This window comes from Pleurodeles waltl, chromosome 7 (genome assembly GCF_031143425.1).
Source record: "Pleurodeles waltl isolate 20211129_DDA chromosome 7, aPleWal1.hap1.20221129, whole genome shotgun sequence".
Lineage (NCBI taxonomy): Eukaryota > Metazoa > Chordata > Amphibia > Caudata > Salamandridae > Pleurodeles > Pleurodeles waltl.
Window position 1 is genome coordinate 569,645,937 of NC_090446.1, and position 72,089 is coordinate 569,718,025.

Here is a 72,089-nt window from a genome sequence, read left to right on the forward strand (position 1 = left end):
ACCATTTGAAGGCGAACAATGGACAGATGTATATCCCAGAAGAACAAAACAATTTGCAATGCCCTTCAGCACACAACTCCACAGCTCTCATCTTCAACTCTTTAAATGTGTGTTACCATTTTTATATTTTCTTTTAAACGGGAAAAACAAAAAGGGATCACTGATTTCTTGCTGTATAGCTCAACACAGTGTACAAGGATGTTATGGTCCAGATAGTGTCTAGCTTCCCTTTCTTGGAGCTTTATGTGTCTTATTTCATTACCCGCTGCTAGGTAAACTGCAGCAGTTTTACTATTTCTCAGGCTTCAGGTAGCCTTCTCTCTCTGTTTCCTCTCTTTATCCAAGCATAGTCTACTGCTGGGCCTGGACTACTAAAGGCCAATTTGCTATGCCCACCCTAAGGGGGTTATTCCAACTTTGGAGGAGGTGTTAATCCGTCCCAAAAGTGACGGAAAAGTGACGGATTTACCACCAGCCGTATTACGAGTCCATTATATCCAATGAACTCGTAATACGGCTGGTGGTATACCTGTCACTTTACCGTCACTTTTGGGACGGATTAACACCTCCTCCAAAGTTGGAATAACCCCCTAAGTCTGGTCTTTTGATGTAGGTATAGGCTTATACCAGCCTGCTGTCCTTGGCCTCTCTGCTATACACTGCTGTGAGAGCTGGACTATAGTGAACAACACAGTCGAGACTGTCTCACTAAGGCCCTACTCTGACTGGCCCTACTTTTCAAAATAGCTAAAAATTAATATCCCTAACCATTACCATTGTACACTAGACCCAGCCCGCGCTAACCTTTTTAGATGGGTACACCTCGTTGCTTATTGGAAAATTCCATACTCATGCTACCCTAAAACTATTTAATAAGCTACGCCCCCACATATGTTCTTGTATTTCCAGGCGGACAGATCCGCTGTCAGCTTGGGTGTCACGGTTTCGGACGGGTCTGATCAGGAATCTGGTTGGGACACCCCTTGAGGTCACCGAATATCCTAAAGAGGTAGTGTATTAGGGAAGAAGAGCAGCTAAAGGCATACACGGAAAGGACAGCTATAGACAGGCACAGGAAACAGGAAAGTAAAAGCAGAGCAACCCTTGTGTGAACAAATAGAAACGGATTACTAGTGGACAAACACGCTGGGGTTGTACACAGAGTAAGGCGCAGAACCTCCCACAGTGACAGGGAATCTCAATGCCTCTGTGCAGTTTGCTCTTACAGATAGTCACCCTGCCAGCCCCATAGAAAGGAGGCAGCAGAAGTGATTCTGTCTCTGGACCCTAGAGCACAAACAAGGATAGTACTTACATACACAGGACACGCTCTTGTGGGTCCAGCTGGAAACACAGTGGCGATTCCTGAGAAAACAGCAATAGCACACTGTCACTGTTAGGCACGAAATACAACGTATAACACTGGACAAGGATGGGGGCTGGAATTGCCTCCTGGAAACCAGGAGCCAACCCCAGTACAAAGGAGGACACGTATACACTGGTGAAGACTGATAGAACACTTACCAGACACAAAGAACCAAGAAGAAACACAAACAGGAGGGAACCAACAAAGAGGCAGAGGCAAGAACTAGGAACAGGCTCAGGCTGAAGCAAAGGCGGGTCTAGGACTTGAAAACAGGGCACAAACTTCTGTCTGGGACAGACAGAGACAGGACTGGGAAACTGAGAACAGGCTCTGGCTGGAACAGGCAAGGACAGGACTGGAATACAGGGAGTAGGAAATGAGCAGTAAACAGGACTGGGAAACAGAGAGAAGGTTCAGGCTGAAACAAGGCAGGAGCAGGGCAGAGAAAAAGGGAGCAGGCTTTGGAAGAAACAAACAGGTACAAGGCTAAGAAGTAGGGAGCAGACTCTGGCTGGAACAATCAGGAGCAGGGCAGAGAAACAGGAAACAGGATCAGGCTGGAACAGAACAGGAACAAAACTGGAACACCATCCGACAAGGGGTCTGTAACACAAAGGAATTGAAGTCCGATGCGCAACGGGGAGCTTGAGGAAATGGCTGCTTATAAGCAGTTCCAAACTGGGCTACACAGGAGAGGTTTCAGGTGTGTGTGGTTTCGACACTTGCAAGTCCTGGAGGAGAGGATCCAGTGAAAAGGAGCAACTGGACTTCTCCCATTGAAAACAATGGGAAACAGAATCCGGGTTTTCCTGACTACCAAGCTGTGCATTATGGGATTTGCAGTCCCAAGAAGCAAAAGTAGTCCTACACAAGTGTACCATGGAGAAAAGAGAAACAAACAGGAGTCAGCAAGGGACTCTAGATAGGTGTTCAAGGTGATTCCCAGGCTTCTGACAGTCCCCTTACAGCGCCCCCTAGAAATGGGACGACCGAGTCGTAACAGTATACCCCCTCCCACCAGTCTGCTCAAGAAGAGAAGGCGATCCTTTGGCTGAAAAAAGTTGAAGAGGAAAAGCCACAGCAAGAAAATCCAACTCCAACCTTGGTTGATAAGTTTACAGTCCTGCCACAAATGAATCTTCCAATGAGCAAAGCATGTACTAATACCCATATGGGCTCCGATGTCTTTCCTCTTTATTGTTCGAGTAATACGGGAGGAGTGCATGGAGTTGGTTTCTGGTGAAGTGGATTCAGGAGCAAGGAGATCTGGAATGGCATTATGGGCGGTATTCTTTAGGACTTTAGTTTCCTGTTCAGTACTGTCTTCTTTAGAGGAGATAATTGGCGTGTTAGTAACTGTAAGGTCTGTAACTCCTTCCGACAAGCAGGATCTGTCTGTTTCTGCAGCAGTATTTGCATTGATTGTGGTCTGAGGCTTGCAAAGCATAGAGACTTGGGAGACATGGGTAACTGGTGTTCTCAAGGTAAACATGAAAAAGTCAGAATTGTCTTTCATCTTGGATGACTTTGGAGTATCAAATTCAGGAGCAACAGGAGTTTTCATGTCTTTAGAAACTGGATTAACATCTGAAAATGTAGAAGTTCCACAAACTAATTCTTTAGGGTGATCTTCAGACAAGACTGGGATTTCTTCATTGCAAGTGCTCTGTGGTGTGTTCGTGGTATCAGAATTGGTTTCTTTGCAAGGCGTTTCTACTACAGGTAGTTGATCATCAACTCTGTCAACATTGAAAGGTTGTTCTTTGGAAAGAAATAGAACTGGAATCTCTTCAGAAATCACCTTTACACTGTTATCTAAATTTTCAGCTCTAGCCTTTGAATTGATGATGGTTTCTTGCAATAAAACACTAAGAACAGTACTTATCATCAGATCTTCGAATACAAGATTAAAATTCAAGTCTTTAGTTTTAGTGGGAAATATTACATCTTTCAGTACTTGAGCTTCAGTTTCAGATTGCTGGTTTTCAGGAGTCTTTAGTTTCAGGGACACAGCAGGTGACATTAGTGTGGCTGGTTTTACATCAAAATCAGATACCGGTAGATCAGAGATCTGTTCTTCACTAACCGTTGAGCTGGAAACAGGAAACGCAGTGGCAGGGAACAGCAAGTCAGAATCAGTGGTTGAGGCTGCAACTGTGTCCTGTTCAAGGAGAATGCTCTCATTTCTTATGACAGGCTGTTTAGTTTCAGATTGCTGGCTTTCTTCCTTGTCTGAATTCTCCACGGTTTGCTTTGACACAGAAGAGTTTTTTAAACTTTCTGAGAAGTCCATTACATTCTTAGTAAATGCGGGTATTTCTTCACGGTTAGAAAAATCCATTAGTTCACTTGAAACAGGAACTGTCTCTTCATTGTCTGAAAATTCTATGATATTGTTTGAAAGGGCAGGAGTATCCCCACAACCTGAAAATTCTGGTGTGTGCGCCATTAGAACAGCACTATCTGCAGGTTTGTTCACGGCAAGGCAGGAACCACTGTCATCACTAGATTCAGATTCTTCAACACTGTTGCACAACTTGCCATTAATCTCCAGTAAAGTCATATCTTGGTTTCTTAAGGTGCAGCTATTGGAGTCTGCATCAGAACTCTCTTCTTCCTTTGGCTTTACTTGTTCTGATAGAGGGGCTGAGACACTTCCTTCTGAAGACTCTGATCTATCCTTTGAATCAAGAGGTGTCAAATCTCTCAGAGATTTGAGAGATTCAGTCAACTGCACAGGGATATTCTCTGGAAAACTACAAGCTGAGAGAGAGTCTGAAGAAGAGGCTGATATATTTATAACTGGAGCAGTCTCTTGACATTCATTCATAGCAGGGAAAATCTGCTTTATAGAAGTCTTTGGAGAGGCACACAAAGTAGCATACTGTTCTTTAAGCCAAAGCTGGTGATCATTTTCTTTTTTCAGGTTTTCAAATTGCCTTGCAGTAGTTTCCATCAGATGCTCTGTTACTTCTTCTACCTTACAGATAAACAGAATGTCTGGTTCTGCCAACAGTGAAATATGCATTGATGAAAAGAGCCCATGTGCAAGATTTCTTGTGCATGTTACAACATATTCATCATAGAAGTCTGATATCTGCCTTTTAATCTGCCAAAACTGCTCTTTTAGTGTGTGTATGTCCATATTGTTATCAAACCCACTCAGAATAGAAAAGGGTTTAGCAGAGCTTTTAGGGATTGAGACTGGTGTGTTATAATCCAGTTTGGGAAGAGCACAAGCCTTTTGAGTGGAACCAAGGAATCCCACAGTCTTTACTGATCCATTTGATACAGGTTCTGTCCTGCTCACTTGAAAGCACTGAGGGACTGGTAGATCCTTACAAGAGTCAGCACAACACTTAGGAATTGAGACTGATGTACTGTCATCCAATTTGGGAGGAGCACAAGCCATTTGAGTTGAACTAAGGAATCTCACAGTTTTTACTGATTCCTTAGATACAGGGTCTAGCCTGCTGACTTGAAAGCTCTGAGGGACTGATAGGTATTTATAAGAGTCAGCACTGCACTTTGAATTCTGAGAAACTGGCCTAGATGGACTAAAGCACTCAACAGAAAACAAGGGAATCCCTAGTGTGGCTTCTTGAACAGTGTCAGGGTTCTTTGTTTTGACAGAGTCCTGGAAGTGAATTTGGGATGCACTAGCATGAGGCAAGGAATTGACCAGGTTTTCTTGAGAGTAAATGTCTTGTGCAGAAGTAGCAAAAGCACTTTCACTGTTAGGAACATTCTCCCCTGTTTGAGGTAATAGAACCTCCAAAAACTCATTATTACTTTGTAATTCTTCTACAGACAGGGATTGGGGGTCATAATCACATATACTATAATAGTTGAACATTGATGAATCAGCAAGCCACGCAATATAGTACTGCATTTGCAATCTTTGATTTTCTTTAACAAGTCTATCCTTTAAACTAAGGCCTTTTTTAGAGGTCTTCAGAGAAAGTCTAGGTTTAGAAAGGGGTGTCTTAACATGACAGGAAAGCCCTTTAGGTTTGTGTGTGCCTTTACTGCCTGGGGAGCTTGAAATGTTTGGTTCGTGCATTCTGTCACGGTTTCGGACGGGTCTGATCAGGAATCTCGTTGGGACACCCCTTGAGGTCACCGAATATCCTAAAGAGGTAGTGTACTAGGGAAGAAGAGCAGCTAAAGGCATACACGGAAAGGACAGCTATAGACAGGCACAGGAAACAGGAAAGTAAAAGCAGAGCAACCCTTGTGTGAACAAATAGAAACGGATTACTAGTGGACAAACACGCTGGGGTTGTACACAGAGTAAGGCGCAGAACCTCCCACAGTGACAGGGAATCTCAATGCCTCTGTGCAGTTTGCTCTTACAGATAGTCACCCTGCCAGCCCCATAGAAAGGAGGCAGCAGAAGTGATTCTGTCTCTGGACCCTAGAGCACAAACAAGGATAGTACTTACATACACAGGACACGCTCTTGTGGGTCCAGCTGGAAACACAGTGGCGATTCCTGAGAAAACAGCAATAGCACACTGTCACTGTTAGGCACGAAATACAACGTATAACACTGGACAAGGATGGGGGCTGGAATTGCCTCGTGGAAACCAGGAGCCAACCCCAGTACAAAGGAGGACACGTATACACTGGTGAAGACTGATAGAACACTTACCAGACACAAAGAACCAAGAAGAAACACAAACAGAAGGGAACCAACAAAGAGGCAGAGGCAAGAACTAGGAACAGGCTCAGGCTGAAGCAAAGGCGGGTCTAGGACTTGAAAACAGGGCACAAACTTCTGTCTGGGACAGACAGAGACAGGACTGGGAAACTGAGAACAGGCTCTGGCTGTAACAGGCAAGGACAGGACTGGAATACAGGGAGTAGGAAATGAGCAGTAAACAGGACTGGGAAACAGAGAGAAGGTTCAGGCTGAAACAAGGCAGGAGCAGGGCAGAGAAAAAGGGAGCAGGCTTTGGAAGAAACAAACAGGTACAAGGCTAAGAAGTAGGGAGCAGACTCTGGCTGGAACAATCAGGGGCAGGGCAGAGAAACAGGAAACAGGATCAGGCTGGAACAGAACAGGAACAAAACTGGAACACCATCCGACAAGGGGTCTGTAACACAAAGGAATTGAAGTCCGATGCACGACGGGGAGCTTGAGGAAATGGCTGCTTATAAGCAGTTCCAAACTGGGCTGCACAGGAGAGGTTTCAGGTGTGTGTGGTTTCGGACACTTGCAAGTCCTGGAGGAGAGGATCCAGTGAAAAGGAGCAACTGGACTTCTCCCATTGAAAATAATGGGAAACAGAATCCGGGTTTTCCTGACTACCAAGCTGTGCATTATGGGATTTGCAGTCCCAAGAAGCAAAAGTAGTCCTACACAAGTGTACCATGGAGAAAAGAGAAACAAACAGGAGTCAGCAAGGGACTCTAGATAGGTGTTCAAGGTGATTCCCAGGCTTCTGACAGTCCCCTTACAGCGCCCCCTAGAAATGGGATGACCGAGTCGTAACATTGGGTTTCTTGCAGTCCTCGTTGCCCCATTCCAACTACTGAAGAGGCACTACATCCAATCAAGGCTACAAGACAGGCATCACCTTCTGGAAGGGCAAGACTTGGGAACCAAAATCAGCTCTGAAACTGCTGATGTGCCACTTTCTTGTAAATATGGCTCTATACTTTTTTTGTTTTTCAAGAGAGGACCCATAATATATTGATACTTCTATGGTGCTCTGGGAATCAATTCAAGGATTTGAACGATTTGGTCTCCCACACCCCCGTACAGTGTTGTGTACATACTGAGCATGGTATGAGGCTGTCTGCTTACTCACACAGCTTCCTGACCATTATGTGCATTTACTTATTGATATTAGACATAAGCAGAAACACTGCTCTCTGGCTAAATGTAGAGTGAACAATAGTAAACTGCAGCATATCGGAGAAAGGACCTGGTGCTTTATATCTGGCTGGTGCGGTGCACCTAGCAGCTTGAAGTGCAGCGCTGGTGCTTTGAGACACGTCAGGGCAGTAAAGTCTCCCGTGCCAAGTGCAGGCCGCAGCTCTAAGTGAAGGTGCCAACTGAAGGCTGGATGCTCTATCTCTAAGTCGTGCACATTGTTTTCTCATATTCTTAACCTGAAAGCTGTGTTGTACATCTGAGTGCACGTGAAGTGTTCTATATTGCATGCTGCTGTGCACTGTGCAACAGAGAATGCAAATCCTGTCCTATAAAGAATATGCATAATGTGGATTAGGGAATGCGCCTTAATGGTACTTTACAAAAATAAGATCTGTTAACGCACCGGAGAACACACAGACTTTGTATGCTATGTGATATTGTTCAATTCAGTAAAGTGCAGACTATGCACCAACAGAGCTATAAAATAAAGGCTGTTGTACATTTGAGGACATGTAATATGGCATATAATATGACATGTGTCACATGGTAAAATACAGCGCCAGTGCTTAATTTGAACCTGTGGTTTCCAGTGCTCGGACCTGGCACTTCATTGTTAACACCAGCACTTATGACAGTCTGCCACATGGTGGCTCTGTTTGTTTAATTTAGATTGACAACAAAAGTTTTACAATATTCCAAGCCATTCTTAGAGCTTTGGGTATCCTGCAATAGTCTAATTTGTCACCCTTGTAAGATTGTGCTGGTTGGTAGTTGTGTAGTGTAGGAAAGTACCATCTTGCCTGGCATGTTACCCCCATTTTTCACTGTATATATGCTGTTTTAGTTGTATGTGTCACTGGGACCCTGCCAGCCAGGGCCCCAGTGCTCATAAGTGTGCCTGAAAGTGTTACCTGTGTTATGACTAACTGTCTCACTGAGGCTCTGCTATCCAGAGCCTCAGTGGTTATGCTCTCTCATTTCTTTCCAAATTGTCACTAACAGGCTAGTGACCAATTTTACCAATTTACATTGGCATACTGGAACACCCTTATAATTCCCTAGTATATGGTACTGAGGTACCCAGGGTATTGGGGTTCCAGGAGATCCCTATGGGCTGCACCATTTCTTTTGCCACCGTTAGGGAGCTCTGACAATTCTTACACAGGTCTGCCACTGCAGCCTGAGTGAAATAACGTCCACGTTGTTTCACAGCCATTTACCACTGCACTTAAGTAACTTATAAGTCACCTATATGTCTAACCTTTACCTGGTAAAGGTTAGGTGCAAAGTTACTTAGTGTGTGGGCACCCTGGCACTAGCCAAGGTGCCCCCACATTGTTCAGGGCAAATTCCCCGGACTTTGTGAATGCGGGACACCATTACACGCGTGCACTACACATAGGTCACTACCTATGTGTAGCTTCACAATGGTAACTCCGAATATGGCCATGTAACATGTCTATGATCATGGAATTGCCCCCTCTATGCCATCCTGGCATAGTTGGCACAATCCCATGATCCCACGGGTCTGTAGCTCAGACCCTGGTACTGCCAAACTGCCTTTCCTGGGGTTTCACTGCAGCTGCTGCTGCTGCCAACCCCTCAGACAGGTTTCTGCCCTCCTGGGGTCCAGCCAGGCTTGGCCCAGGATGGCAGAACAAAGGGCTTCCTCAGAGAGAGGGTGTTACACCCACTCCCTTTGGAAAAAGGTGTCAGGGCTGGGGAGGAGTAGCCTCCCCCAGCCTCTGGAAATGCTTTCATGGGCACAGATGGTGCCCATTTCTGCATAAGCCAGTCTACACCAGTTCAGGGACCCCTCAGCCCTGCTCTGGTGCGAAACTGGACAAAGGAAAGGGGAGTGACCACTCCCCTGACCTGCACCTCCCCTGGGAGGTGCCCAGAGCTCCTCCAGTGTGCTCCAGACCTCTGCCATCATGGAAACGGAGGTGCTGCTGGCACACTGGACTGCTCTGAGTGGCCAGGGCCAGCAGGTGACGTCAGAGACTCCTTCTGATAGGCTCCTTCAGGTGTTGCTAGCCTATCCTCTCTCCTAAGTAGCCAAACCCTCTTTTCTGGATATTTAGGGTCTCTGCTTTGGGGATTTCCTTAGATAACGAATGCTAGAGCTCATCAGAGTTCCTCTGCATCTCTCTCTTCACCTTCTGCCAAGGAATCGACTGCTGACCACGCTGGAAGCCTGCAAAACTGCAACAAAGTAGCAAAGACGACTACTGCAACCTTGTATCGCTGATCCAGCTGCCTTCTCGACTGTTTTCCTGGTCGTGCATGCTGTGGGGGTAGTCTGCCTCCTCTCTGCACTAGAAGCTCCGAAGAACTCTCCTGTGGGCCAACGGAATCGTCCCCCTGCAACCGCAGGCACCAAGGAACTGCATTAGCGGTACCCTGGGTCTCCTCTCAGCACGACGAGCGAGGTCCCTTGAATCCAGCAACTCTGTCCAAGTGACTCCCACAGTCCAGTGACTCTTCAGTCCAAGTTTGGTGGAGGTAAGTCCTTGCCTCCCCACGCCAGACTGCATTGCTGGGAACCGCGTCTTTTGCAGCTACTCCGGCCTCTGTGCACTTCCGGCAGAAATCCTTTGTGCACAGCCAAGCCTGGGTGCACGGCACTCTAACCTGCATTGCATGACTTTCTAAGTTGTCCGGGTGAGCACCGTTTCACTCCTCTTCGTAGTGCCTGTTCCGGCACTTCTGCGGGTGCTGCCTGCTTCTGAGAGGGCTCCTTGTCTTGCTGGGCGCCCCCTCTGTCCCCGACACAATTGGCGACATCCTGGTCCCTCCTGGGCCACAGCAGCATCCAAAAACCCTAACCGCACGATTTGCAGCTAGCAAGGCTTGTTGGCGGTCTTTTGGCGGGAAAACACTTCTGCACGACTCTTCAAGACGTGGGACATCCATCCTCCAAAGGGGAAGTTTCTAGCCCTTGTCGTTCCTGCAGAATCCTCAGCTTCTACTGTCCAGTAGCAGCTTCTTTGCACCCACAGCTGGCATTTCCTGGGCATCTGCCCATCTCTGACTTGCTTGTGACTTTTGGACTTGGTCCCCTTGTTCCACAGGTACCCTCGTTTGGAAATCCATCATTGTTGCATTGCTGGTTTGTGTCTTTCCTGCAGAATTTCCCTATCACGACTTCTATGTCCTTTGGGGAACTTTAGTGCACTTTGCACTCACTTTTCAGGGTCTTGGGGTGGGCTATTTTTCTAACCCTCACTGTTTTCTTACAGCCCCAGCGACCCTCTACAAGGTCACATAGGTTTGGGGTCCATTCGTGGTTCGCATTCCACTTTTGGAGTATATGGTTTGTGTTGCCCCTATCCCTATGTGTCCCCATTGCATCCTATTGTAACTATACATTGTTTGCACTGTTTTCTAAGACTATACTGCATATATTTGGTATTGTGTACATATATCTTGTGTATATTTGCTATCCTCATACTGAGGGTACTCACTGAGATACATTGGCATATTGTCATAAAAATAAAGTACCTTTATTTTTAGTATAACTGTGTATTGTGTTTTCTTATGATATTGTGCAAGTGACACTAGTGGTACTGTAGGAGCTTCACTTGTCTCCTAGTTCAGCCTAAGCTGCTCTGCTAAGCTACCATTATCTATCAGCCTAAGCTGCTAGACACCCTATACACTAATAAGGGATACCTGGGCCTGGTGCAAGGTGTAAGTACCCCTTGGTACTCACTACAAGCCAGTCCAGCCTCCTACATGTAGTTACTGTCACTGGAGGTGCTGGCGGAGCAATGGGTTATGAAAGCTGTAGTGGCCTCCTGTTGAGGGCCCTGGCACTAATTAATTTACAAATTAAGCACTGTGCAGCGCTAACTCACTTACTGGCTACACAGACCACTTTAACAATGATTTCTGAAGGAAATTTCTCACAGAGCGCTTTGTACGACATAGACTGTGCGCATATAAATCACTTTATAAATTAATGACAACAATTGCAGTGGTTAGACAGAAGATTGGCCTTTAAACCTGATACCCACAATAGAAGCCATGCATTCTTTTCACAGAAGTGTGGTGTTTTCCTTTTAATGTTTTTTGTTACTTCATTTTACTATAGGTGATATATAAAATGTTTTGCTTTCCAAATCAAACGTGAATATACATTTAGTTACAGATACCGCAGTACTCAAGGAAATATGTAAAACGCAAGTACTCTAGCAAAGTTCAGTAGTAGTAGGTTCTTTTAATCAAAGAAAACAGCAAATATCCATCCAGGAATTATAGTGCCATAACCACAGCCATCGTATTCAAATGGAAGAGCATCATAGTAAAGGCAAGCCAACACATGTTTCGGCACACAGCGACTTTATTAAGGCTTTTATTTGGAGATAAGCACCATTTGGAGGATAACAGATGTGCATCCAAAGTGCACAGGTGAGTCATAAGATTGTGTCAAGGGTCTTGTTCATGTTAATGCACAGACAACAAGGGAGACCATGTTAAGTCTCCTGCCTCAGAAGTGGAGGCCGAGGGAGCTTCCAGATCTCTTCCATTTCCTTCCCCTCCATTTCCCTTTAACTTCTCTCCCATTACCATCCCTTCCCTTTCCTTCTCTTTTGTTTTCATTCCCTCTTTCTCCCTTCCTTTACCTCAACTCACCCGACCTTCCCTTCTCTTCCCTCCACCCACCTTCTCTCCCATTTCCCTTACTTTTCCTCCTGTTTCCCTTCCCTTTCCCATTTATTAATCTTTGTTTATTGCAAGTTTCCCTCCCACTCCCTCTTGTTTTCCTTCCCTTTCCCTTTCCGTTTCCCTTTCCGTTTCCCTTTCCCTTCCCCTTCCCCTTCCCTTTCCTTTCCTTTCCTTTCCATTTCTCTTCCCTTCTGTCTCCTTTCCCTTCCTTTCACATCTGGCTACCTTCCCTTTCCTCCCATATCCCCCCTCCCATTTTCCTTCCCTTCCCTTCCATTTCCTTGCTTTCTCTTCCCTCCTTCCCCCTATCCCCTACACTCCCTACTTTCCCCTTTCATGTGGCTTCTCTTTTTCTTTTCCTTCCCTTGCTTGGTCTTCCATGCCCAACACACACCATTCTGCTTACTTCTCTGCTCAAATGCCTTCCGTTCACTTACTTTCCTTTGACCAGTTATCTCCTCTAGCTTTTGTTTCCCTTCCCTCCCATTACCCTTCCCTCATTTCCTTTTTCTTCTGTGTCCCTTCCCTTCCTTCTCTTCCCGCATGTTTCATTTCCCTTCTCTTTCCTTCCACTGGCTTCCTTTCTATCTTCTTCCCTTTCTCTCCCACTTCCCTTCCTACTCTTTCCTTCCTCTCCCTTCCCCTCCCATTTCTCTTACCCCTCCTCCTGTTGCCCTTCCCTTTCTGCTGTCCTTCACTTCCCACCCATTTATCATCCCTCGTGTTTTCAGTCCATTCCACCACTTCCCTTCTGTTTTCTTCCCTTCTGTTTGCCATTGCTTCCAATTTCCTTTCCCTCCCATTTCCTTTTACTCCCATTTCCCTTTTCTTCATTCCTTCTCTTGCCTTCACTCATTCCCTTCTCTTCTGCTTCCCTAACCATCCCTTTTGCTTTCCTTTCTTCACGTTTCCCTGCCCTCTTACTTCTTTTCTATACCTTCCCTTCTGTTCCCTTCCTCTGCCTTACCCTCCTGTCGCCCTTCCCTCCTGTCTCCTTTCCCTTCCTTTGTTTCCGTTTCCTTCCATTTCCTTCCCTCCCCTCTCCTTTCCCTTTCCTTTCTCCTATTTTGCTTCTTTTCCCTTCTCTTTCCCTATCCTTAACTTCTGTTTCTCTTCTCTTGTTTTATCCTTTCCTTCTGTTTCCATTCAGTCCCATTTTCCTTCCCTTTCATTACCTTTCATTCCCTTCCTTTTTGGTTCCATCCCCTCCCATACTCCTCCCCTCTCCTATCCTCCCCATTTCCTACTTTTAGCTTCCTTTTTCCTTCTATGTGTTTTTTCCTTCCCTTTTCTGTTCACCATTTCCAACACACACCCTTCTGCTTACTTCCCTATTCAAGCTCCTTCCTTTCACTTACTTTGCTTTTGGTCCACCAGTTTTCTCCTCTCCTTTCCTCTCCTCTCCTCTGCTCTTTGTTTCCCTTACCTCCCATTACCCTATCCTTCTATTTCCTTTCCCTCTGTGTTCATTCTCTTCCCTCCCTTTCCTTTCCACCTATTTCCCTTCCCTTTCCTTCCTGTTCCTTGGCTTCCCATATGTTATCCTCCCTCTCATTCCCCCTTCCCACCCTTCCTGTTTCAGTTCCCTCCTCCTCCCTTCTGTTTTTGTCCCTTCCCTTCTGTTTTCCTTCTTTCCATCACTTCCCTTCTTTTTTCTTGCCTTTTCTAGCTTGCTTCCCCTCCCTTTCTTTGCTCTCCCAATTCCCTACCCTTTCCTCCTGTTTCCATTCCCTTCCACATCTGTTTCTCTTCCTTCCCCTCCTGACTTCCTTCCCTTCCCCTCCCTGATCTTCACACCTGTTTCCCTTCCCTTCCGACTCCCTTAGAGTAGAAGAGCAGAGGGAAAGCAGGGGAAGGGAAAGTGAGTGAATGCAGGGAAGGGAATTGACACAGAAGGGAAAGGAATAGAAACAGATGGGGAAGGGAAACAAAAGGAAAAGGAAGGGAAACAGCAGGGAAGGGGAGGAGAGGGAAGGAAAGGGAAAGGAAGAAAATGGAAGGCAGGGGGAGGGGAGGGAAGGAAGGGGAAAAGTTGGGTTTGGAATGCATAGGGAAGGGAAATAGGAGGGAATGGAAATAGGAGGCGAGGGAAGAAATGAGAAACAGAAGGGAGGGGGACGGAAGGGAATGGGTGGAAGGGACACTGGAGTGAAGGGGAAAGAGGGAAGGAAAAGAAAGGGGAAGGGAAGGGAGGGGAGGGGAAGGGAAATGAGGAAGGTAATAAAAGGGAAATAGGGAAGAGAATGGAGAAAAGAAATGGGGAAGGGAAGGGAAATGGGGAAGGGAAAGGGTTCCAAAGAAAGGAAGGGAAAGGGATGGAAGGGAAGCTATGGGAAACAGAAGGGAAGGGATGGATGGGAAATAGGAAGGAAGGAAACCAGAGGGAAGAGAAGGAAAGCAGAAAGAAAGGGAAGTAATGGGGAACAGAAAGGAAGGGAACAGAAAGGAAGGGATGGAAGAGAAACAGGAGGAGAGGAAATGAGAGGGAAGGGAAGGAAATCAGAAGGGAATGAAAAGGGTAGTATGGGGTGATATGGGAAGTTAAAGGAAATGGGAGGGGAAGGGAGGAGAGGAGAGGGAAGGGAAACAGGAAATAAGAAGGGATGGGAATGAGGAGTTAAGGGAGGTGAAGGGAAGTGGGGGGAATGGGGGTAAAGGAAAGAAGGGATGGAAGGGAAACAGTAGAGAAAGGAATATAAATAGGAAGGGAAGGCAAAGGTAAAGAGAGGAAGAGAAGGAAGGGAAGGAATGACAGAGGAAGGAAAGAAAGAAATGGGAACTGGAAGGGAAGGGATTGAAGGGAATCGAGGGAAGGAAAATGGGGGAGAAAGGTAGGAAAGAGGAATGGAAGCAATCGGGAACAGAAGGGAAGCAGTGGGATACAAAAGGGAATGGCAATGGGAGGTAAAGTAAGGAAATTGGAAGAAAAAGATAGGGAGGAAAGGAAAGGGGAGTGAAGGGAAACAAGAGGAAAGTGCAACAGGACAAAAAGGAAGAAAAGCGGAAGGGATGGAATGGAAGGGAAAATGGAAGATTAGGGAATACAATAGGAAACAGAAGGGAAAGGTATGGAAGGAATGGAAGTGAAAAAGTAGGGATAGGAAAGTGGAGAGAAGGCACGAACAACAGAAAGGAAAGGAAGGGCAACACTGGGAAACAAAAGGGAATAGCAACAGGATACAAAGGAAGGAAATGAGAAGAAAAAGATAGGGAGGAAAGGAAAGGAAGGAGAGGGAAGTGAAGTGAAGTGAAACAGGAGGAAAGTGCAACAGGAAAGAAAGGACGAAAAGCAGAAGGGAAGCGTATGGAACAGAAGGCAAAGGAAAGAGAAGGAAAGTGCAAAGGGAGGGAGAGGAAGTAAAGGGGAAGGGCATAGAAGGGAAGGGTAAACGGAAGGTTAAGGAAGGAAAGCAATATGAAATACAAGGGAAAGGAATAGAAGGAATGGAAGGGGAAAAGTAGGAAAGGGAAACAGGAGGGAAGGCAAGGACAACAGAACGGAAGGGAAGAGAAGAAAGGAAAGGAAGGGAATGGAAAGGAAGGGAAGGGAATGGAAGGGAAGGGAAACAGGTGGAAAAGGGCAGGAAGACAGGAGGAAAGACAACAGAAAGGGAAGGGAAATAGGAGTCAAGGGAAACAGAAGGGAAGGGAAGGAAATGAGAAAAATGTGAGGGAAGGGGAAGTGGAAGGAAATGGAAGGGACATGGGTGGGATGGAAAAAGAGATAGGAGGAAAAGGGTGAAATGCAAGGAAGGGAAGGAGAATGGGGAAGGGTAGGGAAGGGAAGCAAGAGTTAAGGGAAGAGAAACTGGATTTAAGGGAAGAGAAGGGAGGGAAAGGAATCAGGAAGGAAGGGAACAGAAGGGAAATTGGAGGGAAGGAAAGTGAAATGGGAGCAAAAGGAAGGGAACGGAAGGGAAGCAGAGGAAAACAGAAGGAAAGGAAAAAGAATCAAATATGGAGGAAAAGAAAAGGAATCAGAAGGGGAAGGTGACGGAACAAAAGGAAAACAGATGGGAAGGGAAGGGTAAATAGGTTAGGGTAGGAAAGCAATAGGAAACCGAAGGAAAAAGAGCGGAAGGGATAAAAGAGAAATAGTAGGGAAGGAAAACTGGAGGGAATGAGAGAACAATAGAAGGGGGGAAGGGAAAAGGAGGGAAGGGAAATGGATGGTAAGGAAAGAGGGATAGGAGGCAAAAGATAAAATGCAAGGAAGGGAAGGAGACTGGTAAGGTAGGGAAGGGAAAGGAAAGGAAAGGAAGGGAAACTGGTTTAGGGGAAGGACAGCAGAAGGTAAGGGAAAGCTAGGAAAGGGAAGGGGAAAGGAATGGAAGGGAAGGGAAGTGATGGTAAGGCAGGGGAAGGGAAGGGAAGGGGAACAGGAGGGAGGGGAAGTGAAAAATGAGTGTAGGGAATCAAAGAAAAGGCAAATCAAAGTTTCTTTTCCATTTCCTTCCCTACCCTTCAGTTTCCCTTTCCATTTCCCTTCCTTCCTTTTTCCCCTTGTCTTTTTTCCTTCCTTTAATTCATTTCCCTTTCTCTCCCTTCTCATCCTGTTTTCCATCCCTTCCTGTTTCTGTTCCCTCCCTCTTTTCCTTTACCTTTGCTTTTCACTTCCATTTCCTTCCATTTTCCCACCTTGTCCTGTTTCTGTTCCTTTTCTGTTTCTAAGGGATGAGGTGGAAAATAGAGAGGGAAGGTAAAAGGAAAGGGAAGAGTAGGAAAGGGAAGGGAAACTGAAAGAGAAGGGCTACAGGAAGGGAAAAGGAAGGGTAACAGAAAGGGAATAAAAGGAAAAAGGAAGAGAAGCCAAGGGAAAAAGGAGTGGAAAAAAACAGGAAAGAAAGTGAAGTGGGAAGGGAAAAGGGAAAGAAGTGGAAAGGGAAAAGGGAGAGGAAAAATAGGGGAAGGGTAAGGAAAGGATAAAGGAAAGCAAAAGGAAAAAAGGAAGGAAAAGGGAATGAGAATGATACAAAAATGTGAGGTGGGGAAAAGGAAGGGAAAGTAAGGAAAGGGAAAATGTATGAGTATGGAAACTGGAATTGTGAAAGGGAAAATGGCAAGGGACAAAAGAAGGGAAGCAAAGGGTAATGGACAGGGAAAAGGGAAGGAAACAGGAAAGAAACAGTAAAGGGAGGGGCAGGAAACAGAAATGGACTGGAGAAAGGCATGGGAAGGGAAAGAGGATGGCAAGGGACACAGGAGGGGACAGAAGGGAAAAGAAAGAGGAGGGAAATGGAATTGAAAGGAAATGGGGAAAGATGGGTGTAGGAGGCTGGCCTGGTTTGTAGTGGTACCAAGGGATACTTACATTGTGCACCAGGTCCAGTTATCCCTTATTAGTGGAGAAGAGGTGTCTAGCAGCTTAGGCTGATAAAAAAGGTAGCTTAGCAGAGCAGCTTAGGCTGAACTAGGAGACGTGTGAAGCTCCTACTATACCACTGGTGTCATATGCACAATATCATAAGAAAACACAATACACAGATATACTAAAAATAAAGGTACTTTATTTTTATGACAATATGCCAAAAGTATCTCAGTGAGTACCCTCAGTATGAGGATAGCAAATATACACAAGATATATGTACACAATACCAAAATTATGCAGTAATAGCAATAGAAAGCAATGCAAGCAATGTACAGTCACAATAGATTGCAATGAGAGCACATAGGTATAGGGGCAACACAAACCATATACTCCAAAAGTGGAATGCGAATAACGTATGGACCCCAAACCTATGTGAACTCGTAGAGGGTTGCTGGGACTGTAAGAAAACAGTGAGGGTTAGAAAAATAGCCCACCCCAAGACCCTGAAAAGTAGGTGTAAAGTGCACCTAAGTTCCCAGGAGAGCACAGAAGTCGTGATAGGGGAATTCTGCAAGGAGGACCTGCACCAGCAATGCAACAACAATGGATTTCCAGACGAGAGTACCTGTGGAACAAGGGGACCAAGTCCAAGAGTCACACTCAAGTCCGGAGTGGGCAGATGCCCAGGAAATGCCAGCGCAGATGCAAAGAAGCTGCCACTGGATGGTAGAAGCTGTGGATTCTGCAAGAACGAAGAGGACTAGGAACTTCCCCTTTGGAGGATGGATGTCCCACGTCGTGAAGAAGCTTGCAGAAAGACCGCAAACAAGCCTTGCTAGCTGCAAGGGTCACGTTTAGGGTTTTTGGATGCTGCTGTGGCCCAGGAGGGACCAGGATGTCGCCAATTGTGTGAGGAGACAGAGGGGACGCCCAGCAAGACAAGGAGCCCACTCAGAAGCAAACAGCACCCGCAGAAGTGCCAGAACAGGCACTACAAAGAAGAGCGAACCGGAGCTCACCTAAAGTCACAAAAGAAGGTCCCACGACTCCGGAGGACAACTCAGGAGGTCGTGCACTGCAGGTTAGAGTGTGGGGGACCCAGGCTTGGCTGTGCACAAAGGAAATCCTGAAAGAGTGCACAGGAGCCGGAGCAGCTGCAAATCACGCAGTACCCAGCAATGCAGTCTAGCGAGGGGAGGCAAGGACTTACCTCCACCAAACTTAGACTGAAGAGTCACTGGACTGTGGGAGTTACTTGGACAGAGTTGCTGAGTTCCAGGGACCACACTCGTTGTGCTGAGAGGGGACCCAGAGGACCAGTGATGCAGTCTTTTGGTGCCTGCGGTTGCAGGGGGACGATTCCGTCAACCTACGGGAGATTTCTTCGGAGCTTCCAGCGCAGAGAGGAGGCAGACTAACCCCACAGCATGCACCACCAGGAAAACAGTTGAGAAGGCAGCTGGATCAGTGATACAAGGTTGCAGTAGTCGTCTTTGCTACTTTGTTGTGGTTTTGCAGGCGTCCAGAGCAGTCAGTGGTCGATTCCTTGGCAGAAGGTGAAGAGAGAGATGCAGAGGAACTCTGACGAGCTCTTGCATTCGTTATCTAAAGAATTCCCCAAAGCAGAGGCCCTAAATAGCCAGAAAAGGAGGTTTGGCTATTTAGGAAGGAGGATAGGCTAGCAACACAGGTAAGAGCCTATCAGAAGGAGTCTCTGATGTCACCTGCTGGCCCTGGCCACTCAGACCAGTCCAGTGTGCCAGCAGCACCTCTGTTTCCAAGATGGCAGAGGTCTGGAGCACACTGGAGGAGCTCTGGGTACCTCCCAGGGGAGGTGCAGGTCAGGGGAGTGGTCATTCCCCTTTCCTTTGTCCAGTTTCGCGCCAGAGCAGGGCTGGGGGATCCCTGAACCATTGTAGACTGGCGTATGCAGAGATGGGCACCATCTGTGCCCATCAAAGCTTTTCCAGAGGCTGGGGGAGGCTACTCCTCCCCAGCCCTGACACCTTTTTCCAAAGGGAGAGGGTGTAACACCCTCTCTCTGAGGAAGTCCTTTGTTCTGCCTTCCTGGGCCAAGCCTGGCTGGACCCCAGGAGGGCAGAAACCTGTCTGAGGGGTTGGCAGCAGCAGCAGCTGCAGTGAAACCCCGGGAAAGGTAGTTTGGCAGTACCCGGGTCTGTGCTAGAGACTCGTGGGATCATGGAATTGTCTCCCCAATGCCAGAATGGTATTGGGGTGACAATTCCATGATCTTAGACATGTTAGATGGCCATGTTCGAAGTTACCATTGTGACGCTATACATATGTAGTGACATATGTATAGTGCACGCGTGTAATGGTGTCCCCGCACTCACAAAGTCCAGGGAATTTTCCCTGAACAATGTGGGGGCACCTTGGCTAGTGCCAGGGTGCCCACACACTAAGTAACTTAGCACCCAACCTTTACCAGGAAAAGGTTAGACATATAGGTGACTTATAAGTTACTTAAGTGCAGTGGTAACTGGCTGTGAAATAACGTGGACGTTATTTCACTCAGGCTGCAGTGGCAGGCCTGTGTAAGAATTGTCAGAGCTCCCTATGGGTGGCAAAAGAAATGCTGCAGCCCATAGGGATCTCCTGGAACCCCAATACCCTGGGTACCTCAGTACCATATACTATGGAATTATAAGGGTGTCCCAGTATGCCAATGTGAATTGGTGAAATTGGTCACTAGCCTGTTAGTGACAATTTGGAAAGCAAAGAGAGAGCATAACCACTGAGGTTCTGGTTAGCAGAGCCTCAGTGAGACAGTTAGTCATCACACAGGGAACACATACAGGGCACACTTATGAGCACTGGGGCCCTGGCTGGCAGGGTCCCAGTGACACATACAACTAAAACAACATATATACAGTGAAATATGGGGGTAACATGCCAGGCAAGATGGTACTTTCCTACAATGGGAAGGGAAACAGGAGGGGAAGAAGTTAAGGGAACGAGGAGGAGAAAAAAGGAAAACAGGAGGGGAGGGGAGGGAAGGGAAACAGAAGGGGAAAGAAGGGAAGAGAGGAATGGAAGATCAGGGAAATTAAGAAGAATGGAATTCATAGGAATATGAGATGGGGGGTGGTGAAAAGGTTGTATGGGCTATGTAAAGGGAAGGGAACAGTGAAGGAAGAAGAGGGAAGATAGGCATTTGGGTACTCAGTAAGTCAAAGGTGCACAAATAAACTGGAATAGGGATATAGTAGAGTAAAGGAGACAAAAGGGAAATAGGGAAATAGAGGATATGATACAAATGGCTATGCTACTGGAGGGAAATTTGTAAGGTGAGGGGAATGGAGGGAACAAAATGAATGGTTTTAGGGTAGGAAAGAGTAGGGAAGGGTTAAGAGAGGGACTGAATCTGAAGAATTGGTTATGGAAGGGATGATGATGGAATGTGAAGGAAAGGGATAAAAAGCGGTAGGTAAGGAAGGGCAGTGTTTGGGAAATAATGGATGTAGTATGCTATTTAAGGGATTTACATAAATTGGTGATGGACAAAGAATCAACCAAAGGGAGGTCAACGGAATGGGAGAAGGGCTACTGAGGGAGATGGGATGACAAGGGAAAGAGGCCTGAAAGATCAAGCATTTGCAATGCAATAGGTCTTGCATTTTCTTGAGTTAGGGTTATTGGTGTTGTAAATTCATAACTGTCCTTTTCTTGCCACATAAATAAATCAACTCTGCTGCATAATTTGGTCAATCAATCAATCAATCAAGAAGTATTTGTAGAGCGCTGCTCATCACCCAAATGGGTATCCAGGCGCTTTGCTTATCAACCGAATGGGTATTCAGGCGCTTGCTGCCGTTGATATTTGAAAAGCTAGGTCTTGAGTCCCTTCCTGAAGTTGGTTAGTGCATAGGTGGAGAGGGAGGGCATTCCAGGTGAGGTGGGAGAAACAGCATCTGCCCGAACTGCATCGTCGAGTGCGTGGGATTCAGGCGAGGGCATGGTGTGCAGAGAGAAGGTTCCAGGGAGGTTGATGGAAGTGTAGGTGGTGGTTGAGGTAGGCAGGATCTGCTGAGAGTGAGAGGACAAATTCAGTGTCGTTGGCGCATGAAATTATATTGACGTTCAGTGATCTGACTATGTCTGCAAGAGATGTCATGTAGATATTGAAGAGGGTTGGGCTGAGGGTCTGAGCCTTGGGGGATGCTGCAGATGTTGTGCTTGGCTTGCAAGGTAAAGGGGGGAGGTGGACTCTCTAGGTGCGCCCTGTGAAGAAGAATTGCATCCATCTGAGTGCATTGCCTGTGATTCCTATCAGGTGTAGTCAGTAGTGAGTGTATGGTGTGAGACGATGTTGAAGGCTGCAGAAAGGTCCAGCAAGTTCAGGGTGGCTGATTCTCCTTTGTAGAGTAGTCTGCAGATGTCATCTGTTGCAGCGATGAGGGCTGTCTCTGTGCTTTGGTTGGCTCTGAAGCCTGATTGAGATGGGTCCAGTATGTTGTTTCTCTCCAGATGCTTGATGAGTTGGAGGTTGATGGCTTCTTCCAGGGTTTTGGCAGGAAAAGGGAGCAGTGATAGTGGGCAGTAGTTCTGGAGCATGCTGGTGTCTGGGAAGGGTTTCTTAAGAAGGGGTCTAATCTCGGTGTGTTTTCAGGCTTCAGAGAATGTGGCTGTAGCTAGTGAGGCATTGATGATAGTGATGAGTTGGTGGCTGAGCTTGTCTCTTCCTAGGTTGAAAAGTCAGTAGGGACAGGGGTCGGTGGGTGCTCCGAAGTGCATGGAGTTCATGAGTGAGGTTGTGTTTGGTGTGCTGAGTTGCTCCCAGGTGGTGAGTGGATGGGTGGCAGTGGTGGTCATTGGGATGTTGAGAAGGTCTGAGGGTTAGGCGTTAAACGTTTTTATAGATGGGCTGAGTTTTGTTATGGAGGTGGTTAACTAAGGCGTTGCAGAGTTCTTGTGAGGAGGGGATGGAGTTTTCAGTGGCCAAGGGGCACATAAACTCTCTGATGATGGAGAAGAGTTCCTTAGTTTGGTTGGTGCTGGTTTCAATGCACCGGGTTAGGGCTTCTTTTACAGTGGCCTTGATTAGGCGGTAGTAGTTGTTGGGGGCAGTTTTGAAAGCGTCTCGGTCAGTGAGATCCTTGCTCATGCACCATCTTCTTTCCAGGTGTTTGCACCTGTGTTTAGCTGCCCTGAGTTCCGGGCTGTCCCAGCAGCCTCCATTAATAGTCCTAGGAGGTTTGGAGGGGCTGAGAGGGGCTGCCACAAATCCAATGGCCCTGCATATTACTAAAGCTCTCCATTTACCTTCTTCTGCTATCTGCAGCAATAAAAAAATATTGCCATTGCTTATTATATTGACTTATATTATTATTTTGGGTTCCCCCCAACCTAGTGTGGGGACTCAGAGATGACCTATACAGAAGGAGCACAGTTGTGCCCACATGGTGAGTTATGCGCAAAAATGTTTTGTAAAAGGAATGCCCCGCAAAGCATTATGGGGCGAGCAGCGAATATTGTAGTATCTTGTCTGTAATAATCAGAACAGCCGCTAGAGGGCACCACAATGAAAATAACATTTGTCAGAAACATGGTCATGTAACCATATAGTCAGACCCTAAAGAGCATAACCAACTGAATAGAAAATGGCAGAATGTAATGCAATGTAACCAGATATTTAGCCCCTAGAAGGCATAGTGCATTACACATTTCAGGTCTACTAGAAGAATATTACAAACCAGGCCCTTAAAACACAAACTAAGCCCAGCTGTAAAACAAAAGTTCCAGGCATGAGAAAGCTTAAAAAGACTCTGAATGGTGGGAGGGCTTTTTATTTTGGGGTCATCCTTACCTAGTGGGGGGACAAAGAGATGACCTAGAGAGAAATAATGTGTCATGGTGAACGTTTGATGGTGGCCCCATTTTTCTAGAACACCACATGATGAGTTATGGGCAAAAAAATTTTTTGTAAAAGGAATGTCCGCAAAGAATTATGGATGTTTCTGAGTGTAGCGAATATTGTAGTATCTTGACTGTAATGCTCAGATTCACCCATAGAGGACACCCCAATAAAAATAGTATATGGAAGAAACCTGGCCATGTAACCATATCGTCAACTCCTAGAAGGCATAACCACATGAAAAGAGAATGGCAGAAAGTAATGCAGTGTTACCATACATTTAGCCCCTAGAGGGCACAGTACCTTACACATTTTCAAGCCTAGTAGGCCTACTGCAATAATATTACAAACAAGGCCTTTAAAAACACAAACTACTCCAAGCCATAAAACAAAAAGTTCCCGCCATGAGAGCTTAAAAAGACACTGAATGGTGAGAGAGGTTATTATTTTGGGGTCCCCCAACCTAGTGTGGAGACCCAGAGATGACCTAGACAGAAAGAGTGCATCGTGCTAAACGGTTTGGTGGTGGGCCCATTGTCGTAGGACCACCACAGGCTGAGTTATAGTTCAAAATGTTTTGTATAAGAAATGCCAGCAAAGGATTATTGGTGAGTTTCTTGAGTGCACTGAATATTGTAGCATCAGCTCTCCCGCTGTGCCAGGAGAGCCACTTTGAGGATTTCTGTATTTTTTATGCTGAAAATGTGCCAGTTTGTATATTTTTCAACTGCTAAACTTGTACAAGAGTGGTACTCATGTAAAGCGCTTCCTCCAATCGAGGTTGTGCTATATGAAATTTCCCCAAAAAAAAAAAAAAAATTAAAAAAACTCCCCTCCAGCTCACAGCCTTTTGGGGCAGACACCACAAAGAAACAGCGGCATGGCCAAAAACAAGGAAGAGGAAGAAACAACATACGGACACAAAGAGCAAAGCAGAGAGACAAAAGAAAAAAGAAAAAAGTAGTGCGCCACACTAAGGTATATGGCCAATTGTGAAATAATCCATGTCACAAGGTCAGTCTCCAAGGCAGTAACAAAGAAGTTTCAAGGCGGGACAAATGTAAAAACATTTGCCTATGAAATTAAGGGAATTTTGAAAGGTAGGCCAAGGAACGGATGAAAGTAATGGGTGTGAGACGTACATGGTGAAAGTACACAGAAGTATATTACCACATGTTGAGAGACAGCGCCTATGAAGGGAGAAGTGCGAGAAAGTAAAAGGGAGGGGAAGTGAGAAAGGGACATTTGGGAAGGGTGGGGTGGGGTAGGCAAGGGGAAGGGTAATAAATGAAAGGAAGAAAAAGGGAGGGTAAGGGTGAAGTATGAAAGAGATCTGGAGTGAACAGTAGAACTAGGATGAGGGTAATACATTAAAAGGAAAGAAATTACTAGGGAAGTAGAGGGTAGGAACATAGAGGAAGGGGAAAAGAACCGAAACATCAGGTGACTAGATGAGGGTATGGATGAGGAGGGAAAAGAACAGACAGGAAGAATGAGGGTGGTTAAAGAACAAAAAGGGAAATAAATAGAAGGGATGAACTCAAAGCGACGGTTGAAGTTGGAAGGAGGCGGAAGGTTATGCAGAAGAAAGGGAAAATAGAGCACAAGGGTTGTGCATAGACATGAATGAATGAAATGGGCAGAGAATGGAGGGAAATAGCAAGGGAAAGAAATGGGAGCTTAGGGAGAAGGGGTACAACAGGCTAAACAGTGAAGACAACAGAGATGAGGATGAAAGAAGGAAATATAGACAAGGAAACCATCGAGTGAAGAGAAGTAAATGAATGGGAGTAGAAATTGATGGGCAGGTAGGAAAGGGAAAGGAATGGGGAGATCAGAAAACTGTAGGGTTGAGGGAAGGGAGGCAGAAGGGGGAGAACTGGGGAGGAATGAACAAATATACAGGGCTGAAGGGAAGGGAATAGATTGGAAAAAATAATGGCTGAGAGGAAAAGATAAGGACTGGGTTAGAGGGGCTGTGAGTTGGAAGAATCTGGGTCTAGAAATTAAGGATTAGGGTAAAAAGCGATTTAATGCCAGTTTCAAGGTATTTTTCATTGTGGGTTCTAGTTCATTTTCCGGTGGGTTGCCAGTGCAGTTTTTTTTTAGTTCGGTTTCCATTTTATGTATTCACTCATCTTGTTCTCTGCCCCCCAGCTCTGCCCCTTCCTGTTTTTTGGAGCCTGCGAGTGCAATGCACCTGTTCCTTGGTTACCAGATTGTTATAGCAAGGGCGAGTAATAATGGAGATCCATTCAAGTTGTCGTCATACAGCATCACTGTAAGTGATTCCACGGTTTCCATGCTAACGAGGGATCCGATTGATTTCCCAGATCCATCCATTGTCACTAAAAATGATCCAGCCATCAACTTGAAAATGAGGCCCCCATGCTTCCCGACCTACTTCACCAACCATGGCCCCTCCTTTTCTCCCTGCTGCTATTGAGGCCTCGCCCCTGCATCTACTCGGGGCCTCGTGCGTGTGACATGCCTTGCATGGTCTGCGAAATCATACGTGTTCTTTCCCAAGAATTCTCTTTCTGCTGCTGCTGAAACGCAAGTGAGGTTTTCAGTAGAATTGCCGTAAGTCGTTGTTTAAAAGAAATAATTTATTCAACATAATGCCCATCCTCACAACCTGTCTGCACAGAGCTCCTGTGACTCATAGATGAAAGAACTCTCACGTGGTCACATACACAACTATGTCTGACCTTCTCGCCCCTGTAGTAACGTCCAGTCATCAATCTCTCTTCTTTCAAGAAGGTCCAATATCGATACAGTCTAGATCGCAGGGAAGATAAATGGAACATTTTCAAACTATGATTATTGAATCCAGTGAACAGAAGGGGTGAGTCTTTAAGTTTCGCCTCTGGAGGCATTCAGGGGCATATTTCTCAAACTTTCACGTAGCACAGCAAGCCACTTTGCTGCGCTGTGTGAAAGGGAAGGAATGCGCTGTATTTACCATTGTATGGGGCATTCCTGTCCTTTCCTTGGCTTGAGTCCTTTTGGCGGCCTAGCACCAATGCAGGCATCCTTGTGCCATGATGCAAGAGTGCCTGCATTGTATGCAGGATTGTTTTTGTGCAGGAAGGGGCACCTTCCTGCACAAAAGCAATCCTCAGAGGCATTGTCCTCTTTCTAAGTGTGCTGCAGAACGTAACACACATAGAAAGAGGAAACAAAGAGGAGAAATAAAGATATTTCTCTGCGTTGCTCCTCCCCTAGGACGGGCAGCATTTTGACGCTTTCCCAGGTTTACCAGTGTTGCTAAATCTGGGAATGCGCCAAAATTCATGGGTGGATGTGTGAGAATGTCCACGCTCCACTCATGGAACACCTCCCGGGGGAAGAGTAACCCAGCCATGCAAGGCCACAAAAGGTGGCCATCAGTGGCTTGATAAATCTGACTTCGTAGTTGCGTCACTCTTGCATCCCCTTGTGTGGCGCAAGGGAGACACAACTCGTTGTTAAATAGGCCCTATCTGAATCCTGTGCAGTGTTGGTAGTTGCCTCAAGTTGTCCTCTGAGCTTCTGGAGATGTGGCCTCTGTGGTTGTACATAGTTCTCCTCGTGAAGTTCTTCCTGCGACTAGTGCACATGTTGGTTCCTTTGGTGGTGCCCTCTTGAGACCTCTCGGCTGTGGCTGCCCCTATGTGGTGTGTTACAGATGGAGGATTCCTTTTCCTTGCTCACATGTCTACTTAAAAGAGGCAATGAGGCCTACTTTAAAAGTGTCTGCAGAACTATGACTTAAATATGTTTTGAGAAACAACTAAAGCTTTTGAACATCGCAAATCTGCTTTCTCCAGTACATACCCCATCATTATAGAAAATGTGAAGATATTGCAAATTTGTGTTTACCAAAATATTCCAGCGTTTTCAGTTCAGCCTTTCTTTTATTTTCTCCCAGATGTCTTCTATGTGCGGTGGAGCGCGCCTGCCGAGAGGGCAGCAGCAGCAGCTTGTTAGAATCCAAACATGTATAAAGATGGATCCCCCTGACTCCCCACTGGATTGATGCTCTTTAGTAATTTGGCAACATTCCGGGGTCTCTGTACAAGTGGATTGTGTTACTGTTTTCTGATTAATACCCGTTTTTAACAAACTGATCTTTTTGCTGTTACACCGGCTGTTTTTTTAATGGTATATGGCCAGCAATGACATCCATGTTACAGCCTGCTGCTATTCAGGTCAAGGAATCAAGAGCGCGCCTCTGGATTAAATCATTAAAGCAATTGTTATCTGAAATACAAAAAGGACTCTATTGGTGGAATCAGGGGGTAGAATCTTTAGAATTAACTTTAAGGGACATTCTCCATGATTTCCTCCTTTTATTATATTCACACTTGTTACATTTGAGAAAATCTTCCACATTTTCCACATGGTCACTAGCAATTGATTCTAAATTGCTGATTTTTTCTTCCACTGCCTCTTCTCGGTGGTAATCCCTAAATTAAAATTGTGAATTATCGCTCCTGCCAATTTGTTCACCAACCATTTTTTGTGCCACATATGAACTGCAATGTTCCAGCTCTACCACCCAATCCTAATAATTCCTTGCTTGTAGTAAATCCCTCTGAATCCTTAGCACACCACGGTGGACATTCGCAAGGGTAAGAAACCTCTCCAAACCACACCCGGGGCCACGTGAACAGAACTGGTCTTACCTTTTTTGTCCCCAGTGCTTCAGACCAAGACTAGTGTAATCTCATTCAGTCTTCAGAGCTCCAAAAGGTCCGGTAGGTTGTGCCCAAATGGCCAACTGACAGGCACAGAAAAAGGACTGCAAATTAAACTTGCATAACATGTAGATGTTTCAAGTGTTGATAGAAAGTTTTAATTGTATTAAAGACACAGAGGAAAGTTTAATGTGTGACTTTCTTTTACTTTCTGAACAGCCAAATGAAACAAATAACAGAGTAGTGATGTACCGATAACAGAGGATACTAATCTCAAAAGGATGAGGTGCAAAACTACAGAATGGCCCATGAAGATTCCTCTGGGGTACTATATAATGGTATATCAGATGTATTTCTTCCTTGTTCTTGTTGCAAAGTAAAACAGTTGATCAAATTCGAAGAAGTAGAAGAAAGTGCAAAGTAGAAGAATACTGCAATTATCATCAAATGAAAAGGTCCATTAGTTGGTCTCAATTGGATTAAGGTAGATGGACTGGACTACTGAAAAGAATCAAAGGAATAAGGTTATAATTGATGTCGGGCTCAAGGAAAAAATATATCAATTGGCAATATTTGAAGAAAGGGTCACACAGAGAATATTATTGCATGTTCGAACTAATGTCAGAACCAAAACTTAATAAAATACATGATCATGTCAGGGGCGGCTCCTCCGCTTTCAGCAGAAGGGGAAGGAAAAATAAAATTATAATAACGAAGCGTTATTATCATTTTATTTTTCAGTGAGCCAGGTTAGGGCACGGTGGGGCTGGTGGGGGCTCGAGGGTGGAGTTGTTGGTGCACCATAAGTGCACGTGTGTTTGACCGGCTGTGTTTGGTCAGCCAAATAGACATGTGCACCTTGCATTTCTCCACTTGGCTGTATTGAACAGTCGGGAGGAAAAAGTACACAGGGTGCCACTCCCTCTGTGAAGCGCTAAAGCAGGGCGCTCACACCCATCACAGCACTGCTGTCATGCTGGCGACAGCAGCGTCATGATTGGAGAGGACTCTGGAAGCCTGTGTGCTTCCGGGAAGAGGATGGAGGAGATGCACCCGTCTCCGTAGTAAAGAGATAAGTGAGTTTTTTTTTAATTATTCCTCCTCCGCCAGCCTGCTATCCCCGTTCAGTGGCAGCCACCACCGGATTATATTACAGAAATAGAGGTGGGATAATAGTTTCCTCTGTATCTTTAATGAAATTAGTATTTTCCATCATAACACTTGGGGAATCCACCTTTTAAGTCAAGACCGGAGGATTCTATTATGCAAGTTTAAAGCATATTTGTTACAGAAAAGGACCCATGAAGAACAGGTTTATAGCAAAAGTAGAAGACAAAGACCAGTCGACACCTCTCAAAATGTCTTCCAGTCTTGCCCTGCATGCAACAGCCTTGGAATCAATAGCATCCATAGTGAAATACGTTCCAAATTGAGATATGTCAATAAAATGGCTGGGCGTAACTCACATAGGGCCTGATTCTAACTTTGGAGGACGGTGTTAAACCGTCCCAAAAGTGGCGGATATACCACCTACCGTATTACGAGTCCATTATATCCTATGGAACTCGTAATACGGTAGGTGGTATATCCGCCACTTTTGGGACGGTTTAACACCGTCCTCCAAAGTTAGAATCAGGCCCATAATTCGGTGCAGCGCAATTATGCAAAATTACAGCAAATTTACACAAAATTAAGTATAATTACACAAAATACATCTCACACTCAAAAAATTACAGAACCAATATTTGGGTAAAAGTTGAGCTAGTAAATGTAATTTTGAGGAGATTTCTAGTTGCTCCTGTTCACAACACTGCCGTTCTCATTCAGATTTGTAGTGTTTCACACAAAAATTACTCAGTCTCCTTGTGTAAAAAAAATACCTGAAATGTTTGTTGACCACCCACATTAAAGGAACTGCCGCTCACATTCAAAACACTGCCATTATTTTTTCAGATTTGTAGTTTCGTGTTCAAAAATTACTCAAATGGTTTGCTCAAGTAAAAAACTAATTGAAATGCTGCTTGTGTTAAAAGAAAATTACCCACACTGTACGGTTCACGTTGAAATCCCCCCTCCCAAATTAAAAAAATTGGAGTAATGGCAAAACCTCAGTATCTTTGCACAAATTTTGTTATGTGAAACTATCAAAATTAAGTGTAATTGAAACATCGCCCAGGTGTAGTGTCAGGTTTAAGGAGTGATTTCACAATTCTTTGTTAGGTTCCTAGAGGGGTGCCATAATTTGAAGTAAGATTACAGCAGTTATTTCATGGGCTGTGGTATGTTTCAAAGAGTGGTGTGACAGACACTCAGATTCTGGAGTGATGTTGCACTCTAACGACCCTCTCCTAGAGCGGTGATACAATTAGATATTGTTTTACAGACAGACATTTGATTCCTTGGGTGAAAAGCGAGTCTGATGTCTACTTCCTATAGTGATGCTAAAATCTGATATCAGGTTCCAGTAATGATAACAAAATCTGATGTCTAGTTCCTGCAATGAGGTCACACTAGAAGGTATGTGTAAAGACTATTCTCATATAGGCAGTACATGTTGAAGGTATGCATTAAAAAATAATTCCTATTTTATTGTATTATATTTTGAAAAAGTGCATCTGGAATCAGATGAGTCCCTGCTGGACTTTGTTGAATGGCTTAACGATTAAAATCCTAACTTGCAGTTCACCTCATAGTAACAACAAAGACAACTATCTAAACCTTGAAATTAGGTTTGTGAGTATTGCAATGTACTATACACCTCTTCATAAACCCACTGAGTGCAACCCTTTCCTACAATACAGGATCTTTCACCTCAGGGCACTGAGGAATAAACTGCTCTTTGGCCAGTTTCTCTGACAATACAGAAACCGTGCACACAAAAATTATTCTTTAGGTGAATCAGGAGCCCTTTTCCTTATGTTAATTGAGTGAGTAAGCCCCAAATATCACGTGATGAGGGCTACAAAGAGAGCATGGCTTTGTGCAAGAGTGTCTTCTTATACCCGAAACTCATGAGAATAATGACAACGGAATAGTCTGTGAAGCCTCTTTAAATAAGTTATTATTATCGACCATGGGGATATTTTTCAAAAAACACTCTTTGCCTTTCAAAGGATTAAAAACATCAGACCTATCCTGGTACACTTACACAACAGCAGTGAACCAACCATTCAAAACCATGCCATCAACATGGGGTCTGCACCTAATAACTGTCCCTTTAATGTGTAGTAATTGCTCGGTTTATGATCAAGCAGTTAATAATACAATCTTAACACACGGAAACAAAACACCTGCTCTGGCAACAACTACTAATTGCAATTTAAGCTCTATAATATCTATGCTATAAAATGTCCTAGTGACCTCCTTAATGGATGTCATGTTACACATATCAAACTGAGGCTCGCACAACAAATAACCAGAATAGGATGCATTGTGGAATTTCCTTTCTTGGTAAACCCCTTCAGAGACCAGTGCGTCACCGCTGAAGACCTCAAATGAACCATCTCCGAGGAACTCAAAGTACCACATGGTGGTGGCAATATAGCTGATCTTCTCCACCCAGAGAACACTGCTGGATCTACAAATCGAACACATAAAAAAACGGACAGAATGAGATCTTTGAGTTGCACGCCCTAGACATCTTTAAAAACGAATTTGCTTGCTTTCATCTAGTGGGTTCCTTTTCTCCTACGCATTGTCATGTGTATCTTTCTATATAACTGCATGCGGTAGATAACTTGCAACTCCTTTCTCATTGTTGCCGTTATGAGGCCATTTCACACGGACATCTCGCTGGTACCTTCCCATTCTATGGGGTTTCAGAGTTGGTCTGATAGGAGCTTCCACTCCTTAGTTCAATTTTCTTATTACTGCTGTGGACTTTTCTCATTCCTCTTGGGAGTCACTTTGAGCATCCCCCTCATTAGTAAGCATTAAATATGCTATATATACCTGATTTGAATTGTGTTATTTAGCCTCCACAATCCTTTAATTCGATTTTCTTGTTACCACTGTGAGTTTTCCCCTTTCCACTTGAGTGTTATTTCTTGCACTCCTCCATTAAGTATTGGATATGTTATGTACATCTGATTTGATTAGTGACTTTTGACCCCGTTTGTGGCCAATATGGATTCATGTGTGTTGTAATGATATATTTAATGGTTCGACAATTATGTTGTTTCAGGAGGTTTATAAAGCCTTAGTTGAATATATGTGAATAACCTATCAATGGGTTTGCCCGCATCCCTTATCCCCTGCTCCCCATTAAGGTAGTGGACTTGATGAACTGTCACTGGAGTCAGAGCGGCTCAGAGGTTTTGATGGTAAGACAGGAATAAAGCTTCCTCTTAATGAAGACATTGTGTGGATTCATTCTTCGTGACAATATGCTACATAAACATATACTCTTGAGTGTCTCTGCAACGACTGTGACCAGTCCCTGTCGCTGACATCATAGATCTACATGCAGATTTGAATCCCACAACATAGTTAAAAATCGGTCAATATCCCTCTGAGAATTTTTCATAAAGATCATTTGCCATTGGCTATCGCATGCCCATTTGTCACAAGCAATACAGTATTTTGGTGCTTTCTGTTTTCATCCTAAGATCTACAATTGGTTCTGTGGCACTTCTAAATTATTGAATGCCCTTCATATGTGACTTGCATTTTTTAAGAATTTGATTCTAGCATTTTATTGACGATCAGGCTTCTCCTTGGAGCCTTTTTCAGCATGGCCACCATTTATGATGCACTTTTTATCTGTTGGGCTTATCAAGCACTGCTCTTTGGACACTACAGTTACACGAGTACTTACCAGCTGCAGTGCTACTTGTGGGGCATTGCAGCTGATAATTTGACTCTGTACTACTCTTTTACAACCCTTTTACCATTCGTTACTGAGATCAGGCCAACTTCCTTTGCAGAAAATATCGATTCTGCGATAAATATTTTCAATTATCAATCTACTGAGTACATTGTACATCTACATTGCTTCCTCTGTACCTTTCTAGGTGCTACTTTGATTTTATATTTTACTAACTTATATTCACGTTTTTAAAATTGTTTATGTGCTACTTAAGTAATTGCTATTACTCTCTGTTTGTTAAACATACACAATGTAACACATTTGTCTTGCCTGCACTCTTGGTGGTGGTTGGTGTTGTCTCCTCTCCCCAGGATATCCTCACCACCCCTTTCTCTGTATTCCACACCTGACCACCAGTGACGGTCGCTTGCATGGGTCTCTCTCTATATAGCTCACCTTGCTAGGGAGCATGGGCTTGCGCTTATGTTCTAATTCCTGTTGCTCTACCTTACCTTCTAGAATGGTGGTTCTCCTCTCCAAGTGGCTTTGTCTTCCTTTCGTTTCCTGTTCATGACTGGTGTCTAGTTTCTGATATACAGAGGTTGAAATGTCGACATTACTTAAACCCAGAATTGTACCAAGACATAAGCTGAAACACATGCACGCACTATCAGTTTCCCGAAGTTAGTGAATGATTTGACTTTTGTGTATATAGATATTGTCCTCACACACCACTTTGCATTGCACTGTTTGCACTATTTCTTGTTCGTAAAATGACTCTGCCATCATTCTTCTGACAATGTTTGATTCCTTGCATGATTTGATAAATATCACTTACGTTTTGTGTCGCCCTTGCGTGTCCACAACCTTGGTGGTTGGAGTAATTTGCCTCTGGGTGTCTTGTGGTCATTGCTACTATTCATCTGGAAACTGGGACAAGCACACCCCTACTTCAGATGACCTTCTGGATAGCAAGGATTCACAGGCAGATAGGGTGGGATACGGGGTAGATACTCAAAACTCAAGCTGTCAAATAATAGATAAAATAAATGAATGTCTAGGCCGCTGCTTTTTTTTTAAGAAAAAGGGAAGCAATCTAAACACACCACAACTCAATATTATACATAAGGGATATGCACTACTAGTACTACTTGACCTATAGGGAAGGTAGTCTACAGATGCTGCAGGGGTTACTACACAGAAGCAGAAGCTTTACAGCCAAGTAAAGATACATGATCATTAAGGTGAACCTTTCCTGGGGTATATATATATATATATATATATATATATATATATATATATATATATATATATATATATATATATATATATATATATATAAATATATATATATATATATATATATATATATATATACTTTTATGCACACACATATATATTTGGTTTAATTTTTTTTAAGAGTTTGTTAATAATTATTACATTATTAAGAACAGTTATTAATATTTAAATTTTAGAATTGAAATATATATATGTCAAAACTGCCTTTTTGTTTAGCATTATTTCCCATTGCTTGTTATTTTAAGTCCCAGGCTCCATTGTTTTCTATGGGAGTGTGTAGCTATATTTGTAACTAGCGTTGTGTGGTTTCTCCTAGGTTGGACTGGAGTACATTGATTACTGTTTTGGGACCATTTAGTGTAGTAAATTTAGAAGTAGTAGTCTGTGAATAGCAATATGCTTACTCTTCTTTGGGTGACCCCCACAAAAGCAATATGCTTACTCTTTTGCGAGTAAACCCCTTCTAATCCCACCATAAACCTCTTTTATTTAGGTGTAAGTATTCTCAATTTTCCAGCCACTTTCTCCATCACTCCCACCTTTACTACTACAGCTTACATCAACATGTTTAGAGCTCTCGGCACAAGTGTTAGAGACTTCCACACAAAGACAGGAGTGGCAGAGGCAGAGCTCTCTGTATGTGAGTTAGAACGCGAAAAGTACATTCTATGGTAGTACTGCTTCACACACTACAAAATGCAGTTTGTGAACAGGCCCTCTAGTTTGTGGATCTGCTCCTTGCTATCATCAGCATTATGGGACAGGCCACCAAGGGTAAGACAAAAGGATTGGGCCTTACCCAGAAACCTCTCCCTCTAGCCATTGTGGGGCATACTTATGAAGGGAGTTGTGTCACTCTTGCATCATGCAACATTATGTAAGAGCGACATAAACCCAAAATGAGATTTATGAAGCCATGTGGCCCTGAGCGGCTTCATAAGTCTTGAATAAAGCAACACAGCACAAATCAATGTGTTGCCTTACTCTTTCCCAGGGAGGCATTCCATGGGTGTTGCATGTGTGTTCCCATGCAACATCCATGGATTGTGACATATTCACAGATTTCCCAGAAGTGATAGACCTGGGAATGCTCCAAAAACCTATGCCTCTGCAGGTGAGGTTTAACAAGGAGAAATATCTTCACTTCTATTAAAATATGGGTAAGTTCACATTAATGCTTTGGCAAAACACAGTAATAAAGTTCCTAGTTCTAGTGAGGATTTGGGGTGGTAACATCCCGCTCACTGGCCTACTAAGCAGCCATCTCAGCTACTAAGTGGCGCCACATGCAACTGCCAGGCTTGTAACTGGGTCTAGAAACCTGGACCACATTTCTCCTAGTCGGATCCCCCTGAAATGTCTCCTGACGGAAGCCAGAAGTGCTTTCAAACTAGCCTGCACTACACGCAGAGCAATGCACTCAAACATTCCAAACTAACTTCTACAAAAACTGTCATTTCAGATGAGATTCATTCATTGAGGAGTATCAACTCCTTCCAGCTGGAAGCCCCATCCTTCCAAAACAAAATCAAACCTTCTCCCGGAGCGCCCCAAGACTATAGTATGCATAACACAAATATCAGGACTATCATCTGCTTGAAAAAATTCAAAAGATAACTGAAACTTTTCATGTTAAAACAGTACTTGTAACAATATCACTTCATAGTGACGGACCAAATATATTGCTAAGGCCGTGTGAGGACCAGAACTATCACTCAGAAGGTTTGCATACTCTGCCAGACTAAACTGTCTTGTCCTAGTATGTGGTAACAGGATCTGTGTATATACACAGGACCAGCATACCTGAAAAGCTGCATACCCTTTCACTGACTCACCAGACACCTACGCTGTGTCTTACTCTCACAGATTCTCAACATCTGCAAAAGCAAAACTGGAGGTTGCTCGTTCTCCTGCATCGCACCCAAGACATAGAGCGACCTCCCTCGACACATCAGAGCCTCCTCCTCACTTCCTGAGATCCTCAAGAAGCTGAAGACCTGGCTCTTCATATAAGCACCTTGGGGAGCACACATCCGCCCCAGCTCCTGGATACCCTCGCAGGTGATTAGTGAGCTATACAAATCAATATAACATGACACATAATATCAACTTGAAACTGCAGCAGCAGCCCCCTCAGCCCTTAGCAAAGGCCAGATAGGCTACCTTCCAGCTCTAAGCTCAATACAAACTTATTTTCCATCATGCCAAAGGTGATGGTGGCTGTTTACCTCCCTTTCCCCACGCTTGTTTAAACTCTACACACTCTCTCTTGCAGGGGCGTTGCTTGGTCATTAAGATTGGGGGGTGCGCTTCAGATTTTCCAACTGTAATACTGGCTATGATGTTTAAATACATATACAACAAGCAGGGTGCCTGAGGGGCAGTGGAGAAGATCCGGAATGTAGACTGGTAGCAGTACTAAGTGTGAGAAAACAATGCAGAGTGAGAGAGTGTGTTTTTTTGTCTGGGGGAATGTCAAATTTCCTACTCAAATCCGACTGACATCTCACAATTCCAGGCTGAAAGCACCTATACACAACAATTTATCATAAAATACATTTATCAGGGGGGTGTAACAGCCCCGAAGCTACGCCCGTGCTCTCTTGGACACTCTCACCTTGCGCACTCTTTTTTTGCAGTTTCTCCAGCTTTCTCTTACTCGCTCTCTTCCACTCTCGTTCTGTCTTGCTTTCTTTTCTCTCTCTCAGACCCTCCTCTTGCGTTCTCTTTCCCACTCTTTGTTCTCTCGCCCTTGCCTTCACGCTCCCTCTGCCTCTCTCGCCTCTTCTGGGCCCTCTGGTGAGTAGTTCTGCTCTATCTACAATATGCGCGTCGCCCTTATTGAAGGCGCTGAACGTGTATGCGAGAGGACACATTTAGACGGTGAAACGGCGGAGTGTTATGGCACGCGCAGTTTGGTAGACTGTGCCAGACAGGTGTTTGATTTACCCGGTAAAACCTGTTGGACCGGGGGACGTTGGCTAATGGAGGGCTGGTATTCTAATGCCACGGCTGGCAGCGAGCCAGTCCAGAGCATTCTGGGGTTCAGAGGGTTAAATATCACAGACGTGGAGGGTGATCCAAGCCTGGCACAGGCCCCATGCGCTGAACCGCTCTTTCTGGAAGTTTCTCTCCTCACACGTCGGAGACAGCGGGACCCTGACTGGATGCCGATAAAACGTTTGGTCAGTGCTACGTCAGGAGACTATAAGCGTCCGTGCAGTCTGGACGGAGAAGTTGAGATATGGATCTGCGGTTTGCCATTAACTCTGAATGCCGAGTGGGCATCCGCACTGGGTTATCAGTTCATGCTTTAAAAACATGAAATTATAATTTTAAATTATCCGCACATTTAAAAAGTGCATATCATATAAGTATCTGCCATTCATCGACAAGTTAGTGGGACGGAGGGGACCTCGAACAGATACTGTTTTTACTTTATTCTGAAAGCTTGAACGCTGGTGTCTAATGATAGATACCTTCAGGCACGTTGTTTCACTAGCATATGTCCCTGTCTGCTGCAACCCGCGATGGAATCTGAGTAAAGAGATTACTTTCAGAGTATATGAAGGGACTGCCAGTGCTGGAAAGTAAAGGGATCCTCCTGGTTCTGGCAGCTATTTTTGGGCTGATCTGGGATCCGGCCGACCTAGGGAAACATGCTGAATTTGTCCAGGCAGTGCTTTAAATGGGAAAAAATAAGTGCAGGTACTGCTTAACATGAGCTAATAGTGTGGTGGGTGGGGCTACGGGCGGGGCTAAGAGCAAGACATAAGGATACTTTATGACTTAAATACCCCTGGCAGCAATACCAACAACATAATAAGTGTGTTTAAATAAAACAGGTTAACTCGTTACACAAGATGAAAGCGAAACAATTATATTTTAACATTTCTTTTGTTTTGTAATATTTGCAGCTTCTTAATGCCGTATTGTTATTTGGTGTCGTTTTGCACAATACTATATATTATTGAGCGTGCACACAGACAGAAAGAAACAAGCAAACACAAAGCATTTCCACACTGTCCTCCTTAAAGTGTCCCGATTCTCTCTCTCTTTCATTCGCCTTTCTCTCACAGAAAAACACACACACATACAAGAAGGCAAACACATACCTAAACAGACCCTCGTTCTAAAAGAAGCAGGAAGGATTAAAGCTATATTAAACTTTCCTCCTATTACTTTCTTGGTTGTCTCTGTCAGCGGGGCTGCCTCAATTCCTGTGTTTGCACATATGTACACAGTAGTGTGAATGTGATGGACAGAACAAGGCCCATTCAGGCCAAACACAGCGTGATGGCGAATACCCAGACATTAGCCTGCTGAATAGCTCAGCGGGTGTCGGCTCAGAGCTACAGCAGCACTTTAGCTGTCAGAGGCAGGTTCAACTCTGACAGCCTAGTGCTCACCAGCAGCTATTAAGCCTACCTTTCATGAGGACCGGTACTCTCCTTGGCAGCAGAGAAGTGCCGGTACTCAGAGTGAGAAAAATAAGAAGTGCCGGTACTCAGTACCACTGAGTACCGGCCCATTTAAAGCACTGTTTCCAGGTGTCATTTCCCGATTCTGGGGCAAAATTCAGGAGAGCCTGCACGTTGCCTGCATTTCATTCGGAGCAGAAACCTGCAAGGGCAAAGCGTCTTTCTTATTTTAGCATCCAGCTCTGCCCAAAACAAAGGCCTATTTTTAGGGAACCATCATCCCTCATTTTATTCATGTATCATCCTTGTTCGCAGTCGTGTGGAACCATGACACCTAGATGCCAACACAATAGAAGAAAACAAAGGCACAGACCTCGTTATCACTTTACAAGTACTTAAGTGAAACTAATGGAGGCAGGTTTTTAAGTTTGTTCCCTATGTAAGAGATCTGTTTGCACTGTAAGAAGACAAGATGTATCTATATGTATGAATAATTACACAATTATTGATTCAAATACACCTGTTATTTTTTAATTTAAATTCCTTATAGGCTACTCATCAAAGAGTGGGGTGTCAGAATGCTTTACATCATACACTGTGACACAATAAACCATACACATGTGTAAATCAATGTACAGCAAACGATACATAAGACAATGAGGGATACAAGTGGTAGGGTTCACATTTCATATATTTTTGTAGACATTATACATAAAGAGTAAATAGTCAAGATAAATGCAGAATCAAGATAAAAAAAGTAACAAAGTGATTGTGGTTGTTAGTAATAACAAGACTTTATTACTTCCAAAAGGATCCCATCTTTGCAATCTTAGAAAAACAGATTGAGAAAAAAATACAATAAGGATCTAATCCCATGACTGACAGTTTGCATGCAGCTCCTTGATGCTCGTAAATAGAACACTGTGGTATATTACAAGGATTGTTACTTATGAACTGGAAGTAACACAATGACCTCAGTGTTAAAAGCAGTAGCCAAAGTACCTATATATAAAATACAAATCACGGATCTGCATGTTACATAAATTGCTGTGCCGCAGGTACACTAACCCTCTATGCTACTTTATTAGTCAAAACTGTGACTGGACAAAGCGCAGAACTCTCCCACTCTCCCACCACTACATTAGGGATTAGAGATATCACACTGCTATTATAATCCAGTCAAAACTGATAAGCACACAAAGATCTCTGCAAAAGGTGTCTTAACCCTGTAAGATATTTTAAAATGCAGCCTCCTTGTGGCCAATTAAACTAAAACAGATTTACAGTCACCTATGTTCTTGTTGCCAATTTCTTTGCAGCAGATATTTTTTAAAAAAATGTATAAGTTGACTATCAGACTTTGCTATTTCAGCTCCGCCCCTTGTGATCCCACCCTCTTACTTCCGTCACACACTGTCCCCCAATTTATGGGGTCATGGAGCACATTGTTCCCAATTCTAACACTAGGTACTGTGACATCTAGTCTACCAGCTTACTGCAGTTGCTACACTATTGACTCTATTGAGGCTCCAACTTTGTAATTGAACTCACATTAAAGTGTTATTTATGTTTACATCAAAACTGTGTGTACATAAATATAAATATAAATATGTATAACGTGGTATTTTATCATACATATATATATGTGTATATACAGGGAGTGCAGAATTATTAGGCAAATGAGTATTTTGACCACATCATCCTCTTTATGCATGTTGTCTTACTCCAAGCTGTATAGGCTCGAAAGCCTACTACCAATTAAGCATATTAGGTGATGTGCATCTCTGTAATGAGAAGGGGTGTGGTCTAATGACATCAACACCCTATATCAGGTGTGCATAATTATTAGGCAACTTCCTTTCCTTTGGCAAAATGGGTCAAAAGAAGGACTTGACAGGCTCAGAAAAGTAAAAAATAGTGAGATATCTTGCAGAGGGATGCAGCACTCTTAAAATTGCAAAGCTTCTGAAGCGTGATCATCGAACAATCAAGCGTTTAATTCAAAATAGTCAACAGGGTCGCAAGAAGCGTGTGGAAAAACCAAGGCGCAAAATAACTGCCCATGAACTGAGAAAAGTCAAGCGTGCAGCTGCCACGATGCCACTTGCCACCAGTTTGGCCATATTTCAGAGCTGCAACATCACTGGAGTGCCCAAAAGCACAAGGTGTGCAATACTCAGAGACATGGCCAAGGTAAGAAAGGCTGAAAGACGACCACCACTGAACAAGACACACAAGCTGAAACTTCAAGACTGGGCCAATAAATATCTCAAGACTGATTTTTCTAAGGTTTTATGGACGGATGAAATGAGAGTGAGTCTTGATGGGCCAGATGGATGGGCCCGTGGCTGGATTGGTAAAGGGCAGAGAGCTCCAGTCCGACTCAGACGCCAGCAAGGTGGAGGTGGAGTACTGGTTTGGGCTGGTATCATCAAAGATGAGCTTGTGGGGCCTTTTCGGGTTGAGGATGGAGTCAAGCTCAACTCCCAGTCCTACTGCCAGTTCCTGGAAGACACCTTCTTCAAGCAGTGGTACAGGAAGAAGTCTGCATCCTTCAAGAAAAACATGATTTTCATGCAGGACAATGCTCCATCACACGCGTCCAAGTACTCCACAGCGTGGCTGGCAAGAAAGGGTATAAAAGAAGGAAATCTAATGACATGGCCTCCTTGTTCACCTGATCTGAACCCCATTGAGAACCTGTGGTCCATCATCAAATGTGAGATTTACAAGGAGGGAAAACAGTACACCTCTCTGAACAGTGTCTGGGAGGCTGTGGTTGCTGCTGCACGCAATGTTGATGGTGAACAGATCAAAACACTGACAGAATCCATGGATGGCAGGCTTTTGAGTGTCCTTGCAAAGAAAGGTGGCTATATTGGTCACTGATTTGTTTTTGTTTTGTTTTTGAATGTCAGAAATGTATATTTGTGAATGTTGAGATGTTATATTGGTTTCACTGGTAATAATAAATAATTGAAATGGGTATATATATTTTTTTTGTTAAGTTTCCTAATAATTATGCACAGTAATAGTCACCTGCACACACAGATATCCCCCTAGCATAGCTAAAACTAAAAACAAACTAAAAACTACTTCCAAAAATATTCAGCTTTGATATTAATGAGTTTTTTGGGTTCATTGAGAACATGGTTGTTGTTCAATAATAAAATTAATCCTCAAAAATACAACTTGCCTAATAATTCTGCACTCCCTGTATATATATATATATATATAATTATATATATAATTATATATATGATAAAATACCATATGTTATACACTTACGAATATTGAAAGTCACAGAGAGTTCCTTAACCATTTACAGAAACAAGGCCGAAGGCCAAGTTTAATTATAAAGTCATAGAACTCCGAAATGATGTGCAGTACCCCTTTAATGTACAGGAGAGGGAATTGTATTCTGTATACAATATTTTCCTACCAAAGCCCTTCCCTCAAACCTCTTAATTCCTTGATGTCTTCTTCTTGCATGTTCGTTGGAGACAAGCAGATTAAAAGCTGAATCTGTAGTGCGAAATTAAAAATAACAAAAAGCAGCTAGTGTTTTTTTTAAAAGATATTAGAATCAGTTAAATGTTAGTCAGATTAAAAAAGTCTGTGCCTCAGAATGTATGGAAAAATGCGGAGATCCTATCTTTCCTGTAATGACAAATAGTGTGGAAAAATAAACATGTTGCCATAAATATCTCTTTTCTGTTGATAATTTTTTCTTTTTAGAAAAAGGACATTATAAAAAGGACAATCTATTTTGTGATATCAGGAGTCAACTGTAAGAACTTATTACAATTGAGCACTTTCTTATTTCTTTATTACAGGTGACTAGAGATGTTGTGTGTCCTTGTAACAGGACATTAGAGACCAGATTTTTAAAAAAGGATTGCAGTCTCCCATGTACTATATTGTTATTAAGTATTATGTGTAGCATGTTGGCTTCCTGGAAAGTGTTTTGGCCACTCCAAAGATGCTTAAATCAGCTGAGGAGGAGAGAAGCCATAGAAAGGAAAAGTGGAAGAAGAACAGAAGGGAACAAGTTAGAGTAAAGGAGAAATTAGCCTTGTGAGTGGAAATTATTTTCCTGAAACACTTTCATCATGTCAGTCTGGGGGCATTGCAGCCTGAATCTGTTGGCCCCACCCACAGGATCAGTCCTAGTGGGCATTCTTGCAGAATCTCATAAACGACATAACAGGAGTCACTCTTCTGCTTGATCCACTCATGGTTCTCTTGGTCCACCTGGGGAAAGATAGGGTTTATCCTATGCATTCACATATGGGGCTACGTATTACACAGCTCCTTTAAGCAAGTGGATTAATGTTGGCCGACTGTTAGAAGCAACACTTTCTAGGCTTACGATGGACAAACATTTGGCACATTTACACAATGGAGAAAGTGGCTGTGATATTAGCTAAACAATGTTCAAATACATTTGAAAGTACTTGGAAGCCATTTAAAACGTACAAAAACTTTCATACTGAGGTTTGGAGAATGTCACGTCATGGCCCCAGACTGGTGTGAAAGTATGGGTTGCACAGAACGTCTGGATCCTGGGGAAATTATGTCACAGGTTCTGAAGAGAGGGGTAAGAGGTTCAAGGAAGGCAATGTCACCAATGAATTCTAGACATCCCCCCTCCAAACCCTCCAGAGCCGATGATGTCCCAATTTTGCTTTCTCTTTTTGTAATGAGCCAACTCATGTATCTCCCTCCCACCCGCCTTTTTCTTGTCCTTCCTTTACCCCCTCTTCTTGTGTGACTGCCTTGCAATGCACCGGTATCAGATTGTTCATTTTATTCTGTTATATAATTTAAAACTTAAAAAAATACAGTGTGGAAAAAACACTTCCATCTCACAAGAGAAATTGATAGTGCATTCTGGATATCTGATCTAAGCCGAATGGCCAACTGGTGTGGGGAGGGAAGAGGTGACACAAGGCGGTAAGTGAAAAGCAAAGGAAGGTGCAGAACAAAACAAGGCTGAGAAATCATTTGAAGAGAGTGACTGTGAGAATAACCACGGTCCAACAGTTAGTCTGAAATCAGGATGTTCTATTAGGAAGATACAGGGGAAGCCAGAGCGGAAGAGAGCACAGGGAAGCAGGAGACTGACCCTACAACTCCCCACTAAGCCTCCACCACTCCACTGCAAGAGGTCTGTAGAGCTGCCCCTGATGGTGTTTCACTGGAGGGCTGTTTGCATGGTGGCATGGTCTGTGTAGCAGTGACAACAAGAAGGACTCCCGGTGGCTCTCATTTGTGTAGCTAGCTCCACACCTTTGAACTGCACTAACACCTTGAACAGCAACATTTCTCCAGCACAATGAGACCCCCTCAATTATTTGAACAATAACTTCCAATCAGTGCTGGAATTGGAAAACAATTACCCCGGGAAACCACAAACTGAGAGTTAGGGTGAGGCAGCGGAAAGAGGGAGGAAACACAAGTGCTGAAGTCATTAAGCATAGAATCTGTCAGTCAACTCACATTTTTATTTTTTAACAACTCTACTGGAAAGAACTTGGAATTCAGGAGTACTGTGACACTAAACCTGTTTTATCGTATTTAATTGGGCACAAGGAGACTGCATTTTAAAATATCTTACAGGGTTAAGGCATCTGCTGAGGAGATCTTTGTGTACTCAGAAAGTTTGAGGGGGTGATAATGATGGCAAGATAACTTTGGGTCGTTAATGCACTTGCTAGAGGGATCTATCTTTTGTTTAGCTACATCATAGCGGGTAAATTTGCCTGCTGCAAAGCACATTGCAGATCACAGATCTTATTTTATGTACACAGGTAAGTGGTTCCTGCTTTCCACACAGACCCTTTTGTTACTTGCAGTTCATAAATTGCAACCTTCCTAATAGAGCACACTGGGCTATGAACTAACATCAAGGAGCTGGATGCAAACTGCAAAAATCATGGATCTAGAACCTTATTTTTTTCTCAACCTGTTATTAAGCTAAAGTTGCTAAAAAAGGTTCCCCTTCGGTAGTAACAAAGTCTTATTAGAAGAACCAACCCCCTACCACTGTGTTACATTTTAAATCCTGACTTTATCTTTCACCCTAGCTTGCACTCTCAACATATGGGCCCTCATTCCTACTCTGGCTGGCGGCAGTTGCCGCCCGCCAGGCGGGAACCGCCAAACAGCCGCCACGCGGTCAAAAGACCGCTGGCGGCATTCCGACCTTCCCGCTGGCCCAGCGGGAAGGTGGCCTGCAACACAGAAGCCGGCTCCGAATGGAGCCGGCGGTGTTGCAGGTGTGCGACGGGTGCAGTTGCACCCATCGCGCTTTTCACTGTCTGCTAAACAGACAGTGAAAAGCTTCATGGGGCCCTGTTAGGGAGCCCCTGCACTGCCCATGCCAGTGGCATGAGCAGTGCAGGGGCCCCCAGGGGCCCCAGGACACCCGTTCCCACCATCCTGTTCCTGGCGGTGAAAACCGCCAGAAACAGGCTGGCGGGAAGGGGGTCAGAATCCCCATTGCGGTGCTGCTTGCAGCGCCGCAATGGCGGATTCGCCCAGCTGGGGGAAATCCGGCGGGAAACCACTGGACCCGGTTTTCTGGCCGCGGCTTTACCGCCGCGGTCAGAATGGGCCAGGAAGCACCGCCAGCCTGTTGGCGGTGCTTCCGTCATTCGCGGCCCTGGCGGTTTTTACCGCCAGGGTCGGAATGACCCCCATAATGCCTACCACTAAGGACAATGGGGGTCATTCCGGCCCCGGCGGGTGCCGGGCGGAAACCGCCCAAAGACCGCACCGCGGTCAAATGACCGCGGGGGTCATTTCAACTTTCCCGCTGGGCCGGCGGGCGATCTCCAAAAGATCGCCCGCCAGCCCAGTGGGAAAGCCCCTGCAAAGAGGAAGCCGGCTCCGAATGGAGCCGGCGGATTTGCAGGGGTGCGACGGGTGCAGTGGGACCCATCGCGATTTTCAGTGTCTGCAAAGCAGACACTGAAAATCTTTATGGGGCCCTGTTAGGGGGCCCCACGACACCCGTTCCTGCCATCCTGTTCCTGGCGGTAAAAACCGGCAGGAACAGGATGGCGGGAAGGGGGTCGGAATCCCCATGGCGGCGCTGCTTGTTCCCTGGGCCAGGGGTAAACCGGCGGGAAACCGCCGGTTCCCCTTTTCTGACCGCGGCTTTACCGCCGTGGTCAGAATGGCCCTGGAAGCACCACCAGCCTGTTGGCGGTGCTTCCGTGGTCCCCGGCCCTGGCGGTCATGGACCGCCAGGGTCGGAATGACCCCCAATATGTACTTCCTACACCTAGTAAACCTAATTGTTTTACGTAACATTTCCGGTACATTGATTTACACATTTATATGATACTTGTGAAGTAAAGCTCTTCAACACCCTACAGTATGATAAGTAGCACTATAAAAATGTGAAAAAAATAGTGAGTACTACTTACATCATTATTTGGGTAAATACTCATACAGACAGATGCAGTTCACATTCCTACAGTGCACACATATCTCTTATGTACGAGTTGAACAAAATCAATTATCTGCCCCTAAACCATAGTTTATCATACATACATAAAGTGATAAGCTGTGCGCCTTTGTATCCACTGCACTGACATCCGTGTATAATTTGAGTGGGTGGTTTACTGGATGGGTCCACTACCACTCATTCTTGGGAGCCAGCAGGGGCATAGCTAGGTCTGTAAGATTGGGGTGAGGGTGGGTTCAGATTTCCCAACAAACTCACTGGCAAATAATGTTAAAATACATTATACGACAAGCAGGGTGCACAAGAGGAGCTTAAGGGGCAGAAAAAGGGAGATAAATGCAGATTGGTAGGGGTACTGAGTGAGAGAAAGCACCTTATTTGGTGAAATAACCAACAATTTCGAAGTCTTTCCAAACAAAGAGAGGTAGAGAGTGTGTGTGTGTGTGTGTGTCGAAATTCCATGTGAAATCGGACAGACACCGCACCATATTCGATTGAAAGCACCTGTACCCAAGTATTTATCACAGAATAGATTTATTAGGGGGGTTTAGCACCCCAAACACTCCCCCCCAAAGCCACACCCCAGGGCACCAGCACTTATATTTCTGTATCAGACATTTACCAAGAGCAATATAAGAAAAACAGAGAAAGTGGAAAGATGGAAAAAGAGAAAGACGGAAAGTCACAAAGGAAGAAAGTAGGAACATGCAGGAGTGAGACAAAGGGCAGGGAGTGTATGATAGTGTATTAAAGAAGTGTGAGGTAGTTTCAAGACTGTGAAGACTTGGTATTTGGCTGCTGACATTTATTAGCACCTGCCCAGGGGCTTCTGAGCAGGGCTTTAGGCACCAACATTCATTCTTTTACAAACTAAGCACTGACTGGCATGCAAGAATTAGGCCCGAGATACCTCCCAGCAAGGATGTTACTTAAACAAAAAGAATGCTGATGGCCCTTTAAAACAGGCTCAGCTGGAAAACAATCAATCAAACATTTATAGAGTACAGCAAATCATGTGTGAGGGTCTCAAGGCGCTGGAGCTGTATGCTGCTGCATGGAGGAATGATCATTTGAACCGAGGTCTTTAGTTCTCTTCTGAATCGTTGGAGTAACAGTAGAGTCCTGAGGTGCAGGGAGAGGTTGTTCCAAGTCTTGGCTGCCAGGCACGAGAGGGAGCGTCCTCCACTGTTGGCTTGACAGATCTGTGGGTGTCTGTGAGGGAGAGGGAAACTGATCAGAGATGTCTGGTCTGTTGGAAGGTCAGGTGCCTGTTGATATATGCTGGTCCTTCGCTGTCTCCAGTATCTATAGTGTGCTCACACCAAGAAGTGGTGCCTGGCACAGTAGAAAAGAGTTCAGAAAACTGCCCCAGGAGATTTGTGCAGTGGTCTTTCTGCTCAGCAGTAAGACAATCTGCCAGAACTACACCTTCCACCAGAGCATCTTGTTCTGTGGAAGAGAAAAGATCCCGGAGAGGGTCACTCTCTTCTTCCTGTCCTTCATCTGTTGCAATGAGCAGGGTGAGATCAGCCCTGTCATAGCAGGGTTTCAGGCGATTGACATGGAGCACCCTAAGGGGACTCCTGGCAGTGCCCAAGTCAACCAAGTAGGTGACTTCTCCCTTTTTCTCAACAATAATGTGGGGTCCACTCCATTTGTCTTGGAGTGCCCTTGGTGCCACAGGCTCCAAGACCCACACTTTCTGCCCTGGTTGGTACTGAATCAGAACAGCCTTCTGGTCATGCCATTGCTTTTGGAGCTCTTGGTTGGCCTGAAGGTTTTTACTGGCCTTTTTCATGTACTCAGCCATCCTAGATCTTAGGCCAAGTACATAGTCCACTATGTCTTGCTTAGGAGCTTTTAAAGGTTGTTCCCAACCCTCCTTCACAACTGTTAGAGGACCTCTTACAGGGTGTCCAAATAGGAGTTCAAAGGGGCTGAAGCCCACTCCTTTTTGGGGTACCTCCCTGTAAGCAAAAAGGAGGGAATGTAACAGGACATCCCATCTCCTCCAGAGCTTTTCAGGGAGTCCCATTATCATTCCTTTGAGAGTTTTATTAAACCTCTCAACCAGTCCATTTGTTTGTGGATGATAGGGTGTGGTGAACTTGTATGTCACACCACATTCCTTCCACATGGCCTTTAAGTAAGCAGACATGAAATTGCTTCCCCTGTTTGATACCACCTCTTTTGGGAAGCACACCCTGGAAAAGATTCCCAGGAGGGCCTTTGCCACTGCAGGAGCTGTAGTAGTCCTTAGAGGAATTGCTTCAGGATATCTGGTGGCATGGTCCACTGCCACCAAGATAAACCTATTGCCTGAAGCAGTAGGAGGGTCAAGGGGGCCAACTATGTCAACCCCTACCCTTTCAAAGGGGACCCCAACCACAGGCAGTGGAATAAGGGAAGCCTTTGGAGTGCCACCTGTTTTGCCACTGGCTTGACAGGTTTCACAGGACTTACAAAATTCCTTTGTGTCCTCTGACATTCTAGGCCAATGAAACAAGGGAACAAGCCTGTCCCAAGTTTTAATTTGCCCTAAATGTCCAGCCAAGGGAATGTCGTGGGCTAGAGTTAGGAGGAACTCTCCGTATTGCTGAGGAATCATCAATCTCCTGGCTGCTCCAGGTTTTGGATCCCTTGCTTCAGTATACAAGAGGTTGTCCTCCCAGTAAACTCTGTGAGAGTCACTGACATCCCCATTTTGCTGTTTGACAGCTTGCTGTCTTAGACCCTCTAGTGTGGGACAGGTCTGCTGTGCCACACTCAGTTCCTCCCTGGCAGGCCCCCCTCCACCCAAAAGCTCAGCAGTGTCTGCTTCCAGCTCCTCTGGTGTAGGTTCTGCACAGGGTGGAAATTCTTCTTCCTCAGAAGTTGAATCCACTGTAGAGGGAGGGATAGTAGGTAGTGTTTTACCTTTACTAACCCTAGCTTTAGGGAGCACTTGGTCCATTCTTCCAGGATCCAAGTCACCCTGTCCTTTTTGCTTTTTGGCCTGAGCCCTTGTCAAAGCAAAAATATGCCCAGGTATGCCCAGCATTGCTGCATGAGCCTCCAACTCCACTTCTGCCCAAGCTGATGTCTCTAAATCGTTCCCTAGTAGACAGTCTACAGGTACATCTGAGGCAACCACAACTTTCTTTGGACCAGTAACCCCTCCCCCCCCCCCCAGTTGAGATTCACAACAGCCATGGGGTGGCTAAGAGTGTTGTTATGAGCATCAGTCACTTGGTACTGGTGGCCAAGTAGGCGTTGTTCAGGGTGGACCAGTTTCTCTATTACCATGAGCCTATCCCTACCCTTTCCACTGAAAGATAGCCATAGGATAGCAGCCCACTGCCTTTGAGGGACCCCCTGTACAATACAGGCCCTCTCAAGTGCAGCAAACCACTTGTTAATGTCATCCCCCTCCTTGTAAGGGGGAACTATCTTGTGCAGATTCCTAGAATCATGCTCTTTTACAGGATTACTATCTGTAATACTGCTGCTGCCACCAGGGGGTCCAAACCCCAACCTCTGTCTTTCTTTTTCGAAGTCAAATGCTTGTCTGTCTAGATCCAGCTGTTGCTTCTTGAGCTTCAGTCTGGATTCTTCCACTCTCAATCTATTGAGTTCCCTTTCCAACACTCTGTCTTCAGGGAGGGTGGGTTCGGCATGCCTTGACACAGAAGAATGGTGTGAATGAACAGAGGGAGACCTGTCCCTAACAGATGCTACTCTAACAACCTGGCCTAAAGGAGTCACCTCCATACTATGATGAGAACTCACATCAGTACCAGCCCTGCTAGGTGGCCTGCTAAGGGGCAGGTTGGGAAGGGTCCCATCTAACACTTTTACTGGGGGTACCCCAAATTCAGAGTGTGAACCATCAGCTAATCTCTCACCAGATGTGCCAGCTATGGTCTTATCATGTTCAATGAGCATATTAACCAACAATTCTCCAGAGGGATTCTTCCCTACCCCTAAACCTCTATCAATGCAGAGACTCCTTGCACCTTTCCAGTTAAGGTGGTCATAAGCAGTGTTGGTCAGATCTAGAGCTTGACCTGTACCAGACATGCTAGAAAAGGTTTAAGGGACAGAAAAAGAAAGAAAAAGTTTAATAACTTTTTAAAGAACAGGAAAAAAACTTTTCAGCACTTAGCAATAGAGTAAGAGGAGAAAAGCAAAACTTTTTGGTTAGGTGTACATACACTGAACTTGTTTTGTATATTTTTCTCTTATGAAAAGTACAAAATGACAAAGTGGTAAATAGTTGCAAGTACTTATCCCACCGCTGCCACCAATGTAGGAGGCTGGCCTGGTTTGTAGTGGTACCAAGGGGTACTTACACTCTGCACCAGGTCGAGTTATCCCTTATTAGTGTAGAAGAGGTGTTTAGCAGCTTAGGCTGATAGAAAAGGTAGCTTAGCAGAGCAGCTTAGGCTGAAGTAGGAGACGTGTAAAGCTCCTACTATACCACTGGTGTCATATGCACAATATCATAAGAAAACCCAATACACAGATATACTAAAAATAAAGGTACTTTATTTTTATGACAATATGCCAAAAGTATCTCAGTGAGTACCCTCAGTATGAGGATAGCAAATATACACAAGATATATGTACACAATACCAAAACTATGCAGTAATAGCAATAGAAAGCAATGCAAGCAATGTACAGTCACAATAGATTGCAATGAGAGCACATAGGTATAGGGGCAACACAAACCATATACTCCAAAAGTGGAATGTGAATCACGAATGGACCCCAAACCTATGTGACCTTGTAGAGGGTCGCTGGGACTGTAAGAAAACAGTGAGGGTTAGAAAAATAGCCCACCCCAAGACCCTGAAAAGTGGGTGCAAGGTGCACCTTAGATCCCCAGAGAGCTCAGAAGTCGTGATGGGGAATTCTGCAAGGAAGACCAACCCCAGCAATGCAACAACAATGGACTTCCAGACGAGAGTACCTGTGGAACAAGGGGACCAAGTCCAAGAGTCACACTCAAGTCGTGAGTGGGCAGATGCCCAAGAAATGCCAGCTGAGGGTGCAAAGAAGCTGCCACCGGATGGTAGAAGCTGTGGATTCTGCAAGAACGAAGAGGACTAGGAACTTCCCCTTTGGAGGATGGATGTCCCACATCGTGAAGAAGCTTGCAGAGGTGTTTCCGTGCAGAAAGACAGCAAACAAGCCTTGCTAGCTGCAAGGGTCACGGTTAGGGTTTGTGGATGCTGCTGTGGCCCAGGAGGGACCAGGATGTCGCCAATTGCGTGAGGAGACAGAGGTGGCACCCAGCAAGACAAGGAGCCCACTCAGAAGCAAGCAGCACCCGCAGAAGTGCCGGAACAGGCACTACGAAGAGGAGTGAACCGGAGCTCCCCCGAAGTCACAAAGGAAGGTCCCACGACGCCGGAGGACAACTCAGGAGGTCGTGCACTGCAGGTTAGAGTGTCGGGACCCAGATTTGGCTGTGCACAAAGGAAATCCTGGAAGAGTGCACAGGAGCTGGAGCAGCTGCAAATCATGCGGTACCCAGCAATGCAGTCTAGCGTGGGGAGGCAAGGACTTACCTCCACCAAACTTGGACTGAAGAGTCACTGGACTGTGGGAGTCACTTGGACAGAGTTACTGAGTTCCAGGGACCACGCTCGTCGTGCTGAGAGGGGACCCAGAGGACTGGTGATGCAGTCTTTTGGTGCCTGCGGTTGCAGGGGGAAGATTCCTTTGACCCACGGGAGATTTCTTCGGAGCTTCTAGTGCAGAGAGGAGGCAGACTACCCCCACAGCATGCGCCACCAGGAAAGCAGTCGAGAAGGCGGCTGGATCAGCGATACAAGGTTGCAGTAGTCGTCTTTGCTACTTTGTTGCAGTTCTGCAGGCGTCCAGAGCAGTCAGCGGTCGATTCCTTGGCAGAAGGTGAAGAGAGAGATGCAGAGGAACTCTGATGGGCTCTTGCATTCGTTATCTAAAGAATTCCCCAAAGCAGAGACCCTAAATAACCAGAAAACGAGGTTTGGCTACTTAGGAAGGAGGATAGGCTAGCAACACAGGTAAGAGCCTATCAGAAGGAGTCTCTGACGTCACCTGCTGGCACTGGCCACTCAGAGCAGTCCAGTGTGCCAGCAGCACCTCTGTTTCCAAGATGGCAGAGGTCTGGAGCACACTGGAGGAGCTCTGGGCACCTCCCAGTGGAGGTGCAGGTCAGGGGAGTGGTCATTCCCCTTTCCTTTGTCCAGGTTCGCGCCAGAGCAGGGCTGGGGGATCCCTGAACCGGTGTAGACTGGCTTATGCAGAGATAGGCACCATCTGTGCCCATCAAAGCATTTCCAGAGGCTGGGGGAGGCTACTCCTCCCCAGCCCTGACACCTTTATCCAAAGGGAGAGGGTGTAACACCCTCTCTCTGAGGAAGTCCTTTTTTCTGCCTTCCTGGGCCAAGCCTGGCTGGACCCCAGGGGGGCAGAAACCTGTCTGAGGGGTTGGCAGCAGCAGCAGCTGCAGTGAAACCCCGGGAAAGGTAGTTTGGCAGTACCCGGGTCTGTGCTAGAGACTCGGGGGATCATGGAATTGTCTCCCCAATGCCAGAATGGCATTGGGGTGACAATTCCATGATCTTAGACATTTTACATGGCCATGTTCGCAGTTACCATTGTGACGCTATACATATGTCGTGACATATATATAGTGCACGCGTGTAATGGTGTCCCCGTACTCACAAAGTCCGGGGAATTTGCCCTGAACAATGTGGGGGCACCTTGGCTAGTGCCAGGGTGCCCACACACTAAGTAACTTAGCACCCAACCTTTACCAGGTAAAGGTTAGACATATAGGTGACTTATAAGTTACTTAAGTGCAGTGGTAAATGGCTGTCAAATAACGTGGACGTTATTTCACTCAGGCTGCAGTGGCAGGCCTGTGTAAGAATTGTCAGAGCTCTCTATGGGTGGCAAAAGAAATGCTGCAGCCCATAGGGATCTCCTGGAACCCCAATACCCTGGGTACCTCAGTACCATATACTAGGGAATTATAAGGGTGTTCCGGTATGCCAATGTAAATTGGTGAAATTGGTCACTAGCCTGTTAGTGACAATTTGGAAAGAAATGAGAGAGCATAACCACTGAGGTTCTGGTTAGCAGAGCCTCAGTGAGACAGTTGGTCATCACACAGTGAACACATACAGGGCACACTTATGAGCACTGGGGCCCTGGCTGGCAGGGTCCCAGTGACACATGCAACTAAAACAACATATATACAGTGAAATATGGGGGTAACATGCCAGGCAAGATGGTACTTTCCTACACCAACCACCGCCACAGATGACCAAAGACCGTGTGCAGCAGTGGTTGCAATAACGTATAGTAATTAAAATTACAGCAGTGGTTGGATTTACGTATAGTAATGAAAATTACTTTACTTAAAAACCATAGTAATTTACTGAAAAAAAAAAATTACATGGACATTATAGTTAGGAAATACAATTAAAAAATATAGAAATGCACTTATAAAAACAAAGGTCACAGGGACGTTATAGTTACGCTCACATTTTAAAAGTATAAAACCATAGAAATTCACCTGTTGTAGTTATAGTTAACTCATGTAACTATAGCTTGTGCCATGACATGCGTCCTCGCCATGCACTGCTAATTACCCCACAAATTACGGCACTCATGACATGTTTGATAATATTAATGAAATATTTGCAGTAAGCTTTTTGATGAAAAAACTGTGCATGGCAAGGGTGCAAGTTATAGCTACCTTAGGGCACGAGTTATACTTACTTGAGATAACTGTAACAGGTGAATTTCTATGGTTTTGTACGTTTAAAATGTGAGCCTAACTATAACGTCCCTGTAACCTTTGGTTCTATATATATATATATATATATATACTGCAATTACCATCTGATATGACAGTAGCACTTGGACATTAATTCTGAGGGTATTTTATTTCCTCGCACACACCTATTGTAGGGGTTTTAATTGGTGCAGGAAAGAAAAGAGAGGTACATTATAACTTGGCACAATGTTAAAGAAGTTGTGTTACTTCACTTGTGGGAAGTGCAATAGGCATTCTTTCTAGTGGGTCATCCCCTACCAGAGAGACACTGATTTCACCATGTCATTGAGGTTCGGGCTCTATGCAAACCAATGTGAAACCGAGGTCCACAAAATATTACATAGCAACAATGCTTTTCTGAAGTAAATCAAATATTGTTTTGAACAGACAAAAACATGACAAATTTATAAAGAAGGATGCCGATTGAACAATTGTTGTTATTACTTTTATACCTGCTGAGAATTCAGTTGTTGATATCGAGCACACACTTCATTTATAGTAAACAGTAAAATATTTATTATTCCTAATTGGTGTTAAAGTCTTGAACATAAAAAATGTGGACAACATAAAGCTTCATAACCCTCCCATAAAGGTTTGTGGTTTGTGGCATCTGGTGGTGTGGACACTATCCTTGAAATATATAATTTGAGATTGACTGCATACAGTCAAAGAAGAGGAATGTCTTAGCGCAACCTAAGTGCACTCAGTGGAGAACCATCACTCGATTTATACTGTAGACTTTTGGAGACAGCCAGTTTAAATGTAAGGCCGGCAAAGAGCATTGTGGATTAGTAACAGATGCCCTCTATGTTATTCCACAGAAGAAAAGGCACAGAGTTGAAAAATAAAATCCACTGTAGTTGTAGAGCGCCCTCCATAATCCAATTTCAATGGGATGCATATGTTAGAATCTTATGTAGCTGTTAATACACAAGCTCAACTTTTGTAAACTAAATTGTATTTTCATGAAAAAAAGTTACACATGATTAAAAGCTGCTGACAGAGTATGAGCACTTTTAGCAGGCAACAAAGATTTTTCTGAAATAACATGTAGTTTTAAGTGTATCTCCCACTGCCCTCCCCACCCCCCACACACACCCCCACACGGACAAACCGCAAACAAAGTTACCTGCATGGCTTCAACACCAGTCAATCTATGGTCTATTGGTTTTGATAAGGTTCTGACACCCTCCACAAAACCATCATATTACTTGTGCTAGAAAGGAAGGAAACCCACCACAGTTGCCATGACAATGGCGGGCTCACCATGCCACAGGACACCTCTGTCCTGGCATTTGTTGAGACCATGTTGTTGATGTTTTATCTGCTGTAATTTGTCCATGTCTACGTGACTGATGAACACACAAAAAGAAATACAGAAAAATCATAGTAGAAGGACTCCAAACACAGTCATTAGCCACTTCTGGCGACCTGCAGGTGAGGTGGGGGTACTGAATTCTGTACAGCATTATCTGCATGAGCCCTTGGCATATGTCTGATGGAAATCCTTTCTCCCTTCAGGTTAGGAAATGTAGCTTTTTCCCTGTCCAATTACTTCTCCTTCATGAAAACGTTAGGTTATATTTTGGCAGTCCATACCTCATCCCTCTGCAGTGCTGATCTGCCCTGATGTTAATTTTCATTGCTCACTCATTTGCGGTCACACATAGTCCTGCTTGTTGAGCCCAGCTGGCTGTGCCGTGGTGGGAACAGGTGGAGCTGAGTGTCCCTTCTGCTGCTGGTAGCGGTCACCCCATGTTGGACATGAGCAGGAGAGCAGTGCCCCACCCAGCATCAGCAAAACGCTGCCACCCCAGCCGATGTACAGTGAAGAACCCAATTCGCGCTTGAGGGGTTCAGCCACCAGCGGGTTGTAAAAGTCATCAATGATATGGATAGCCAACCAGCAGATAGGGATGAAGCAGAGTAGGCCAGAGAGGAAGAAGAGGATGCCAGCCAAAATCATGACACGGTTCTTGACACTCGCCTCGTCGATGCACTTGGTGCATTTAGCACCAATGATGCTGACAAAGAGACCCATTATAGCCAATAGAATGCAGACGATGGTAAGAGCACGGGCTATCTGTAGGTCCTGGGGCAGAGCCAGCATAGAGTCATATGTCTTGCACTGCATGTGGCCGGTGGTCTGTACAATGCAATTCATCCACAGCCCCTCCCAGATGATCTGTGCTACTACAATGCTACTGCCAATAAAGGCAGTCACCTTCCATGTGGGCATGGCACAGGCGATTACAGCACACAGCAAACCCACTATGCTGAAGGAGACACCCATCATCTCGCGCCCAGCCGATGGCATCTCAGCTTGTCAGAATGCACCTACCTCTCTCCAACTCAAAGAAATCGAGGGAGCAGAGCCATGCAGTTTACTTAGCCAAGTCACATTCACACCTGGCGTAGGCTAATTTGCGTCAACAAGAAAGCAAGTGGGTGCTGAAATGTTTTTTAGATCTATATCTGCTCCAAGGAATCTTTGTTAAGTGCCAGTAAACAAGGAGAAGCCACCTCAGTCAGATATGACGTGTCCAAGAAATATCTTTTGGGCATCAACAAGCAGGAAGGTGAACTGTTGTGTACTTGCAAAAGGCATTAAAGTAAGTTCTATCTGGTGAACACGAGTGGGAGGCTGCAGGGATTTTCACTTGTTGAATATCAATCTAAGGAAACTTCACTGAACACCAACAAGCAAGCAGAGGGGACCAGGAGTTGATTCAGATGAGGTTCAGGAGTTGGTTTTTGTTGGTCCCAGTCATCTGGGTCCCCAGATTTGTTGATCACAGTATCTGAGAGTTGTGGATTATTGTCACCACATTCCATTGAGGCGTCCAGATTTCCTTTGGTCCCAGAGCTGTGGGCTGTTGTTTGTCACAGCATATCGAGGCTATGAACTGGTGTTGCTTGCTCCAGGGGTTGGGGATTTTCAGATAATCTTTGGAAATTTTAGATTGTTTTTGTTCCCAGTGGATGTTAGCTGCTGGTGATCCAGGTGGTTGAAGATTTTGATGTCCTTCGGCAGAGGTAATTGGTGGTGTCTAATTGTATATAGTCGTAGTGATTGGGATTATGATTTTCTTTCAGTCCTGCTCACTGGGCAGTGAAGCCCCTGATCCTTGCAGTTAAGGGTTGATTGCAGCATTTGATTCTGGTGGTTAGAATCTCTGAAATGTGGGTAGCTTTGCATCCCGGTGAATATCAGGAGGGTTGCAGATTGATTGTCTTTTGTTTCAGTTTCTGAGCCCTATGGGTTGCCAGCTGACTTTGTGCGCCAGTAGTTTATCTACGAGGTTGTAATGCCCTCTAGAGTCCCGGTTTCTCGTGAAGAGTGCAGGTTCTGCTGCTTCACACTCCAAAGTTCAGTGTCCAGTGCACTAAGGGGCCTTTATAGAAAACATGTTGACAGGAGTGGCAAAGAGCAGAGGTCTGGGAGCGCAGGGAGGGGCTACGGGGCATTGCACATGGTGAGAAGAGCCGAGAAGCCCTCCCTGTTCTACGAGATCGTTTTTGCTCTTTGTTCATTGTTTTTTGTTATTATTTTGGAACCGGCCTGAGACATTGCTACGGAGGAGTAAAACTGGGCAGAAGATTGGAATGAAGAATGTGAAGAAGAGGAGGATGGATGGAGAAGGAGGGAGGGCAGCAGCGAGCGGCTGTGCATTTGCAGGGAGGGTCAGACATCAGGATTGCTTGTGCTGGTTGGTTTGGTATTCTTTGGCTCGCAGGGCCACTCCGGTAAGGCAGGACCGGCTTCGAGGCACTGTGTAGGAAAGGACCAGCAACATCTTAAAATGGCAAACTGTGAGAGTGGTCCTACGCCTACAGTCACCCCCACCGCTCCACCCCCAACGCGGTAGTCAATGTGGATTCATTGGAAATATTTGGACCACTATAATAGCGTAAGCCAGTGGTGCAAATATTATCGGGGTGAAAAACACATTGCTCCATATAAGAATAGGGAGCCCTGAAAGACTGTCATTAGCTGAATTAAAACCTACAGCTGAAGACACACATTCTATCATTCCCTCTGACTGAAGAAAACTAATATCAAGTTATTGAAATCCTATTCTAATACTACATTTTGCTCTCAGGAACATTATAAGTCAATCTACCCACTACAAGCTTGATTCAGCAGCGGGTACCTGTCTCACATGGTGGCTGTGGCAGAATACTGCACGTAAGAGTGGCCCTGCGGTATAGTGGCACCGAAGCTCAGGGGTGTGAGAGGGCACTCTCCATCTCATTTATGGCTGGGTTTTACTATGCAGTTTGCACCGAGGGGGTACATTTTCCTTGCATTCATTAGGGCCAATGACTTTGTGGCACCCTTGCTATTTCACTGGCGTGTCTACCTCAAAGGCACAGAGATATTATCTGAGACAGCACTTAATGTGGCGACACAACAATAGTGACAACCCTCCCGTGTGGAGGGTTCGCAGGCCATGGAGTCGACTATGAGTTAGGTTCCACCACTAGCCTGTCAGTCTGTCCCTGGAAGCTCTCTGGCAGCTGAGCCAAGCTTAGCGCGCTACTCCAGAACCCAAAAGGATTAGTGGTGGATTAGTATAGGGAAATATGAGATTATTTTAATGGTGGACATGCAAGTCTTTTGATTGGTTAGGGTAGGAAAATGGAGTGATAGAAGAGAGAACAGTTTAGAAAGTGTTATGTGGGAGATCATAGTAGTAAGGTGAGGTTTGGGGTAGGTAAAACGGAGAGATGGAAGAGGGAAGTGTCTGTAGGAAGGAATTAGGGAGATCATAGTAGTAAAATGAGGTTTGGGATAAGTCAAAGGAAGGATACATGAAGGAAGAATTTAGAAAGTGTTGTTTGGGAAATCATAGAATTAAGCTGAGGTTTGGGGTAAGTCAGGAGGGATAGAGGAGGGAAGAGTCTAGAAAGGTTTATTTTGGAGATCATAGTGGTAGAATGATGTATGGGATGAGTCAGAGAGTCGAGGTAGAGGATATATTGAAAGAGGTATAGGGAAAGACAGAGTAGTGCATTGGAGAGAGTGAAAGTTTTTTTTGTCTTTTCTACAGTAGGAGTAAAGTAAAAAATATATAGATTCACAACTACATAGAAAGGGTATAAGGAAGATAATATATTGAGATTTAAAGCTGTATAAACTCAGAGTTTCAAGTCTTGCTGTCCTTGAAGGTAATTTATTTGTGTATTTTATATGATTAATATTTTGATTTTATGTTGCCTCAATATTTCAATAACAAAGCCTTATAGATAAAATAGTAATGCTAGTATTTACATATTGTCACACACAAATAAAACAGAGACCCATAAGCATCTAATCAGACAAGTTATATAAAAACTACGCAATGACCTATAAACATGTTAAGCTGTCGTAGTTTGACTCTTGCTCTAGGCAAGACTGCTGGTTTAAGGGTGCAGTACTTATGTTTGTATGTGACTGTGCCAGTCCTACAACAAGTCACAACTACTCTCAACCCTCCCAGCTCACAAGCAGCAGCTCACCAAACACCCAAACAGTAAAAGGTGATTTGTGGCAGCCTTTACGCATGGAATCAAGAGTACGACATCTCAGGGAGTGTCGTCGGTTGAACGGAGATTACCCCTTCCTCACATGAACAGTATTTCTCAATCAAACACAGGTAATGAAAGGGATGCATTAAAAAGTCTTAATAGGTTTTAATTTAACAATGCTGCAACCTACGATAAATTGCATGGGCTGCAATGATTAAGATGATGAACAGTGCAAGAAACAGAATTGTAAAGACAAGAGTCATTAGTACAAAGACCCCCACCATCTTGCAGTTACATAAAATGACATGAGATATAAAATATGTCCTAATAACCTAACATGATGAACCTAACCCCTAACCTAAAGAGAGCTAGGTGTGCTAAACCTAATCTGCCAATGCGGTGCCCATAAGAAGAGCCCCCCAACCCTCCTTACCTTGGAATGAGGTCTCTAAATCAGACTCCGTGGGGACACGAAGACTGGGTCAGCTTCAAAGCGATGTGCAGCATCGATAGCAGCAATGGCATCTGGTCGGAATCCCTGTGTAGGGTGCATTTATACAGATCCTATCGGACCCCTGACATAGGACTGTTCCCAAACAATAGATAACAAGACATGCTTGGGGAGGCAATTACATAAACAATTCCCTCGAAGGTGCAAAGAGGGACAGTACCTAATGTGAATATCTACAGTTTGTTTATCTCTGTCGCTTGATAGTGACGCCTTAGCACAGTGGCACTGATAATATGAAACTAAAACATTAGCCTAACTAAAAACAATGCAGCCATCTTGGAAATATATAATTAAGTAATTGTGCTAAAACAAAGCAAACTAAGTAGGGTAAAAGTCACTGGGTGATGGGAGCACGAGTCCACAAACTAGTAGGTAAGCTAGCTCTTGCTTCCCATTAAAACAAGATAGGATTCACTGCAAAGCATAGAATAATATATATATTTAATCATAAGTAATATATACATTTGTTAAGCAGACCTTACGAACATCTATATATTTAAAAAAACATAGTTATTATATATATTTGTACAAAGACATACACATATCAAGATACATACATATTATCAGATTATATATGTTTATGTACACAGGGGTATGCTGTACATTAGTGTTTGAGTATGGTGGTTATGTGGGAAAGAGCCAACTCTTGAGTAGTCTTCTGAAGATAAGACAGTTATCGGTGGATTATATATTTGAGGGTAATGAATTCCATAGTTTGGCTGCTTGAACAGAGAAAGCTGTGGTATTTTCCTTGTATGGTGGGCTTTTGAGGCAAGGTGTCAATCTTGAGCTGCGGTTCCCTTGTTAAATTTATTTGGTGATTTTATTACTGATGAAAAGGGGTCTTGTTCCATGTATTGCTTTGTGGGTGATACAAAGAAGCTTGAAGATAGATTTTCTGACATCTGGTAACCAATGTAGGGCCCTCATGGCAGGGAAGATGTGGGCTTATGGCTTTACATGTAGGAGTAGCCTGGCAGCAGAGTTCTAAATCTGTTGTAGTCTTTTTCATAGTTGATAAAGATGATCCGTGGTACAGGCCATTGGTGTAATCAAGTTTAGACAGTACAAGAGAGATAATAGCCTGGATCTTGTGTGGAAATCCCAGGTGAGGGGATGGTGTGCTGCAGAGTTTTCATGGTGATAAAGCTTGATCTTGCTCATTTGTCCACTTGGGCATTCCTTATTAACTTGGAGTCTATGGTAATTCCAAGGTTACTTACTTTCTTAGATACTTTAGGAGGTGGTCTAAGATCATCAGGCCAGGCGAAGAGCGGGTCATTATTTTTCCCTTGTTAACTTGGAGCCTATGGTAATGCTAAGGTTACTTACTTTCTTAGATACTTTAGGAGGTGGTCTGAGATCGGCAGGTCAGGCGAAGAGTGGGTAATTAATTTTCCATTCGCCACATGTGAGTATTTCCATTTTAGAAGCATTCAATTTGAGATGGCTCCATGTCATCCGCTGACCATCAGCTCTGAGGCAACTGAACATTTTTGAGTTTCCAGTGTCTTTAGGGGATGTCCATTTTAAGGAGTATTTTTTGCATAGCTGTTGAATGCGAGCTGAAATTCATTTATTTTTGCCAGTAATTACTTCATGTAGATGTTGAAAAGCTTGGGTGAGATGATAGAGTCTTGTGGGACCCTTGCATTTGTGAAATACGGTTTGGATAAGAAAGAGGGAGTATGGATGACATTTTATTTGTTTTGAAGGTCGGATGTGATCCAGTCATGAGCAGACCCCTTTATGCCGACTTCATAGAGTCTTTGTATTAGGTGTCATGGTGAACTGTGTCAAAGGCAGCTGAGAGGTCCAGGAGATGCAGTGCAGCAACCCCGTTCTGTTCTACTGTGTTTTTAAGGTAATCCCAGATAGCAATGAGGGCAGATTCTGTGCATCTTCCTGGGTGGAATAAAGTGTGGTAGTCTGAAAGTAAGGTACAGTAGAATATAACTGAATTATGGCCCCATTCCACACTTAATGGTAATAACTAGGATATTACACTCTGCACATCTGTATATAATCCATTTAGGAGCCACAGGGAAAGCAGAGGTTATTGGGCCATAATTGTGGTATTTGAGACCTTTTACCACTGCTGTACCAGGACCTGACATACTATGGCACTGCAAACCAGACAGATTTGGGCCTAATCCCCTACTGGATCCTGCGTCGCACCATCTGACCAACTGTGGTCTGCATGGTACCCCTGAGCAACATGAGAAGATGCCAGGGCTGTTGCACACACACTCCAGAGTGAGGTCGTCGTGCTGGAGATCTTGTGGCTGCTATGCTCAGATAACTGTAAGACCTTTGAACTTGTGTTCATCAAACATTTACATTATTTTGGCTTTGCAAAATGCTATGATGTGAATTGACAGTGAATGACTCACTGAAGGACTGGCCTCTGAGGCCACTAACACAGAGGTATGCCTATACTATTCACAACGAACCTGCACCTATGAGCATCCTTCCCAAACAAGTTAAGAGTCCACCGTCTGGTCCTGGCAGAGTCAGCACAGGACAATGGGTATCAAGTACAGTGTTTGAATCCCCAGATAAGGTTACGCTCTCTTTTCTACCTTGTTTGGTGTAGCACACCAGTTATGGTTTAAGTAGTGATTGCTCCCTCTTTTTCTTGACTCCACCATGCCAGTGATGACTTAGCTAACAGTGATGAAGTTGTCAGGAAGACACATTTCAGCACTTCAGTCAGCTCCTACATTGCTCCCACACTAGTCTTGACACCTGGGGTGTCCTTTTCAAGTAGGCATAGTGGCTGGGCTCCTCCTGGCAGCCTCCTCCTGAAAGGGTAGCTTCTGGTCCCATTTCTCAATAGGTCAGGCAGCCTTCACAACAGGACAGTCCCACAACATCTCCAGCAACATATTGCACATTCTAGGAGAGATCCTATCATCTCAAGGAGACTGGCTGCTAGTTACGCTGCCCCAGCATCTCATCAACTCCTATTGTATTGTGCAGAGTACCACCTCTTCGGTCAGCAAAAGATCTGGAACCTAGTGGGAAAGTTACAGTCTCACTTTTATAGTCAAGTTGCAGACAATATAAGTTGATTTCTCTGTCAGTGTTAGGAGAGGCAGTTCCCTTTCTTAGTGTATCTTTCGTGTTCAGTGCAGACAGTATTTCAGGCAACGGTTTCTACAGCAGTGATGAAGTGTGTCTCAAACTGGAGCATCAAAATTATGAGCACAGTCATGTAGGAAGACTTTAAACATAGAGCTATCTGTCTTTAGAGTAGCACATCTGAGAGAGACAAAAGAGCAGGCCCTGCCTTGATGATCCCCCCTAAACAACAAAGGATATCACCTTCTCCACCTCCTCACAGCTGTCATCAAGCCAAATGGTGGTGCTCATAGACAATGAGTAGGCCTTTGCTAAAATTAAAGTCAATGCTGCATACCTCACTCTCTGATATGAAACACAATACGAGGTCAAAGCTCAGGAATGACTACACTTTGCCAATGTGGGGGGTCTGGCCCTCAGCTCCCATCTTGTGGCATGCTTTATTGAGTGGGACTTAAAATGGATCCCACTGGCCTGCCACTCACAGAATGAGAATCACAATACTGATCAGTATATACTCTCTCGGAGCCCACACCATTAGCTCAGGGATGTCAGAGCAAGGTTCGATCATTTAATGGTGGCAGAAATGTATTAGAATGAGGCACGAGGCATCTCACCCTTAAAAAAAAGAGGAGGGCATAGCTAGTACTACAGATCAGAAAAAAATTGTTTTGCCACCTCCACTTCATGATTACATCCATGGATGGATATGGATAGAAATTCTGTGTGCTGTGAAGGCATGCTAAGTGAGCCCATCTGGACTACAGAGCAAAACTCTGGGTCTCAGAACCTTTCATACACCCCACACCTCAGTGTAGGCGCATGATTGTCTTGTGCAGTGTGCACAAAAATACATGATACCAGTTGATTTACTCAGGGAAGTCCATAAAACCATGCAGGGGATATTCTTCCCCCAACATATACATACATTATACCAGTGAAAAATTAAAACACTTAAATTGTACCAATAACACAATAGCATGTAATTCAGAGCAACTATACCAATAAACATGCATTCACACATTTGCGACTATAGTGCAAATGTCAAATTCCATTTTAATACCAAAGTACACTAACATTGACATGAGAAAATCTCTGTTTACTACCTCACAAACTGCATGTCGTAATAAATTAAGGCAAGGAAACAACTCTGCTAAAGGCCACAATGCTTCTTCTTATTTTGTTAAACAAAAACACATGTAAAAAAAAACATGACATAGATAATATATACCAATGTGCAGAGGGCAATATGCAATTTAGTGCCACGGGTGAGGGAGGGGAGCAGCATCATGACCCAGTAGATGTTTTGCCTCTCAGGAGTCATTGTCCCTGTCCACACTCAACTGTGATTATAAGCAGCATACAACATTGTCTGTGTATGTATATATGTATGTGTATGGGTATGTATATATATATATATATATGTGTGTATAAATATATATATATATATATATATATATATATATATATATATATATATCAAGTTGATATTTCTGCCACCTTTTTCCATATAGCAGAAAAAAGTCACACCCAACGTGTCTTCATCATGGCCCAATCGAGAAAATTGTGCTCAGTCACCCTTAAACTTAAATACACCCTTTTCATAGACATTAAAGAAATACTTCAACATAAAAGAAAAGAAGCAATTTATGTAATATTATTTTTTGTCTCAAATATTCCTAAAAAACATGATCAAAGGCAAAAACAAAAAAGTTTCACATTATTATTTGTTCTTCCCCAATTTATCAAAAGGATTCCAAATTCAAATGTGAATGTTGAAAATGGCAGAGGCGTCACCTGTCTTATTATAAGTTTAAGATGAAACGTGTCTTTTCGCCTCTCTTTTTTAGAAAATAGTTTAGTTTCTTTTGGGAGCGCTGTGGAGAAATTTGTGATAGGGTATGTGTATAAAATGAGTGGAATTCGTCAAAAACGAAACGTTTAGAAGCTGCTAGAGATCTTTTCAATGAAACTGATGAATCATCCCTGAGCAATTTGGGAACTTTAACTCAAGGTGATGAAACTGCAGTGAGGACAATTAAGCAACAACTGACACTTAATGAGAAATTATCTAAGAAGGAAATTAATAGATGTTGGGAGGTGATGTCATTGGAGAATTATATTGAAGTAGTGAGGGTCCCAGGGGACCTTGGGATCCTTATTACTCCCACATATCAGAACCCGAATCCAAACCTTTTGGAGTAATGGTCTAAATTGATGGCAGATACATGCAAGTCAATGTTGAAATTGTTGGTGAAATATGCTTCCTTGGAATTAGATCAGGTTACAGAAGAATTAGCTAAAATTAAGGAAATTTTGGACAAACATCCGGAACAAGAGGTAATAAATAATTTTTTGAGCCAAATGGAGAAAAGACTGGAAAAATATGAGGAAGAAATCAAACAGAGGAAGAGACACAAGTTTTTAAGGGATAGACAGGGCTATGCCCAGGGGAGAATTTTAACTTTTGGGTGTAGATTTGATTAAGCTATTAAGCAATATAAACAGGTGGGCTCTTTGAGGAAACAAGAATTGGTGACATCGGAATCTAGTTCTGAAAATTATTCATTAGATTATGAAGATGCCCAGACAATGTTTTATAAGGACCTTCTTCCATTAACATTGTTGGACGAATGTAGTTTTTTACAAAGGAATCAGACCGCATGGGGTAGACCCCCAAGAGAAAGAGGAGGAAGCAGCGTAGGACAAAAAGGGTACGAAGGGGCAATTGGAACGGCCAAAGATACCAACATCTCGAGGGAGACTTACAAGACAAGCGAAGAAGAAATTAAGGGTCATGGTTCCCTTACAGTGATTAATTTGTCTGAACACCAACTAACTGCAGCAGAACAAACACTATTGGAACTAGGTCTATACTTTTGCCCTATGGCTGATTTTGACTTTTGTAGAACTAGAATTGATGTATTCCTCTTCGAATGTAAATTAAAATTGAGAAAGTTATTTTTACAACAAGAAAATAAGAGGAGACATGATGAATTTGATATCACTTCAGATGTAATTAATTCTGCATCTACTGAGTTATGTTTAAGTGATATAGAGGGGCTACTAACTTTGGCTGAATTTGAGGATGTTGAAACCACTGGTATGAGTGAGTTTCTTGAGTCTTTGGATTTAGAATTGAATAGACTGGAAACTACTCCATGTAAATTAAAATCCAGTTTTAACCCACCTACTACCCATGACTCTATTGATACTTTTCATGAAGTTGTTATTTGTGATCTTTTTGAAATCTGGCGTAAGGCTAAACATAGTGATTATGTGTCGAATCTTAACAGTGAACAAAAAAATGCCTTAAAAACTCATATGGAAGATCAGAGTATTGTTATTAAACCCTCAGACAAAGGAGGGAATGTTTTTCTATGGGATGTTAACAAGTACTGTAAGGAAGCAGTGAGACAATTGAATAATACAGGTAATTATAAAGTAACATCCATTCAAAATTATAATAGATCGGTATGTCAATATCATACTAAGCTGTTTGATTGGAGAGATAGGGGGTTACTCACTTCAGATGAATATCAGTTTCTTTTGGTCACAAAACCTACGGTACCTTGTTTTTATATGTTACCAAAAGTACATCAGAATTACAACAATCCACCAGGTAGACCTATTATTTCTGAGAATAATAGTCTTTTGGAACGTACATCCATGTAAATGGATTTTTTCCTTCTCCCATATGTGTTGGCCTTACCCTCTTATTGTAGGGATAGTATGGATTTTATCTCTAAGATTGAGGGGATCCCTTGGGAACCACATTTTTTATTAGTTACTTTGGATGTAGAGTCCTTATATACCTGTATCCAGCATGACCTGGGGACCCAGGCATGCAGATTTTTCTTTCGTGATAGATCACTTAGCAAGTACGATCATTCGATGATGTTACTGGAAATATTGGAATTTTGTTTGAATACATTTATTTTCATTTTTAAGGATACATGGTATCGTCAATTGGTCGGTACTGCGATGGGAAGCTGCTTTGCTCCAAGTTATGCTGGGATCTTTATGGGCTGGTGGGAGGCCACAAAGGTGTGGGTGGAGGAGAATGAGAAATGGAATAGACATTTTCTATTTGTACAAGATACATTGACGACTTTTTCATGATCTGGGAGGGTACGCATCAGGAATTGGACGAATTTTTGAATCATATTTCTCGAAATACTTTAAATTTGAGATTCACTAGAAAGATACACTCTACGACATTGGTTCCCAACCTGTGGTCCGGGGACCCCTGGGGGTCCACAAAGCATTCTCAGTGGGTCCGCGACTGCTTAGGAAATTAAATGATATTAACATATTAGGTCCCCAGCTTTCAGTAATGACTCAATGTGGGGGTCCCTGGATTCCAATAATGATTCAGTGGGGGTCCCTGGGTTATAGTAATGATGAAGTGGGGGTCAACAGAAGTCTAAAGGTTGGGAACCACTGCTCTATGAGAATGGAGTTTCTAGATGTGTTATTAGAAGTACAGGATATGAAGTTGCAGACAAGGTTATATCGCAAAAGCACAGCAGGTAACAGTATCCTGTATGCTAATAATTATCATCCTACTAATTTGACGTGGAGCCTCCCGTATGGTGAATGACTTAGTACCATTGAATCCTATAAGGAGGAGGAAGACAGGATGATTAATATGTTTACAGCAAGAGGCTATCCGAATAAAATATTGCGAATAGCCAGTGAGAGAGTGACTAAAACTATTAGAGAAACCTTACTGACAAAAAGAAAAAAGAAGAAGAATGATATTCCAGTGATGAGAGTAATACCAACTTATAATTGTGAAAGTCGAGCTGTCAAGAGAATTGTGATGAAACATTGGCATTTAGTGAAACATGATTCTGTAATTGGGAAGACCCTGGCCCCTTGACCTCAATTCATGTACTGGAAGTCTAGGTCACTACGTGATATTTTAGTTCGCAGCTATTTGGGGGGACAAAATAAAAAGATTGGATGGCTAAGTCAACAAAAGGGTTTTTTTCAAATGTGGGAAGTGAAAGGGATGTAAGAATAGCAAAAATGTAAAAACATATAGGACAGCTTTGGGGGAGGTTAGAAGGATAAATAAACCTATCTCCTGTGGTTCAGATCATTGCATTTATGTATTACAATGTCCCTGTGGATTACAATATGTTGGCAGCACTATTGGCCCTGTGAAAAAGAGGATTTTAGAGCTTTATAGGAAGATTAAGAATTATGATATTTCATATCCAGTTGCTAGACATTGGGTGAAAGTACACAATCAGGATGCTGATTGTTTGGTATCTTTTGGTGTTGACAGAATTGAAAGGACCATGCGCAGCATGAGGTTGGATGCAGCGGGTGGGGTTTGTTTTTTTCAAATTTTCTCCAGATCTGCGGATCTAGTGATGGATCCATGGGTCCACGGATGTGTGGATACAAGGATCGGAAAAAAGCTAATAATTGGGCAATTTTTGGCCCACAAGGGGTCCCTAAGGCACCCTTATATGTGTCCAAAGGGTCAGGATACCTGTTATCCTGACCCCTTATGTGTTTTTGCCCTCTTAATTTCTGAATCCCAGCTGATGCGATAAACAAAATGGCGACCACAGCTTTTCTGTCAAGTTGCGGCCATCTAATATGGGCCTTGCTTTTCCCCTGGAATCGCAAATCTGAACCTGGATATCCAGGTCCAGATCCGCTAAGGATCTGCGTCCCTATACATCTATATTTTTTAAACGCTAATATCTCAGAAACTACTGAACGGATTTACACCAAGTCACATAAAGTGTAATCTGCGTACCAAGATCTATCTTTCTGCTAATGTTGGTGTAATTCCGTTCAGCAGTTTGGGCTGTAGGCATGTCTAAAGCATGGTATGGATACCAGGACAAGTTGTTGGACATGCTTGGCCCTCCAGACAAGATCTTGGCTATGGCAGAGGAGCCTAAAGATACTAGCACTTTTATCTCCCCCGAAATCCTATCAGGTTGGCCCAATGGGCTTTATGTTTCTGGGGTAATGCCAATTGTGCCCTCTCCACAGAGAGACAGCATTCCCTGCTGATCAAGATAGACCCCATGTTGGGTGAATTGGCTATCTCTGAGGCAGGCACAGTGGCAGACTGTGGTGTATTTGGAGATCTGTTTCTGAGGAACTGAGTAAATTTGTTACCATCTTCTCTTCATTGAATAAGGTCCCACAATCCATGAAGTGAGTCTTTGCCAAGTGTCTTATTTTGCTGGGGCTAGTAGAGGCAGGGCACGCTCTTCTGGCCACTCTTTTTTCCCAACCTCCCAGAGGAGGCTTTCTCATTGACTTAGTTCATCAGATGCTCAAGCTTCCTCGCAGAATAACATTTCTCATCAGAAAGGAGCTGCAACGGGTGCTGAGGAATGAATTCGATTACCTCAGGTATCTGATCCAAATGTGGGGCTAAATGCGTACTTGATTCAGGTGATTTTTCCCGGCTCTTTGTATTACCGGGCTCTTCAATGTTTGAAATCATCTCATTTGTGCAGAGGTTTCTGCTACACAGCTAACAAATGGTTGTCAGAGGAAGCCAGGTTGGAGCTTTAGTGGTTGGACCACATGCTGGCATGAAACAGCAGATTCCACACAGATGTGGTCATCAAGTCAGATGCAAGCTTCTCAGGCTGGGGCACTCGCTGCAGTGAGGTTACCACCGGAAGCCCTTGGTTGGAGCACGAAAGCAGATTGCACATCATCAGCTTAGAACTGCTTGCCAAATCCTTTACAGTGCACTTGCTGACAGGAGACAAGGGGGGTCATTCTGACCCTGGCCGGCGGCGGTAGCCGCCGGCCTGGCTGGGACCGGCAGAAGACCGTCCCGCGGTCAAAAGACCGCGGCGGTCATTCTGGGTTTCCCACTGGGCTGGCGGGCGACCGCCAAAAGGCCACCCACCAGCCCAGTGGGAAACACCCTTCCACGAGGAAGCCGGCTCCGAATGGAGCCGGCGGAGTGGAAGGTGTGCGACGGGTGCAGTAGCACCCGTCGCAAATTTCAGTGTCTGCTAAGCAGACACTGAAATTCAAAGTGGGGCCCCCAGGGGCCCCACGACACCCCTCACCACCATCCTGTTCCTGGCGGTCGAAACCGCCAGGAACAGGATGGCGGTGAGGGGGTCGGAATCCCCCATGGCGGCGCAGCAAGCTGCGCCGCCATGGGGGATTCCTCAGGGCAGCGGAATACCGGCGGGACACCGCCGGTTTTCCGGTTCTGACCGCGGCCATACTGCCGCGGTCAGAATGCCCTCAGGAGCACCGCCAGCCTGTTGGAGGTGCTCCCGCCGACCCTGGCCCCGGCGGTCAAGGACCGCCGGGGTCGGAATGACCCCCAAGGTCTCTTGCTCCATCCTGCTAAAGATGGACAAAAGCTCTGTGGTAAGGTACATCAACCAACTAGGCAGGACAAGGTTAAAGGTTCTAGCGGATCTTTTAAGGCATTTTTAGAATGTCTGCCTCAACCACAAGATCTCATTCATAGTGGACTATGGATAGTGGATTGGAACCAGATGGACTACAGTGCATGGAAACTGGACCCAGACATCTTCCATGTGCTCATGCACAAATGGAGGTTTTGTCAGGTGGACCTTTTTTGCATCTTGCCTTGATCACCAACTGCTGCTGCTCTTCAGCTGGAGGCTGAACCCGATGGCTGTGGCAACAGATGCCTTAATTCAGGACTGGAGTCAGGTTCAAGGGTATGCTTTTCCCCCTTTCTTAAAGATAGTCAGGCTGATGGTGCAAGTCCATCTGCAGGTTGCCTATTTGATCCTGGTGATACCAGTATGGAGATCGCTAGACTAGCTACCAGTTCTTCTGGAACTTTCTTTGGATTCTCCAATCTTTCTTACCCAGACACAGAACATTTTGTCAGATGATAACGGCTGCTTCCATCTGTTAATTTTTGAGTGGGACATTTTGGTTGACAGCATGGCGGATTACAGGTGAAAATGGGGCATCCCAGGCATATCGGAAAAGTCTTCGGAACTCATTTATAAGACATTATCAGTCCCGACCAACAAACAGTATGGCTCTGCTCGGAGAAGATGGTCCAGTTGATGCCTGGGATAGAATCTGGATCACGTGGGGACAAATATAGTTCACATTTTCAATTGTCTTTCAGATCTGTCACAAAGGGGCTGACATATTGCAGTCAGTACACAGTCAGGTCAGATGTTTCAGTGGACCACGAACCTCTCAATGGGATTCCCGTGTGAGATCATCCTTTGGTTTGTCGCCTCCAGCAGGGAGTCCAACTGTCTAGGCCCCTGAGTGTAAGTATTGCATCTGTGTGATGTCAATGTGGTACTACGCATGTTGGAATTGTAGGAAAGTTTTCCTTTCCGCCCTGGTCACCCCAACCCTTTTGGACAGATACTGGAGGTTATTGACTCTTGGCTGTGCCCTGGGCACTGTTTCCCAGTCCCAGGGCCAGTGCTCTGTGTAAAGTGGATATGCAAATTAGGCTAATTATAATTGGCAGTATCAACCTACCTATTAGTCCCTAGTATATGGTAGGGCATGTAGGTTTAGGGAAGCCAGCATAGGTAGCGTACCCATAGGTGCACTGCTGAGGTGCTCAGTGTCATTTTAAAGGCAGGCCTGCCTTGCTGTCTGCCTTTAAGCTAAAGTTATATGCAAATTCGGCTTTGATATTAAAAGTACTTCCAAAGTCTTAAACTACCTTATTATTTCATATACCTCACCCCTAAGGTGTGCCCTAAGTGCCCCTACGGTTGGGTGCTATGTAACTACAAGTAGTAAGCTTATAAAAAAACAATTATAAGCCCTGGCGAGGTAAAATAGCTAAATGTGTTTTTCCCTCACTGTAGTGAATGGCCTCCATATGCTAAAATGGTGAGACTTTATTTTAATTAACAAAGTCCTCATAAGAGACAGATACCTTGTGTTTGGTATCAAATTAATTCTTATAATAAAGCCCACAACTTGCTATTGTTGGATTTAATATAACTAGTTCAGGTAAAGAGTTTTAGAACTCTACCTGAAAGTTGCCAATTTCAGCTCTGTCGTGCCAGTCTCTGAATTGGCCAGACTCTGGCAGACTGGCCAGGCTGCCTTGATGAGGTGTGAAGTGGCCTGGGCTGAGCACAAAGGATGTGCCTGGAGGAGGAGGAGATCTGCCTCAGCAGATGGTGAAACAGGATATGGGGGAGCAGCCAAACTGGTCTTCAAAGGCAGGGAAGGACATTTGGAGCAGCTCGGGACCTCCCCCATTTCCCGCAACTCCAGGCAATTAGGTGCCCTCTTGATTAGATTAGGAGAGGGCAGGAGAGGGGTGTGTTCAGGATTTTTAGCCACATCAGTGGGTGGGCTCAGCCATCTCTAACCTAAAAAAATCAGTTTCAGCCATGTT

The 72,089-nt window shown here is 44.4% G+C and overlaps 1 protein-coding gene and 1 long non-coding RNA gene across 2 annotated transcripts; both read right to left on the reverse strand.

The window, feature by feature from the left end:
- Positions 1–29,483: 29,483 nt before the first annotated feature.
- On the reverse strand, positions 29,484–36,820 carry LOC138304360 (uncharacterized). The gene is made up of 4 exons (XR_011205550.1): positions 36,510–36,820; positions 33,432–33,619; positions 33,106–33,181; positions 29,484–31,363 (listed from the first exon to the last, which is right to left on the reverse strand). It is a non-coding gene; the product is annotated as an uncharacterized lncRNA (long non-coding RNA).
- Positions 36,821–54,063: 17,243 nt separating this feature from the next.
- LOC138304361 (claudin-9-like) lies at positions 54,064–56,965 on the reverse strand. Its single transcript, XM_069244343.1, has one exon. It carries the CDS (start codon positions 55,922–55,924, stop codon positions 55,268–55,270), a length of 657 nt encoding a protein of 218 aa, XP_069100444.1. The 5' UTR covers positions 55,925–56,965; the 3' UTR covers positions 54,064–55,267.
- Positions 56,966–72,089: the final 15,124 nt, after the last annotated feature.

Bases quoted from the DNA above. Each gene is read 5' to 3' on its own strand.
- LOC138304361 (XM_069244343.1), bottom strand. From the start codon at position 55,924: ATGCCATCGGCTGGGCGCGAGATGATGGGTGTCTCCTTCAGCATAGTG.